Raw genomic sequence first — 60,948 nt, 5'->3', positions numbered from 1 at the left:
CTCTTTTGGCTTCTTTTTCTACCAAGAGTACAGTACTTGGTTTCATCTTCTCTGAAGCAGCAATATGGGGGCCACTGAGAAAAGAAACAAAGGAGTTTGTAAGGGCCATGCCAGTGCTGTTAGCGGCAAAAGAACAACATTTCTGCCCCTCCACTGTAGAAGTCTTAGTATAAATTGTATAACTTCTTTGAAGCTGAACTATTAAATCCTCTACACCAATTGCAGCACCATCAATTTCTTTAAAAGTTATCACAGTGTCCCCTTCTGAAGTTATTCAATTCAGTCATTAAAAGCAACAGTAGAAAAAGGGGATGAACGGACTTAAATTCTTTCTTCTTACAGGCTTTTAATTGTCAGAAATAGATGAATCATAAAATTAAGTCTTTATTTTGAGAGGCAGCAGTGATAGAACAGAAATTCAACATGATTTAGCTGTAATTACATGCACATTTGCATCCAAATACAGAGAAATAAAAAGGATGACTCCCTTAGATGCCGACTATTGTCCATAATAAGTTATCAAATTCCCAAATCATTACACTCCCCTGTTATAAAAGAATTCTGTTTCTTCAGTGGTAGAGATTATTTCAGGCTCAAGTTCATTTCTTTGTATCTGAAAAAAAAACACACAGAGCATTTTTACAACTTTCACATTATTACTGGCTTCTTTGTGTCACTTGAGTTCAATTTAGTACGAAAGGTTTGCAAATATATCATCTTTAAAGGTACGATCACCACCACCATATCCAAAGAACCAACCAATATCTTTTAACAGCAGGAAAGGAGGGAGGACCACTAAAAACCACAGCCTTATCTTTCAAATACAGTATGACCCCTGTATTTGTGGGACCAGTATCCAGTTTCATTTACCTGCCTTTTACAAAATTATAATCTCAAATATGTTCTTGATCCTTCAGGCAATTCAATGGCATGTTTCTGCCAGAAGCTGACCATAGAGTCATTCTGCAGGACCCAGCAATTTTCCAGATCCTCTAGCCAGCGCTTCTTAAACATTTCCACTTGTGATCCCTTTCAGTCCAAGTATTTACATGACACCAGGTATATATAGGTATATGAAATAGGCATAAAAATCAAGCATTTACAAATCAGAAGTTGCAACAGTTGTTAAAGAGGCTGATTTTGTTTTTTATGAAATACAGCTGAAGCATATTCTGTAGCGTCGACTGTAAACACTACAACAAATGTATGTAAATGTCTAAAACGGCCACCAGGTGACATTCAGAAATTTTTTACCTTTACCAGATTTTTCAGGACTGCAATACTGAGCTCAGAGGACCCCATTTGGGGTCAGGACCCACAGTTTAAGAAGTAGTGCTCTAGCCCAACTCTATGGTATGTTTTTATTAGAAGTAATTTTTCCATAGGATTTGCTATTACTCATAGTTTTGTGTATCCATGTAGAGCCCTTGGACAAAGCTCATTCAATACTTCTGCTCTAACAGTACAGTGCACAAATGTCAATAGCCCTATATTGTGTGAGTTTATAGATGACTGCTCAAAGAACCACAACTATAAGTAAGCGACTTATTCTTTTGGATTTTTTCCCTTTATGTTTGAATTATGTCGTGCCTTTGCCAAATTTCAACCAGGTGGTGACGTTTGGAAATCATGATTCCTCTCACATGATCCCTACACACTTAAGTGTTCTTCTATTTTCATTTCATCCACAAGTCTCATTGTAATTGTCTATTTCCAGGAAACAACTATTTGAGACTGGGAGCTGCTACCACTGAAATCCCAAGTGTACACGTGTATTTTGTGCATTTAGACAATCAGTTCAGGTAGATTTGAATCTTTCTGGGTTGTTTTGAAATTTTTGGACTGTCATTTGTCCTTTAAAAAATCAGCGATGATTAAAAGACAAAAACAGAACGATGAGAATTACCTTGCCCACCTGTGGCACCAAACTAAATGAAACAGGTATCATTGCTCCCAAGACTGAAACCATCATAATAGACCTTACTGGTGTCCAAACAAATGGATTCCGAAGGGCAGTGCTTGTGCTGAAAAGAATACAAGGGAAGATTATTACACAGCAAGGAAAACATTGCACCAGCCTGCAAGGAAAACACTGACTTCAACACTGCACCTGTTTGCAATGTATTTTTGGGTACTGAATTGGAAAAAACACAATAAAAATGGATCACACACAGTTCTTTCATAAATGTGATATTCTTTTCAGTTCAATTATTAGTTTTTATTAAGCATGAGCACTAATGTTCCAGTGCAACTTCTTTTAGTGCTATTGAATTAATTTTTGTATTGGTGAATTCATTCATATCAGTGAATCAAAATGTTCTGAAAGTCTATTAGATGATTTTAACCACTTCCGTACTGTTTACTCTTTACTCCTCAAAAAAATCTCATTGTTGTATGCCTTCAAGATGTTAACAAAGTTAACCAAGTACTCAGTCACATATTACAAAACAGACATGTCAAAGCAAGTTGTAAGAAAAACGGTATATGATAGAAGAAGACTCAGGTCATTTTTGGATTCGTTAAAATCAGACAATTCCTTTAAACTAGAAAACATTTCAACATGAGCCTCAGTTTTGCAAGACAGTGTATCTAGCTGTAGCATCACTATCACCAACACAAATAACAACAATACATTTTATTTGTTACCTGCTTCTAATGGCTCAAGACAGGGCACAACACAATCAAAACATATCGCCATAAAATAATTAACACATACAGTAAAACGCATTACTATAAAATACATATATTAAAACATTTTTTTCATGTCAGGAGCAACTTGAGAAAGTGCAAGTCGCTTCTGGTGTGAGAGAATTGGCCATCTGCAAGGACGTTGCCCAGGGAATGCCTGGATGTTTTTACCATCCTTATGGGAGGCTTTTCTCATGTCCCTGCATGCAGCTGGAGCTGATAGAGGGAGCATATCCGTGCTCTCCCCGGGTTGGATTCGAACTGGCAATCTTCAGGTCAGCAAGCCAACCTTCAAGTCATCAGTCCTGCCAGCACAAGGATTTAACCGACTGTGCCACCGAGGACCCATTAAATAATGAAACAGTATTTTTTTGACAAATATACTTTTGCTAAGAATCTTAAAATTATTACCACCTTCTTGACTCTGGGTCTCTTGTCATTCCTGGCAACAATTGCCAGATCTTCTCTCTCTGAAAATATCAAGCCTTGGCACAAACGAGAAAGTGTGCAATGACAGTCTGAGCTGCTATCACCAGCTCAGCATTGTAGGAAGACTGCCTGATATCTCCAGACATTTGGACAAGGAAGCAGATGTTCTAAAAGATCAAAGGTTTAATCTAGGACATCTCCTATTTCTGAATCTATACTGCCAGTTGTATTTGAAATTCTGCTGAAGGCACACTCAATTTTCCTAAGAAGCCTAATATTTTGCAGAAATAAATATGCAGATAATGAAAATGTAATGACTCTGCTTCTCAATCTAAAATGAAGCCCTCTTCTCTGATCTCTTAGCAAAAGTTCTCCTGAGAGGCAGAAGTAGGACAATCACTGCAGATCAGCTAGAATGAAGAGACTGTTTGTGGCTATTATGGCTGTTACACAAAGAACAAATGCTAGCATATGAATGGGATCTTCCATATGGGATTCATTTTATTCTGACACCTATTCTGACAATGCCTTACCGTTTCAGAAAGTGCAGCATGAAGTCTGGAATACATATTGCTGTGCCAAACAGGAGTGCTCTGGATAATGCTGTTTCTTTCACAGCCTAGGGAGTGACAAGAAACAAAAACACACATGGACAGATAAAAATTAAAATTAACACCAACATTCTCACCAGTGCTCTTGTATTTTCATAGAAAAGCCAAACAAAAGATCACATTTTTCTTTATACAGTAGAGTCTCACTTATCCAGCATGAACGGGCTGGCAGAACATTGGATAAGCAAAAATGTTGGATAATAAGGAGGGATAAAGGAAAAGCCTATTAAACATCAAATTATGTTATGATTTAACAAATTGAGCACCAAAAACATCATGTTTTACAACAAATCAACAGAAAAAGTAGTCCAAAACACTGTAACATTATGTAGTAAATACTGTATTTATGAATTTAGCACCAAAACATCGCAATATATTGAAAACATTGACTTAAAAAAACATTGGCTACTAACAAATTGACTACAAATAAAGATAGAACTGTATAAAATGAACTTTCAGTAGCAACATTGTCGGAAATAAATCCATAAAAAGTTCAATGCTTGCTGCCTAGAGAAACAGCTGTGGATCGGGGCGGGAGGCAAACTGCATTGGATAATCCAGAACATTGGATAAGCGAATGTTGGATAAGTGAGACTCTACTTTATTAGTTTTACAAGAGTCTCACATAGGTTTACTGACAACCATGTGGAATATTATGGCAAGACTTACTTGTATATACTATATTTAGATCTATAACTTGTCCTATATTCTTTTTTAACAGACAGTCTTGGGTGTTCTTCACTATGAGAGATACACTAGATCTTGAAAAGTTGTTTTTTGGACTACAACTGTCACAATCAGAGAATCTAAAAAAGGAACGTTTGATTTCTAAGCAGAATATCAAGGACTTTTATCATCTGTGTTTCCATTATATGAATGACATTTCTTAAATACATACACAGGTAGCTCCTTACTGGAACAGGGAAGTGTCCCCATTAATTTTGAGAGTTAGCTCCCACCATCCCATGCTATGGTCCAGCGAGATACATGTGGTGTAAAGGACCATCAACCTGGGACAAATGGGAAGTAATCTCCAGAGCCTGTTTCATTAGCAAATATCCACATGATCAGATACAGAGAAAGCAACCAAAACCATGATATTGCTGTTGAATTTGAGATATTTTAACACAAAATGGGGGGATATTATTCTCATTGAGCATGCTTTCCTTTTCAAAGGAAGCTGTCCTGCCAGGGCAAATGAATGGACATTCAGAGAAAATGGGAAGTCACCTGCAAAAGGAATGGTGGGGAGAGGTTGAGAAGGTGTCCCAAGGAGGTGTGGACAGAAAGAAGAAAAGGAAGAACAAGGTAAGTGCACTTCTTGGCACCAAAGCCATAGAGGGCAGTTCATTGAGGCAGCAAAGAAGGAGAATGCTGGACATGCGAGTGGCAGACTAAGGGTGCATCTACACTGCAGAAATAATGCAATTCCACACCTCTTTAACTGTCATGGCTTAATGCTATGAAATTATGTGAGTTGTAGTTTTACAAGGTATTTAGCCTTTCCTTTCAGAAAAGAAGGTGCCTTACCAACCTACAAATCCAGAATTCCATAGAATAAAGCCATGGTAGTTAAAGTGGTGTCATAACTCCACACTGTAAATATACCCTAAGATTATCCTTCCATCCCAAAAAGTGACTGAAACAGAACCAAAAATATGATAGTTGGCTGATGATGTCACTCAGAATAGACAATATGAGTTAAAATGGATTGTTGCATTGGAGTAGATTAGAAAAATGATTTCCTCCACTGACCTTTTCTCCTGCCCTCTGGGACACGCCAACGACTTTGCCTTTGCTATCCATTATCTTAATCCCATTCTCAAACTCCACGGACCTGATTACAGTTACATTAAATGCACACAGGATGGCTGTAACGAAAGGGAAAGAAAGATTTGTTACTCAGGGAAGCATTTTAGGCTGAGTATTCTTTATCGAAAATGTATAGTAGTCGTATGGGCTTTAAATCTGGGACAGGGGAGAAGAAGCAGAGTAGTGGATATGGAGCATTACATTATGTCCCTGAATACAGGACATTAGCCATTGCATTTGTTATTTAACAATTTTGGTTACTAAAGCTGAGCTCAAATACTGCAGAGAAAGCAAAGAAATAAATTTCTTGATTCACAGACAAAGAGGAAGGTGGAAAAATTGCCAAAATATTGGTGCTAGCAAAGCACTACACTAAAAGGAAAGGAGGCATTTCTAGGTGAAAGAAGCCCATAAAGCAGTCCTGAATTCGAAATCATAGGTAGCACAACTGATACAGTTATGTTTGCAACAGGTCACAGGAAGCATGGAAAAGGTCTATCAATCACCAAGCCCCAGGCCGAATCTTAACATAGTAAAAAGGATGGGAATCTTTTGCTATTGGAAACGTTCTTGTTGTTGCATTCCTTCAAGTTGTTTCCAACCTAAGGCAACTCTAAGCTGAAACTATTGCAGGGTTTTCTTGGCAAAATTTGTGCTGCTGTGTTTTATGGGATTTTAAATCTTATTATGTGATGTTTTTAGGTGAAAGTGTGTAAATTTATGTTTATATTGTCATCGTTTTATATGCTTGTGTATTGTGTATTCTATATGCACCTTAGAGTGCTTTTCTGAGCTACCCTGAGTTCCTTCGGGGAGATGGTGGTGGGATATAAATAAATTTTATTATTATTGTATGACACAGCAAACAAGATAGATGTGCTGGATTTTGTATCACAAAATCACAAGTCGAACACTTCCCAAGTGTCTAGGACTGTGTGATGTATTTTCGGATGATGCATGCAGATCCCAATAGGGTGGCTTTTTGCAGTTGGCAGATCGTAATTTTGTCAATGTCTATTGTTTCCAAATGATATTATTATTATTATTATTATTATTATTATTATTATTATTATTATTATTATTATTATTATTATTATTGTATTTGTTTGGAAGTGGTTTGCCATTGCCATCCTCTCAGGCTGAGAAAGTTTGATTTATCCAAGGCCATCCAGTGGGTTTCACAGACAAGGGATTCAAAACCTCATTCCAGAGTCAATGTCCAATTTTCAAACCACTACAGACTTCATAGTAAACTGGCCACGTTTTTTTTGTGATTTATTTTTCTCCAATGACACAGCTCCCAAGAAAAATTTCTGGAACACTCTGTTAAATTATTGTTTTAAATGTTTTTAATTGTTTTAATGTATTTTATAATTCTATAATATGTTTATTTCAATTGTACATTGTTTTAAGGCATCTAATAGTTGCCTATGTGTAAAGCCGCCTTGAGTCCCCTCTGGGGTGGAGAAAGGTGGGGTAGAAATGCCGTAAATAAATAAATAAATATTTCTAAGAGGTTTAGTTGCTATTTTGACAGAAACATACAATGCACGGAAGGAAGAAAAGTTAAAACTTTACATGCTAAGGAGCAATTATCCCGGCTGGAAGTAAAGAAGCTTAACTGAGGAAAACCACTGCAATTCCTACTCCTTATCATAAAAGAGTAAAAAAAATGATCTTCAACCTGCTGTGTGCTTCTTGACTACTCACCTGTAAGTGGACCTGGTATCACATTCCTGAAGAGAAATTGTATAGAAGGGCTCTGTGGTTTATACCGCAGCATTAAATAGTGAGGAAGAGTCTAGAAAGAATAGGTTGTGTTAAACAACCATTTAATTTTCCATGCCACTCAAAAAATGGAACACCACAAAGGAAAATAAGATAAAGAAAGCAAGAATATGACAAAGAAACTTAAAGACCAGGATTCTGCAATTTGGGTTCATACTGCAAGTTAACAGAACTATAAGACCACAGAAAACCAAAGGGTCAATTAAGCCAGGACATAAGACTCACTGATTTCATGGAAGATAACTACAATTAACCTTTTTTCTAGTTTTAGGACATCTGTACTTGTGGAAAGTAGCCTCGACATGACACCTCACCACCAATATCCTATATATGTCAGTTACACCACTAAACAGCACACACTGAGCTACAAGATCTGAAGAAGGATCCAAAGTGTGTTTGGCTAAAACACATTTAAAATACCCTCTTCTGACATTCCCACTGGAAAAAGGAAGATTGGGGATGGTACCAGTACACAACAGTGATAGGCAGAATTGGTGAATATAACCTCAGGCATCAGGTACCATTAAATAATATCTAAATAGAACTCAATATACTTCTAGATCCAAGCCAAGGTTACTTATTTTTGTTTACAAATCCATAGCTATTAAATTGAAGTTGAAAACCAACGACAAGAGATGATTTTCCACTAATTTTTACAATTAATAAAGTGGTCTTCTAACTGTACTTCATACATTTATAAAGTTAGCCTTCCACATTTGCAGGTTGGACTTTTACAGATTTGATTATTTACAGACACAATTAAAATGTTCCCTCTAGAATATGTAGCTCCTATTGTGTAACTCTATGGTCAACTTCTGCTGGAAGTTGACTGCAGTTATGGTAAAGGACCTAGATCGGTGGTGTACAAACTTTTGGTCCAGCTCCCAGAAGGCTTGGCCAGATTGTCCGCTGCTCAGGAATTCTGGGAGCTAAAGGGACCAAAGGTTGGATACCACTGATCCAGAGAATCCTAGAAATAATGCTTCTCCAGGAATCTCTAGAGAAGTGGTTCTCAACCTGTGAGTCCCCAGGTGTTTTGGCCTACAACTCCCAGAAATCCCAGCCAGTTTACAAGCTGTTAGGATTTCTGGGAGTTGAAGGCCAAAACATCTGGAGACCCACAGATTGAGAACCACTGCTCTACATCCTCCAGTGTGATTATATGGTAAACTTTCCACAGATATTTAGCTCAGAGTTGTGTTGGAGAACCTAGATTTCTAGAGAAGTGTACTTTCAGGTTAAAAAAAGATAGTATTTTTTTCAATTTGTGGTTTTTTGAGAAATTGAGAAATACCTACTCCCATGCAGGCAGAATATGTGATGGCTCCAATGCTGACAAGCAGCTGCTTGTAGGGAAACGTCTAAAAGCAAAAATGCACAACCAATAAGAGCATATTCATTCATCCCAAGGTACAGACAACTCATGCCATCCTGTGATTTAAAAATAACAGTCTTCAACCTTTTTAGTAGCATCGTCGCTGGCTTCTGTTCCAGAGTAATTCCCATTTGCCAAGGTGAATCCACCAATGTACGAATGGAAAAGGTACTGAAAAAGAAGAAAATACACAAACATACTTAGTAAATTAATTAACAACAGAGTGATATGTCAAAACAAAATAAAAGGCTTTTTGTTACCTGCCAAATAAATGTTTGGGTATTTCCTCTGTGTAGTAATGAAGTAGCAACGACCTGGGAAGAAGAATTTCATGATGAGAGAGTGTCCAGGCATTTTCAGAAAACTACATGTCAATATCAACCATTCAAGACAGTGAAGATGATAATCTTGTTTTGTTATGTCACATAAAGCAGGAGCACACAATCTTTTTTGTCCCCAAAGACTACATGAAATCTTGCCTTGGGGGTCTCCCATCTGCCTTCAGTGAGCCTTTTTCTCACTGGAAGAGAGCAGATAGATTATGGTATGTGTTGTTTGCCTTCATGTCATTTCCAACTTATGGCAATCCTCTAAGGCAGGGGTTCTCAAACTGTGCTCCACGGAGCCCTTGGGGCTCCTTGGATGACAATGAGGGGCTCAGCAGCACTTCTTCCCCCTCCACCTTTTTCCTCCTGAGAAATGCAAAAAAATTAAAGGTTTAAGCTTCCAGAAACAACAGCAGCAGCAGAGCATCCTCTCAGGGCACAGATCCTTTTCCCCCTGCCTCCCCAGTTGCAGAATCTTTTTCTCGCCACCCAGACCCTTTTCCGTGTCTCCCTCGCTGACCAGACTCTTTTTCTTGGTGCACAGACACCCCCCCCCCCCCACACACACACACACTTTCTTAGCTTTCAAAACCCCATTTCCCTCCCACTCCTCAGGGGGTGTTTTGATTGTGTTTTTCCTGCATGGCAGTAGTGGGTTGGACTGGATGGTCTCTGGGGTTTCTGCTATTATTATTATTATTATGATTATCATCATCGTTATCATCATTATTACAAAGGCTGGATGGCCATCTGTTGGAGGTGTTTTGATTGTGGTTTTCCTGCATGGCAGAAGGGGGTTTGACTGGGTGGCGCCGGGGCTCTTCCACTGAAATACTATTAAGGTTAATTTGGTTAAAATTGTTGTTCATTTTAAATATTGTATTGTCCTTTCTTTTCTTTTGCATTGTGTGAATGCAAAACACTCTCCATTCATCTGCCACTGGGTTGGCCATGCCTAATACACGATATATATACTTGAGTATAAGCTGAGTTTTCAGCCCTTTTTAGCTTATACTTGAGTGAGGGTCCTGGTGCCAGGACCTTCATCTATGCACAGCAGCCCAGCTGGGAGAGCGGAGGAGAGGTGCCTTCCTCTTCTCTCTCGGAGCTCTCTCCTCTCCTTTCGGCGCGCACCTTCCTCTCCTCAGTTTTTCCCACTTTCTCCTTTCCCACCTCAGTTTTTCCCCACTTTTCCAGCATCTTTCTCACCCCAGTCTTCCCTTTTTTATTTATTTACAGTATTTATATTCCGCCCTTCTCACCCCGAAGGGGACTCAGGGCGGATCACATTACACATATAAGGCAAACATTCAATGCCTTAACATAGAACAAAGACAAGACAAACACGGGGCTCCGAGCTGGCCTCGAACTCATGACCTCCTTGCCAGAGTGATTCATTGCAGCTGGCTGCAGCTGGTTGCTCAACAGCCTGCACCACAGCCCGGCCCATATATTATCTAAGTGTTGCATGACAAGTACATTTTATGAGGCATAGAAAAGAAATAGAAATTAAGGTTGTAGAATTAACTGCATCATTTCAAATTGCAAGGAGAAAATAACATTTTTAATAAAAAAGAGTTATATGGCACCTCAAAATTTTTTGGCATTGTTTCTGCATGTCATCAAATCATTTTTGACTCGTGGTGATCCTATCACAAGGTTTCTTGTTAAGAGGGAGATTATCCTCACGCTCTGAGGTCGAGTACATATATCTTGCCCATGGTCACCCAGTGGGTTTCCTTGGCCAAACGAGAATTCAAACTGGCTTTTTCTAGGTTCCCCCTTCCTACCCCACTCTATACTATCCCCAGCCCCTCTCTCCTACTTTTCCAGCTCCCTTTCCATCCCAGCCTTTCCCAGGTTCCAGTCTCTTTCCCATTTTAGTATTACCCCGTTTCCTACCAGTTTCCCACTTCCTAACCCCTCTTTCTCACCCCAGTCTTTCCCTCTTTCCCATCTCAATCTTTCCCACTTCTCCACTTGCCCCCTTCCCACTCCAATCTTTCCACCTTTCCAGCCCCCCTTTTGCAGCCCAGTCTTGCTCATTTGGCAATCTTCCTTTCCCCATCCCAGTCTTTCCCAGCTACCCCTCTTTCCCACCCCAATTTCCCCAGCTTTTCCCAATCCCTCCTCACACGCTAGACTGGGGTCTTTCTCACTTTTCCAGCACCCTTTTCCATCCCAACCATTCCCAGTTTCCAGCCCCCCTTTCACACCTCAGTCATTCCCTGTTCCCCAGTTGCCCCCTTCCCATACCAATCTGTCCTACTTTTCCAGCTACCTTTTTCCACCTCATATTTTCCCATTTTTTTCAACCACCCCCTTCCCATTCCAATCTTTTTCCATTTCCAGTCCTTTCCCTTCCCAAGCCAGGCTTTCCCATTTTTCTTTATTCATATACACACAGTATTTTCCCCAAAACGTATACCGTAGTTAAAATAAACTATAGTGATTATTTGATTATTGTTGTTGTTGTTACATTTATTATTTCTCTCTATTTATTATTATTTTATTACATTTATTATTTTACTGGGTTGTTGTATGTCTTTCAGGCTGTGTGGCCATGTTCCAGAAGTATGACGTTTCGCCCACATCTATGGCAGGCATCCTCAGAGGTTGTGAGGTATGGACTGTTATTATTGTTATTATATTTATTTTACTCCATCATGATTGTTATTGCATTTATTATTTTATTATATTTATTATTATTATTACATTTATTATTTTACTCTGTTATCATTATTATTACATTTATTACATTACTCTATTTATTATTGTTGTTATTACATTTATTATATACTCTATCATTATTTTTATTATTACATTTATTATTTTACTCTATTTAATATTATTGGAAGGATGCGTAATCACATTTACACTGAAGAAGGTTAGAATAACGATTTAATCAAAGCTGGACAGTCTTATCTTAAATTACAGTTTTATGTAAATATTCAAAAACATTTAATCTACTGATGCCTCAGTTAATGTAATTTTATTGGTATCTATTTTTATTTTTATGTTTGAAATTTACCAGTAGCTGCTGCATTTCCTACCCTCAGTTTATACTTGAGTCAGGCCTGTAGCCCGGGGGGGGGGGGGGGGGGAATTAGGGTTCAAACCACCCCCAAATTTTTTCAGATTAAAAAAAAAACCTGGTTTACTCATGTATTTTAACTGGTTAACCAAATCCCCATGCTAAAGCTATGAGATGCAAAAAAACTAAGAGTCCCTCCAGGCACTATCTCAAGCAGATATTGACAGGCCTGTAGCTGGGGGTGGAGTTAGGGGTTCAACCCCCCCAAAATTTTCAAACACCCCCCCCCCCGAATTTTTTTTCTGGCTACGGCCCTGACTTGAGTCAATAAGTTTTCCCAGTTTTCTGTGGTAAAATTAGGTGTCTTGCCTTATATTCAGGTCAGTTTATACTCAAGTATATACAGTATACATAATATACTATATACCATTTCTTGGGGCACCACGTCTGAAAAAGTTTGGGAACCCCTGCTCTAAGGTGAACCCATCACTGGGATTTCTAAACAAAATTTGTTCAGGGGGAGTTTGCCTTTAATATGCCATTTACTGAATCTGCAGGTTTTACAACATAGCAAGAAATTACTAAGAACTTAATTGCCGACAAACCCTCTGGAAACTTCCATGATTACTCACCAGTGGAGCAGTAAGGGGCAGGAAAGCTTTAAAGAGAGGGAGAGAAAGAAGGAGAAAGCCCTGTTTATGAATTCAATAAAATAAATTGTTCTTGGGAGATTAACAGTAACAAGCACAAAATTAACACCAGGAACTCCAACAAAGCATAAAACCTGATTTTGTTTCTCAAGCCGAGGTTGATGAATTTGAAGTGTATAATTCGGCTCAAAAGGGCAGTGTGACCCTAGCAGTCATCCAAAGCAAGAAAACTAACTGGAAGCTACAGTTCTAGGGACAACTGTTCTCAGGGAAGAGCTGTGGTAAAGTGGTTTGCATTAAAAGGAAGCAAAGGTTGTGCCAGGTAACTGAAGAAGGGGCCGGCATGAAAGGTATGCCTGTGTGGATTCGGTTTTAAGTTATGTTGGCTCTGTATTTCACAAGCACAAATAGTTTAGCCACCAGGAGCAAATCCAAACAGAACACAGTCCAGCATCAAAGCCAGACAGAACCAAATACATGAAGATGGGTGTATTTTATGAGCTGAGTAAATGTCGGACTTGACCGTGTGGCGCAAAAAATGTTGATTAATCCGAGTGTTTCTCTCCAAAACAACAAATCTATGAAATTCAAGTATTGCCATTTCAAGAAAGTGCAAAATACTAGGCATCACATGGTGAAAGTGAATCATGAATCACCAAGATTTACATTACCTATTTATATCCTTTATAGGATTGCTCCCTACTTTCAAAGAATTCAATTTCTGGAATTATCTTACACAAAATAAGAGAAATTTCTTCAGATCATCAGAAATTTGAGCCAGTTTAGAAATTAGGTCCTTGTGTGAATAAACACTGCAAAAAAGCCCCTCAATTCAATCTTTTAAACAGCTCCTTTTACAAATGCTGCAAAGCAATTACAGGGTGAGTATCCCTGATCCAAAATGCTTGGGACCAGAAGTGTTTTGGATTTCAAATTTTTCAGATTTTGGAACATCTGTATTTGCATATACATGTGTAATGAGATATGTTGGAGATGGAAGCCAGCTCTAAACAAAAAATTCATTTATGCTTCATATTCACCTTATATACACAGCCTAAAAGCAATGTTATAGACAATATTTTTAATAATGTTGTACATTAAATAAAGTCTGTGAACAATGAACTATCAGAAAGCAATGATGTCACCATCTTGGCCACCCATGCAAACAAATTTGGAGGATTGTGAATTTCACACTAAGGGATACTTGACTGTATTGTTAACTTCAACACTTCAAAAATTATCAGTCAGGGTTTTAGAAAAGTATGTTTTCTCAAAAAAGTAAGCAATAACAGTATTTTAAAGAAAATAAAGCAAGAAGGATACATGGCATTCACATTCAGGAGTTACCAACCACTGTACCTGGGAGTACTAGAAACATATAAACTAAAATTGAGGTTTTCACATCTTAACCCTCATTCAAGGATCATGCAACAATTCTTAAAGGTTACATGTTGCAGGTAATAAAAGTGTTCAAATAACCACCAGCATGAGTGCCAATGCTATGATTCATTCGCTGAACAGTATTGTTATTATCCATATAACAGACCATAAATGTAGTTATACTGAGTTTTCAGCAAAAATGGATACTGACCTGGTGGCCTAAGTGCAATAGGAATTGTATCACCACTGCCAGGGTGTACGGAGGACTTTGGAAAGAAAAGCAAACACAAAACCACAAAAGATTAGAAAAGCATTTTTAAAAGATAGGTGGAAATATATATTAAACAATTTTAAAACATTTTATAAAAACTTACCAGATTTAGTTGCCAAGCTTCTTTTAGCTAAACAATTAGAAATCAGGATTTTAGAAATATTTCAGATTCTCCTTAATTTAAGTTTCCCAGAACTATTTCTAAACATTTTTGCAACCACAGCCAACAAACAACTATCAACATCTAGATCAGAGCTCATTATTTTTAGTGTGCTGTTTTTAACAAGGGATGACACAATTCAAATGTAACATAACAAGTAGGAATAACATTTCTTTTTTATGTGTAACAAGCAAGTTTTCAATGTTACTTTTTAATTCTTTTAAGTGCATTTTGCCAGATTTCAGAACTATCTTTTTTCTGTTTAGTCCAGGAAACTCTATAATAGGCTCATCATGAATCAGAAATGACTTAAAGGCTCACAACAACAATAATACATAGAGGTAATGGAGGCTGAAGAAGGCTCATCTAGGCAAACTGTTCTGTGTCATTTCCACTGTAGTATTTTGAAAATGTTGTCATCTACAGAGGCTAGACAATTTTTAAAGAAATAGTCAAAGCAGCCTGCGGTGTCCCATAAGGATAGATCATGTCCTAGTTAATGCAAAAAGAATAAAAGCAGAAATAAAGTTGTATTGTGATACTATATTCAAAATATTTTTTAAAAAAGGAGCAGACATTCCACTAGAATTAAGGAAGTTCACAGTCAGGGAGAATTTCCTCCTGAAACCAAGATGATGGTTACTCCTCCTGATCATGAATCTACCACCATTATTTTCCTACCACTTGAAGTAAAACTGGTCTTAATATTTCTTCTTGATATTATGGACTAAGGCAATGGCTCTAAGAGCAATTTTCATATCAAACAAAACAAAAAAAATTCATCTGTCTACTAGTGTAATCTTCTTCAGTCTGATGGTGTTCTGGGCTATAATGTTCAATGTTGCTAACTGCTAACCACCTTCAAAGAAGCTGTCAGGTGCAAAGTAGAAAAGTCAATTTTCAGAAGGATGCCCTGCTGCAACATCTACAGAAGATCAAAACCAGTAATCTATACATGCCATATGACTTGGAACCCAAATAAAGTATGTTTGTTAATAAGATTGACAAGCCAAATTTTATATGTAGGACACATAAATGTTACTCCTATGGCCACTTGCAATCCTGCTTGGCTAGCTATTTCTAAGGCTCAAAAAGGTTTGTCAGGTACTGACCACATTCACATAAGAGAGTAAGCTATGATTACTCCTAAATCCCAACCAAGAACTTCATACTGGATGGTGGATAGCATATGTATGCAGGGAAGATTTTATTCCTTTGTTGTTGTTGTTGTTGTCTGCCTTCAATTCATTTTTAATTAATAGAAACACTATCACGTGTTTTCTGGTACTGAGAGTATTTCTTTATTTACTTATATGCCATATTTATATCCCGCCCTTCTCACCCTGAAGGGGGCTCAGAGCGGCACACATAAAGGCACAATTTGATGCCATACAACACATATCCTGGCAAATAAAACATATACCTTAAAAACATATACCTTAAAAACATTAAAAACATTTCAGCATCAAAATTACTAAAATCACATAGTCCAGGCCGTTTCAGTTATCATTGCACCATTCCAAAATTCACATACTGAACTGATAGCTTAACCAAAAGCTTGGTCCCACATCCACATTTTCCGTTTTTTTTCTTAAAGGTCAGAAGAGAGAAAGCTGGTCTGATCTCACTGGGGAGGGTGTTCCACAGCCAAGGGGCCACCACTGAGAAGGCCCTGTCTCTCATCCCCACCAATCGCACCTGCGAGGGAGGTGGGACCGAGAGCAGGGCCTCCCCAGACAATCTTGATCTCTGAGATGGTTCATAGAGGGAGATACGTTCGGACAGGTATGTGATGTGTCAAGATCACCCAATAGGTTTTCATGGCCAAGCAGGGATTCAAAGCTGGTCTCTAGACTCATAGTCTACCATGTTTGTGCTCCTGTGTTATTGAACTTCAGCCAAAACAGCCATATGGTTTAAACTCTAAAAGATTTATTTGGTACTAGCTTTTGAAAACTCCAACCCACACAGTAAGGGCACATTATTGTAATCTGATGAAGTAGGACAGCCATTTGCAAAAGTTTATACCTTTAAAAATGGCTAGTCTTCATGGTGAATGGATCTATATGCATTTTTCAAGAGAAGCAGAAGGAACATTTCAGTTTCATGCAATCTTCACTTCATGATTCAAATTAAGACTGCCAGATTTTGACCCCCCACCCAAAATTCATGCCAATGCTGTACTCCCATGGATCACTTGATGTTTTCCACAAACTAATGGAACTAACACATCTGCACAAGACAGGGTCAATGCATAGGGCCACATCCATACAGTTCAAGCACTAGTTGTGTAGAAGGTAGTCAAGGGTTGAAACAGGAAAGGGGCCATATTGCTGGCTCAACTCCTGAGAATTCATCTCAGGTGCCCAACATCTAGATATTATGCATGGACTTCTGGAAAAGAATTAGAATTGGGCTTCACTTACGGAGACCTAGGTTCAAGTTTGATGTGGACTGCCTAGTTCAGTGTCAACCTAGCTAAACAGGTTTTGGAAATAAATGAGGAATGTGCATTTATTTATTTATTTATTTATTTACAACATTTCTACCATTTATTTACAACATTTCTACCATTTATTTACAACATTTATATTGCGTAAACAATAAGTAACACTTTGACATAGGAACATGTGAATATTGTTATTTCTGTAAGAAGAATGTCAAATACCTTTTTGTCCTCTAAGGACTCTGTAATCTTTTCTCCTTTGTTCAGTAAAAGTATTTTGGCATTGTCAATTTTTTCCTGTATTCAAAATAAGTACCAAAAGAAACACAACTAAGTTACCTTTTTATATACACTTTCCTGCTGTAGTAGCTAGTCTTCAACCTTATGTTTTGAGGATATAAATCCTAAATCTCTGATCTAATCTACCTGCACCAGGGCTACATTATTATTGTTTTAAACAGGAAAATCACAACATTAGGGAAGCATTTAAAACAGAAAATCAGCATACAGAAATAAGTGAACTCTCATACCCCGAACCAATGCTTTGATCAGAACTGCTCCAGAACTTCGGGAGTTTGTTACAGAATACTAACTGAATAATATTATTCTTTCTTCAAATACAGTAATTATGATTCTGCATCTGAAAATGGCAGCCCTTGCTCTTCCTGTTCCTCTCAGAACACCGAAGGCACGAGTACAGAAACTTCGGCTGTCCCAATGTTTTGGACTTCGGTTTCCATAATACCTTATCATTGGGTGAGGCTGCTGAAAGATGAAGTCCAAAACATCTGGACAACAAAAGGCTCCTAGCCCTTACTCTAATTTATACTCATTATACAGTACATTTTCATGTATTCCATGTATATCTTATATTTCTTCCACAAGAAAACTCAAGCAGGGATCATTCCGCTGTTTGCATGTTTAGCAAAATACTATCTGATTACAATTTTGGCAATTTTGCCTGTGATTACGGTGCCAATGACACATTTGGAGGGTCAAATTGCCGCTGAGTGAATGAAACTAATCTGGTGAATGGACAGGATAATGAAATTGAAAAGACAGAATGGTCATTGTTCAGGATTGTGTATCTGGGACTCCAAATAAGTAATAAGGGTCAACAGTGAGTTAGGAAAAAGTGCAATATCACATTTTATGCTATGTGCCACAGTTGAATACAGAAAAAAACCATATTCACAGAGAATAAATTCCTTGACTTATCTGTTGGAACATAAAACCTGAGATAATAGTGAACCCTATTGAAATGAATGACTTTAGGTGGTAGTTGGTCACAGAATCACACAGGAGGGCCCAAGGGAGTCAATACCAGTTGGCAGTCCTATTAAGGTCTTTGTAATGCATGTGGGAAAAATCCAAGCTGGAGTAAGGCAACCTTAAAAGGACAAAAAAGGGACCCTTTGAAGAAGGTAGTAACAAAACGTGCTTCTCTAAGATCAATAGTGACCACTTTCAGCTTATTCTGTCACCACACTGTCAACTGACAGGTTAATTAATAACTTAACTAGTTATCCAACCCAAGCCAAATGTTTATGCTAGTGAAATAATTTCCAATTGCTAATACTTAACATTATCAAATTAATGTTTGAACTTAACTTCCAAGCTTTGTCTTTAACTATACTTAATAAGAACGCAAATACTTTTTAAAACATATTAAGGCTGGCCTTTAGCTATTAACTGCTTTTCACAAGAGGGTTTTCTTAAATTGGGAAGAGTACACTTTACTTTTATTCTATATTATGTTTTCAAAGTGCCTTAAACTAGTTATTTCTAACTGACTAAATTATATAATTTTAATGCAGAGGACTTACATTGGATGCAAGTAAGAGTAATGGGTCCAAGATGTCTGCCCAATGACGAAATCTTTGGAAAAAAGTCTAAAGAAAAAAATTCAACCATTAGAAAATATAGCAATTTCATACGGTCATAATTCCGGAAGGTAGTCGAAGTTAGATGGTAGATCCATCACCCCAACCAATATAGCCAATAGTGAGGGAATATATTTGCATATTTTCGAACTATGAGGTTGGCAGAAGCTGGGGCTAACAGCAGGCGCTCACTCCGCTCTCCAGATTCGAACCTGTGACCTTTCGGTCCGCAAGTTCAGCAGCTCAGTGCTTTAACATGCTGTGCCACTGGGGGCTCCATAATATATAATTTTAATTAATATTATTATATTGTATTATTAGAAGTATTATATTGTATTACAATATTATTATCAATATTATATGCATATAAGGTGGCAAAGTGTGTTAAAGCGCTGAGCTGCTGAACTTGCGGACCAAAAGGTCCCAGGTTCAAATCCCGGGAGCAGAATGAGCGCCCGCTATTAGCCCCAGCTCCTGCCAACCTAGCAGTTCGAAAACATGCAAATGTGAGTCGATCAATAGGTGCCACTCTGGCGGGAAGGTAACGGCGCTCTATAGTAATGACCTTGGAGGTATCTACGGACAACACCGGCTCTTTGGCTTAAAAATGGAGATGAGCACCAACCCCCAGGGTCTGTCACGACTGGACTTAACGTCAGGGGAAACCTTTACCTTTACCCTTACAATATATTATATTATTATATATTATTATATATTATATTGCATATATATATATATATATATATATATTAGCATAGCATGTTACTGCGGGGAGGAGCCTCCAACTGATGACACAGGAGACAAGGTGGAACAATGCACCCAACCTTCCCCTTTGCAAGCCCATGCTCCTCCCCACCTGACCTTTGCAGGTGAAACCTTGCATGCAAGCAAAGCAGAGATGAAGCCAACCCCTAGGAGGAAAAAACAGGGGTTCTTCCTCCTTCCCTTCCTCCCTCTCTCTGAGACCCAGCCCTCCAACAGGGCACCGCTTTGCTCCTGGCATACTTTGCCTTCGCTCCTCCAGAACTCCAGATTCAAATCCATGGGGCTGGCTCTGCCGGAAAGCGCCTGGCCCGGAAGCCGCGTAGGCTCCGCCCCTGCCCATGACGTCATGGACCGCTTGGCTTAATACAACCCCGGCCTGCTCCTTGCACGCCTCGAAGGAACTGCTTCCATTGCTGTGGCTCCATGCTAATGGAACCCTGGGAGTTGCAGTTTTGCAAGGTCTTTAGCCTCCTCTGCCTGAAGTTCCTGGTGCATCACCAAATACAACTCGTAGGATTCCATAGCCATGGCAATCTGCATTCATTCTACTATGTAGATGCACTTCAAGGCTCCTCAGCTAGGAGATGGTTGGCACTGATGCAGGTTGAGTCCCAACTTATCTGAAATTCTTGGGATCAAAAACCCCTGAGATTTCAGGATTTCCCCTCCTTGATTTTGCCACATATTCATGGATATTCACATTTGTCAAAAGTATATGTGCCCAGAAACTGGATATAGCTATTTTCCAATATTGACAGCTCTAGTGCAGATATCTATACAAGCTGGATATGTACTTTTTTTAAAAAAAGCAAGCTGAAACTCACAACCATCAGGTGAGTGTATCATTATAGAAAAATGATCAGTGATCCAACCATCCTTGATATCCATCTTCCAGAATCTAGATAACTTCATTTTGTTTTCCTCAAGTATATTTAATTCATTGTTGCAGTTTCACAGAAATACTATGGATGTTTTCAGAAATAAGCTCTTTTAATTCATAGAATCATTAATGATTTTTCAACCGGTAATTACAAATAACCCACTGGTAATTTGAAAATTCCCATCCTAAGCAAAACTATACGAAGTTGCTACATATCATGAATTATTTGAACATTACCAGCAAAGCCTTTGGTTCACAGCTTCATTTTTTGTTTATTTCTAAATTAACAGAACCAATTTCACCCCATTAATTATTCAAATATATTTGACAGCCCATATTCATATAATAGTTGCATGAGGTTAAATACTTCCTTGCTGTAATTACAGGGACAATTCACACGAGAACAGAAGATGTTATTTCTAAATTTTAGAATAGCTCGGACTGATGAACCATACAGCGCATCTCTGAATGCAAAGAATTGCATTTCTGAATGCAATTTTCAGAATAGGTCTCATTTTGCACCAATTGAATATATATCTGTATGCCCTGTCATACTATGTCCGGAGGAAAAGAGAGGGGCAGAAAAAAATTTGAGATGGAAATAGTCTCATAAAAGTAGACCTCAGGCCACAATGCACTGTGATGTAACATAAGAAAAACAGTAGTTGGGTGAAGCAAGGCTTGATAAGCAAAAGCTATGAATTAACAAATGGAAAAACAAGTTTATTGACATTAATTTACTTGTTTCCCTATGCAGCCCTTGTTTGTCTGTTTCGTACTTTGCTTTGTGTTTTTAAAATGCTAACCAGTTTCCTGAAGACAATTTTTAGTATACTATTTTGTGATTAAACAAAGAGCAGAAAGGCAAATCAGAGTGATTATAGTAGGCAATAATTATTTTTCTTCAGATAGTTCTCTTTAATTACAAACATTTTCTGGTAGTGCTATTACATTTAGGAGATGTCCAAACTTCCGTGGGCAAGAAAATTACTCGTCTTCACAATCCTACAAAATAGACCATGTTTTCATCAGAACAACTATTAAAACAACTGTGCGTTTTTATTACAATCAAGTCTGCCTTCACAAGTTGTCAGCTTCTGGCTTGAGGAAACATGATAGTGGCTCTATATTGTTCATGATCTTATTTATTGACTTTGCCAAAGTATTCCTTTGATCCTTCTGGACTTGGCTTAATCTGCAAAGCAAAAAGAAGAAGTCAGAACTAAATGCTATATTCAAATAAAGGCAGCAATTAATTACTGCAAATTGCCCATAATCCTTTAAACTAATGAATAGTTTTCTTGGAACCTCAAATGAATTATTGTTCAAATCACCAGGTGAAATTTCTATTGAAAATAGCAACCTCTCAAGCCTTTCACTATTTATTTGTTAATGTATATACTTGCTAGCCTGTATTCTATGTGTATGTTGATTTGCCAGTTTGACTGTACCTCTTTGGTGTGGGAGGGACTATAGACATGTGATTGTACTGAGCATCTTCAGACTCAGGACTCCATTTTGTATTCAGTATGTTTCCATCAGACCTCAGTTGAGGTGGATGCATGCTGCTGCTTGGACTTCAATATAGAAGTATGCTTATGGACTTCAATGAATACAAGTATATTTAAATACTATCAACTATTGATTAAGAATGATACCCTGTGTACTCAACACAGAGAACTACATCCTATCTACAACTGAACTTTAATAAGAAATGTGCCTGTATGAATTAATACGAGATGTTTATGAATAAACAAGATATGTTATTTTTCAAAGAAGATTTTGTTTTTATCTCTGAATGCATATTTTAAACTAAGAGGTTTCAAGGGACTGCAACTGCAATTTCAACTTTAAAAAACAACCATCCGCTGCTAACCAGATATATTTTTGTTGTGGCATGTTTTTGTCCTTGACAGTTCAAAGACATGGTTCTTCAGTTGAATAGCTGAGTTACCTGTGCACCATTACATGAATGCTTGTGAATATCACTTGTTCAAAGGTCATGCTTTTTTTGAATTGCGGTTTTCAAAAGGTGGTCTCCACATGTTTATGAAGATTCACATTTGCCAAGCGGATATGGCATTTTTTTTTCTTTTTAACAAGGTTATGATTACCATTTATTTCCAAAAGGTTATGGCCTCAGATAATGGGTGCACATTAAAAGGTAAAGGTTTTCCCCTGACATTAAGCCTAGTCGTGCCCTACTCTGGGGGTTGGTGCTCATCTCCATTTCTAAGCTGAAGAGCCGGCGTTGTCCATAGATGCCTCCAATGTCATGTGGCCAGAATGACTGCATGAAGTGCCGTTACCTTCCCGCCGGAGTGGTACCTATTGATCTACTCAAATTTGCATGTTTTCAAACTGCTAGGTAGGCAGAAGCTGGGGCTAACAGCGGCAGCTCACCCAACTACCCAAATTCGAACTGCTGACATTTGGTCAGCAAGTTCAGCACCTCAGCAGTTTAGTGCACTGTGCCACCGGGGACTTATTATAATAATATAAAAATAATAATAAAACTTATTATTATAAGTTTTATTATAATAAAATAATAAGTCCAAGGGGACTCAGAACTCAGATCCATTATACATTACAAATTAGGAGCAGCAAATTATTATTATATTTATTGAGACACAACTTTATCTCTCCTGAAGGAGACTCAAAGCAGCTAAGAGGGGCTTGGCCACATTTGCACGCCAGAGTATTATGTTTGCCAACACACCGTGGGGGAGTTTGGTGTCCAATTTGCTGGGCAGACTTCTCCATGCGTCTCTACAAACTGGAAGGCCTTTACCAAACGGATCGTTTCTTCCACACTGCGACCAACTGGGAGGTCATTGATGCTCAAATGCTTGATGATTCCATTAGGATCAATGATAAAGAGACCCCTTCAAAGAAATAAAACAAAATGCATACATGTAAAGGGCCTGGCATGCAAAAATACACCTCCCAGAGATTCTTTTCCTGTTTAAAATATGTTCCAGCTACACCCATGGATGATTTTTTTAAATAGCCGCTTTATGAAAATAACCTGCTTTCAATTCTTGAGACTGACACAATATAAAGACAACAAAACGCAAGAAAAATCAGTGCAACACCAATACCAGTCTTTATTCTTTATCAAGAAAAGTGTAGAATAGAATGTTGGAAATAGCAACCTTCTCAAGCCTCCACTAGTTATTTGTTATGTATATAATTCAGATTGCTTACTGTATTGTATATGTGTGTATTGGTTTGCAGATTTTTAATCTTTGTTGTGGGAGGGGCTGCAGACCATGTGATCAGAACTGGGCTTGTTCAGGACTCAGACTTTTATTAACAGTATGCCTTTAGACTTCAGCAGGAAATGTATGCTTTAGACTTCAGAAGGAACAGTATGCTTAGAGACTTCATTAGACTTTCAGACTAGACAAAGACTCTATTAGACTCTCAGAACAGAGAGATGCTTTGAACTATGGACTATTGAGTCTAAGAAAGATGCCCTGTGCTACTTACACAGAGAAACTACTTCAAATCTACTTATAATTGGATTGATAAGCAAAGTACCTGTATGCTGAATACATGAAGTTTTTGAGTAAACCACTATGTTACTTTTAAAGAAGTCTGCTTATTTTTTTCTCTTGAGAGCATGATTTAAAGGCAAATATATTTTAAGGGAGAGTAGATCTTTTTGGGTAACTAAAAGAACACTCTGAAATTCTGGTGTGTGTGTGTGTGTATACACACATATGTTTTTGTTTTATGTCCTAACACAGGGATCCTCAAACTTTTTAAGCCAAGGGCCAGTCCACAATCCTTCAGACTGTTGAGGGGCCGGATTATCATTTGAAAAAAATACAAACAAATTCCGATGCACACTGCATATGTCTTATTTGTAATGCAAAAACAACAACAACAACAACAACAACAATGAAAGAACAATACAATATTTAAAAATAAAAACAATTTTAACCAACATACATTTATCAGGATTTCAATGGGAAGTGTGGTCCTGCCTCTGGCCAATGAGATAGTCAAGTTAATTAGGGTTGTTGTTGTTGTTGTTGTTGTTGTTGTGTGCCTTCAAGTCATTTCAGACTTTGGGTGAGCCTAAGTCTAAAATTTATTTATTATTTATTTACTGCATTTATTTACTACATTTGTATCACACCCTTCTCACCCCAAAGGGGACTCAGAGTGGCTTACAAATTATATGTACATACAATATATTATATTATTAGCATAGCACAATATTAGCATTATATATTACTATATTGAACTATACCACTATACTGTAATATTATTAGTAATATTATATGTAATATAGAATATATAATTATTATTATATGGTATTATTATTAGTGTTATATTGTATTACATTATAATATTATTATCAATATTATATGTATATACAATATATTATATTATAAAACTGAGGGCGGGGGCCAGGTAAATGACCTCGGAGGGCCGCATCCGGCCCCCGGGCCTTAGTTTGGGGCCCCCTGTCCTAACAGAACAAAGAGATATCTAAGTTTACTAGTCTAACAGCTGTGAAACCTGATTGCCTTGCATAAATGCCATTTTCCCAAAATGTTATGATTCTAACAGGTCATGCTATTATTTTACAAAAGTTATGACTTCTAACAAGGTCATCCTTTCCAAAGATCATAAAATCTTCAAAAGGTTATGGAGGTTTCCTTGTCCCAAAATAGGAAACAAGTCCTTCAGAAAAAACTTACCCAACTATTTTTTGACTTCACCTCTTATCATGCTTTGGACTGAACTGGAATCTTTTCTCTGATAATGGCCAATCCCCAATTTAGCCCCAGTTTTGAATTACAGCAAGGATTACAATAAAACGTTTGAATATTTTAGGTTGTATTGGAGATAACGTCCATGTTGTACTTTTGAAAAAAGTGGTCACAAACTGCTATAAGGTGGCATGTAGTACTGAAAATAACATCCTTGAGACTAAAGCAAATGACTGTTGCCTGGTTTCTATTGTCTAAGACAAGGGAACAGTTGGATATACTTTACATGCTTTTTTTTTTTCTTGCACACACAACTGCCATGTCAGAATGAGATTAGTCTAGTTGCCTTATGAGGTCCTGCTGATAATATTATCTGACACAACATTTCCTTAAACGGAAGGAGGGAATACATGGCCTTTCAGCTGTTGGAGGAATGTATCTCACATTAGCCATAGTCAGAACAGTGCCAGGTCAGGAACATGGGAAATACTGTCCAACATCTGAATGGCCATACATTTCCCAATTCGGCTTTCAATGCCTTGAACAGCAAAGCCTGCAAACAGAAAACCATCCTAGTACCTCTTCCAAGGTTAATAAACTGAAGCATTTTGTGTTATTTTATAACAATCTTAGGATATATTTCCATTAATGCAGTCAAACATGTACATCAATGGTTCTCAGCCTGGGGTTCCCAGATATATTTGGCCTACAACTCTCAGAAATCCCAGCCAGTTTATCAGAGGTTAGGATTTCTGGGAGTTGAAGACCGAAAACATCTGGGCACCCCAGGTTGAGAGCCACTGATGTACATAATAATGGTAATTCATTAGGACATCTCTCACCTTAATGCAAGACCAGGTCCTTCCAAAAGCACACCGTAATCTCGGGAAATCTGTTTTGTTATGTCTGACAGAAGAGGGATATTCATATGGCCCAAGCCACCATTCTAATGAAAGAGAGAAAAGTGGCGTTTCAGTTTTCAGTTGTGGACAGACTCAAAAACTGGAAGATTCTGTGATGAAAAGTTTACTGACAATAAGGTTTGAATAAAAGATACAGAGATATGAAAAGACAGATTTTCATGACATAGGGTGCATCTCTACAGAGTAGAATGAATGCAGCTTGACACCAGTTGAACTGTCATTGCTCAATGCTATGGAATCATGGGAATTGCAGTTTTACAATGTCTATAGATTTCTCTGCCAAAGAGTCCTGGTACCTCATCAAACAACAGATTCCATAGCATTGAGCCATAAAAGCATTGTGCAATTAAAGTGGTGTCAAACTGCTTTACTTCTGCAGTGGTCTTCCCTAAGCAGCTGGCTGGGCTTTGAAAAGCAAGGCAATGGATATTTAAATAATTACAGAAAGGATCTTCTTGCGTTTTTAATTTTTGGCTTGGCCCAAATTTTGGCAAAGCCCAAAGAGATGCAGATTATTATTATTTTATTATTGTTATTATTATTAACTTGTTTTACTTTTTTATCCCATGAAAAGAAATTGTTTTTGGAAATATTTGTTACACCACACTTTGAAAAATAAATAAGACTAGGTGCTTTTTACTTCTGTTAAGTGGTTTTCACCTTTTTTGAATCTTGTTATTAGTTATGCTCCGTGTACATGTGTAAGCTTGTTTGCGCACTGCAGTACCAGTTGCTACTAAATTTCACAGCATCACCACAACTGGGAAGATAAACAACTTCTCCTTGAGACAAGGCTGATCAGATTCATTAGTGTTCAGGGACTTCCCGTGGTCTGTCTCTGAGTGACCTTGGTTGATCACTGGTATTTCAATTTTACAAAGTTTGCACATGCATAAATTTACCCACATGGAATCACAGGCTTCAAGGCTAACAGACATGAAGCAAAGACTATAAATAAATGTAACATTGTAATTTAATTCACTTCCCATTCATAACAAAATAAATTTTAAAAGCTCTCTGTATGGTAGCCAGAACATGAAATTGGGCTACTATTTTGGACACTTAAAGGTACAACTGCTATATAAGCCTTATTCTGCAGAGCTGGTCTTGGTTGTTGGTAGGGGAGAATTCACGGATTGCTATTGAAGAATGACAAGGAGACAGGGAAAACACAAAGTACTTGTTTAAGCCTTCCAAATCATTTGATAAAAGATATATAGAGACAGCATGTTGCAAGTTAATGTTTTACATCAGCTGGAGAAAAAGTTCATTTAAATAAAATTTTGGATACTGATACCTCTTCATATATTACTTAAACAATAATTCAGAATTGATCACTAAGCTATATTAATTTTATCAATTAACTTCGTCTTTGGCTTGTGCCAATCCAGAGAAATAAAATAAAATAAATAATAATAATTAATGAAACTGTCCATGGTTGAGAGGCTAAACTAATGCCCAATCGTTAGCAGCCAAACTAGAGCAGGTTATTGTCATCAGTTGAAAAAGAAATGCCTAAAATTTGGTTGGTGAAATGTATGTTGCCTTTGGTCCTAATTTTGAAAAAAGGCAGGATATAAATATTAATAAATAATAATTAAATACTTTATTTATAGACCGCCCTTTCTCCCTGAGGGGACTCAGAGTGGTTTACATATAAAAAAAGGCAAACAGTCAATGCCGTAATCAACAAAGACAAACAACTCAAAGCAATATAATCAACATAATAAATTTATAACTACTAAAACAAATATATATATAAAATACTGATGACAATACTAACATTTAAATAAGCATAGTTACACTAAAAACACAGTATCACAAAGAGTTAAAACGACCAAAATGCAAAAGAGTAAGCCAAAAACATATAAATATCCATAATATATCAATAAAAGCTAAAGTGTATCATTTCAACCTATAAGATTCAGATATGTTTGCCAGTATCCCCGTAAAGTTGACATAAGATGTGCTCGTCCTTCTCCTCTCTATATGCTAAAGTGTCTAAGTGTATTTTCAAAAGTTTTTTTTGAAGGAGAGGAGGGTAGGAGCCATTTTTTAATCTTTGGGCAGGGAGTTCCAGAGGCGGGGAGCTATCACGAAGAAGCCCCCCCCCCTCTCGTTCCCACCAACCGCGCTTGAGATGGAGGTGGGACTGAGAGTAGGGTTTCCTCCACTGACCGCAGTGCGCGAGGTGGTCTATATAGGGAGATACGGTTTGACAGATAGCATGGACCGGAACAGTTTAATATTGGCATTTGAAAGATTGCTCTAGATTTACATTCACATAGAAAAGTATATTTCATCTTAATGTATCTGGCAGAGAAACTGATTCAGTGCAGAAATGTTTCTGTTAGGATACTGTGATTTGTTTCAGATTTAATATTAGCACAATCATAATTAGTATTCGCAATTTTTAAAAAGTGATTTAAAATCGTAAAATTTGGTCTTTTAAAACTCATCAAGATTCTTCCACCTTGATTAACTGACTTTTGTTTCAAGTGAGCCGCTATTCATTTTCCATCAAGCAAACTCATTAAGTGGCTTTGAAAGAATTAAACCTGCTGATCTCACATACACAACCAAGTATGATCCCTGGTAAAGGTGCTCTCATTGAAAAACAAAATAACCACTCAGTTCAGTTAGAGGCGGTGTTCATACCTTTCGTGGTGTGTTTATCCAGGCAAGGTGGCAAAAATGAGAATCCACTGACACACCAACAACCTCACAATTCACATCATGGAATTCATTTGCTTTGTCACTGAAGGCAATAATTTCCGTCGGACATACAAAAGTGCTAGCAGGAAGAAACACAAGCAGAGTGTAAAGAGCAAGCCACAGTTTTTTTAAAAAGCAAAATTTGACTTTTTTCCACTGTAAAGTTCAGAGAACACAAAAATAAATATTTGCACGCTTTGCATAAATAGTCTAAGTCACAGATTTTTAGTTCAAAGGTCAAAACCAAAGACCATTTTGCCAAGAAAAAATGTAGGGAAGTAGATCATCAAAATGGAAAAACACTTACCACCCGTGTCCTAATTATTTAATCATCCAAGCACAAAATATTGCATTTCCCAGAGATCTATTCTGTAAGCAATAGCCACATGGCATTTACTAATTTTTGTTTTGTATAGACAAAAATGACTGGGACAAAAGTGATCCCAGCAAATAAGGAATTGTGGTGATGCAATGCTTCAAACCCTTGTGAACTGCTGACCTGAAGGTTGCCGGTTTGAATCCGCAAGACAGGCTGAGCTTCCATCTGTCAGCTCTAGCTTGCAGGGACATGAGAGAAGCCTCCCAGCAACACATTTGGGCATCCCCTGGGCAACGTCTCTGTAGAGGGCCAATTCTCTCACAGCAGAAACGACTTGCAGTATATTTTCAAGTCGCTTCTGGCACGATTTTAAAAAAGCAAATCTCTAACATTGCTGATGTTTACTTAAAAACAAACAAACCAAGGCCTGACAAGTTTGGGATCACACTAAAATATACAAACAACAGAACTTCAATGCAAATAACTTAAAACACTGAAAAACAACTTAACTTTTTTTTCAGTTGAAAGCTATATTATTTTTTTGTACAAAAAAGTCTCAGCCAAACTGTATGCGATAGCAGATCTCAATTCTACCCCCCAAAAAATCTAGTTTCTAAAATTTCATTTTAACTACAGTTTTACTAAACTAATTTCATTTTTCCAATGCAGAAAAACTGTGGCAGGATTGGACTTCACAGCTGCCTAGATAGATTGCTGGTTGGGTAATAAATCCAGAAAGTCCCTATTTATTTAATTTTGTCAAACATACTTTCAAATCAACTATAGCTAATTCCAGTTGCAAGGAACTAGTCAGCATCTCTATAATAACATAATGCTGTCACATACAGGGTTACTTTTATTTTATTTTACTTTTTTTAACAACCATAGTAAGATAATTTTTTAAACACGTGCATCATTATATTACATTTGTCCAGCTTCAACAGTGATAAGAACAGACTGTCCTCTTACAGCAGTGTCTAAAAAGTTCATTACTCAAGTATATCTCAACCATAATTCCCTTGACATTTTCATTGAAGTCCTTGACTTTCCCTGAAAAAAAATATATTCCTGGTTTGAAAGTGTTATTTCCTGTTTAATTGTGTAGTACATACTTTGAAAGTACAATACAGTCTCACTTATCCAAGCTAAACAGGCCAGCAGAACCTTGGATCAGCAAATATCTTGAATAAGGAGGGATTAAGGAAAAGCCTATTAAACATCAAATCAGGTTATGATTTTACAAATTAAGCACCAAAACATCATGTTATACAACAAATTTGACAGAAAAAGTAGTTCAATACGTAGTAATGTTATGTTGTAAATACTGTATTTACGAATTTAGCACCAAAATATCACAATATATTGAAAACATTGACTACAAAAATGCATTGGATAATCCAGAACCTTGGATAAGCAAATCTTGGATAAATTAGACTCTACTGTAGTTGTTAAACTCCAGAAACTTTATTATTGAGGCAGCCATAAACGATGTTGAATTGGCTGAGACACTATGAGATATTCATTGAAAAACTATAGCAAAATGTGCTGCAGGATATCCCACAAAAACAAAGTTTTTCTATGTTTTTCTGATAGAACCAAGTAGGAGATAACATTTATAACACAGGGACAAAAATTGTGCTACACAGCACAAGTCAACAAAATTAAACTTTTTGGAATCATCAGAAATTAGAGTAGCACAGTTTAAATAAATTTTTATGCTGATTTTAAATATGTCTTTATTTTTTCCCATCATGTCAACTTTTTAAAAACTTTTAATACTTTTTAAAGTATTTTTCATCAGATATAATTGAAGGATAGAATTAGAATCTGATATCAATGCGTAAGTGCACTGATTATTTGATTTAGCCTGATCACAAAAACTACACATGATGTTGTGACTGCGCCTTCGGGGATTATGGTTGATGGTGATGGGATCCGAAGAGGAAGAAAAAACCCTCGTGATGAGGGTTCACTGGAGGAATTGCGCAGGAAGCGACTTAGAGAGCTATATGGGGGATCTTCTGAGGAAGATTCAGATGGGGAGTTTGGGGAAATGGATGCTGAGGAACAGGTGGTGGCTGGGGAAGCGGGCACTGAATGGGCACAGCCACCAGAGATGTCTGGGGATTTGGGGCCTATGGATACTACTGAACCTGGGGTTTCTGCAGGAGCTGATCCCACTTGGGATGCTTGGAGAAGGGAGGATGGTTCTTTAAGTGTTCATGGGGCTAAGTGTGGGCAGGATGATTGGAACTCCGATGAATTGCTAGGTACTCCAGATCCACGAGCTCTAGCTGTGTGGAGTTCAGACTCTGAGTAGATTTGGGACACCTGGTGTTTGGGTGTGAGTGTTTGGTCACCCAGGAGGAAGGGGAATAAAATGGGAATGTTTGGCCAATGCACTTTGCATGTGGCAAGGTGTTGCTGAGGCGCCGTTGGGATCTCTGTGTTTCCATGAAGACTGGACTTGGACTGTGATTCGGATGTAAGTTATCTGGGACTGCTTTACAGCAGAGGGATGGAACTGTGTGGGTTTCCCTGGACTGCATTCTGATTACTATTTCTAGCTGCTGATACCATCTGGCTTGGCTCTCGCTGTGTCTTATCGTGGACCTGGTTTGGATGACTGCACCCTCTTCGGATTTTGGATTGAATTTGACCTGGCTTCTGTCTACGCTCCCTGACTGACGACTACTCCCGGCTTCTGACTTCTGGAATTTGCTGCTGCCTCTCGACCTGACCTTGGATTCTCCTGACGACGGTTATTCATCATCCCTTTGAAGCTTCGGCTTTATCTGCACCGTGGAAGCAGTTTACTGCTCTTCTAGTTTTTTTGTTTTTAAGCCAGTTTGCTGTTTTTCTTTTGGGAACTGTCCCTTTAACTTCGCAGAGCCGGCTGTCTGTTTGCAGAAATGGTTTGGAGCTAAAAGAAGCTTTTGCACTTTCTGTTATACGCTGCAGCTTTTGGAAGGTTGCAAGCCTTCATTTATTTTGCATGTTATCTTGCAGTCAACTCTATTTGTTTCTTCTAAGCTGAATTGAAGCGTCCTTAGTTTTTATTGAATGCCAGCATGGGAAAATAGCATGGCTTGTTTTTGTGTTATTTTTGGCTTATCTTCAGAATAAACTCTGTTTTGTTTGTTAACTGGTGTCTGACTCTTGACACATGATAGAGAAAAAATAAATGCAGATCTGAATTTAGCACACACACAAAAACTGTAAGAATGACCCAAAATTATATCTGATGAAAAATACTTGTTGGCTTGTGTAGTATAATAAGACTTTTGCCAATTTGAGCAATGATAGGAACTGTAGTACAACTAAATCTGAAGGTCACATATTTCCCATCCCTGATCTACATAACATTTCTTTTTATGATACTTTGTGTGGCTATTTGTGTGTGCCTTCAAGTTGCAATAAGTGATGGCAAACCCGTGAATTATTCACATGGCTTTTCAAAGCAAGCAATGCTCAAGAGGTGGTTTTGCCCATTCCTTCCTCTAAAATATAGTCTACAGAATCAGGTATTCACACCAAGGCTGACCCTGCTTAGCATTCAAGATCAAACAGGTCTAGTGCCTTTAGGATATTTAGCCAGAGGAGTTTTATGAACATATCAGCCACCTTTTTTTTCTCCCTCACATACATTCACAACACACTAAAATCCATGCCCCAAAAAGACTGCCTCCAGTTCATTTTTATCATTTGCACAAAAGCTATATTGTACTTTCCCCCAAAAGGCCTAATGTGAAGTGAAAGCAAACCCACCAACAGATTCCTTTATCACCACTAAACATTTGCAGGCCAAAGGTTTAAGAGATAAGACATCTGAATGTTACTTACAAATCCAAAGGGTAAAAGAAGAGAACCAGATATTTCCCTTTAAAGTCATCTAAACTCAGCTCTTTGAAATCCCCATCAACAACAGCAGTGCCCTTAAAATAGGGAGCATGTTGAGTGACAGCAGGAACAGAAGCTGGAGGACCTAGGAAAAGGGAGAGATAGCACAAAGTGTTGGTATTTTAAGAAAAAAAGCTGGGCATTCACTACGTTCCTTTAAGGAAAAAGATCGAGAACTTCTGAAGATATTTGTGGCCTTGTGTGTGTATTTGTGTTGCTAAGTATCTAGTCAAATATGCTTCTGTACTGCAGAATGAATGCAGTCTGACAACCATGGCTCAATGCTATGAAACTTGGGAGTTGTAGCTGGGTGAGTCACCGAGGCTAAAGACTGTAAAAACTACAACTCCCATGATCTGCATTGAGCCATGGCAGTTAAAGTGGTGCCAAAAGACACTGCAGAGACTAACTCAACCAGAGAAGTCAGATATAGCAGAACATTTGATGAACCAACCTGGACACAGCATATCATTTGAGAACACAGAAATGCTGGATCACTTTAACCGCCACGTCAAGACTATACAGAGAAGCCACTGTACAATGAACAAAATCTGGCTACCAGTATTTAAAAAATAGTAAATAAATAATAACACTTAGAAAACAGGAGAATACCAGACAAGAAACAATCAGGGCCAGCTCAAACTTCCCACAAAGGATTTCCTCATAGAATCATAGAATAGTAGAGTTGGAAGAGACCTCATGGGCCATCCAGTCCAACCCCCTGCCAAGAAGCAGGAAATCGCATTCAAAGCACCCCCGACAGATGGCCATCCAGCCTCTGTTTAAAAGCTTCCAAAGGAGCCTCAGGCAGGAAGCAACCAGGCTTTGAAGCTGCAAGGACATTCAATGCTAATCAAGGTGGCCAACTGCAACATTCACACCTGCCTCAAACAGGCAAGAGTTCTTTCTCCCATCCCGGACTTTCCACAGATATATAAACCTCACTTCCCTAGTTTCCAACAGACCTCCCAACCTCTGAGGATGCCTGCCAAAGAAGTGGGTGAAACGTCAGGAGAGAATGCTTCTGGAACATGGCCATACAACCTGAACAACTCACAGCAACCCTGTACTAATTCTACTATGTAGATACATCCTCAGTTGATACAGTGTGTTTGCTCAAGCAAAGCTCACTGGGATGAAAAGTAAGACCACACAACGGAACCCTTCCTGCAGAACAGACTTACTAGTACAGAAATGATGCCGAGGAAAAGGTGGCACTGCACTGGTACTAGTGCTCTTCCTTGCGCTTCTAGCCGCAAATGCAGGGAGACACCGCCTGGCAGGGGAAAGGCATGCCTTCCAGGGGGAAGTGGTGGTCCAGGCAGCCTGGGAAGAAAAAGAAGGCATCTTGGATCCAAAAATACAATAAATCACACAAGCAGGAGATCTCCTTCTGGGTTTGGAGAAGGCTCAATTCCTCTATTCAAAACACACACAGTACTAGATGGGTGAAGGGAGAGGGTGGCAGTTCTAACAGTACAGGCAGCCCCCAAGTAACAAACATCTGTCTTACAAACAACTTCTAGTTAAGAACAGGGGTGAGACAACCGGAAGTGAGAGAAATCTAACCCTCGGAATGGAACTTCATTCCTGAAAGAGTATATTATGGGGAAAAGGTGTCTCCACTGAAGCTCTATGGTAAAGGTAAAGGTTTTCCCCAGGCATTAAGTCTAGTTGTGTCCGACTATGGGGGTTGATGCTCATTTTCATTTCTAAGCCAAAGAGCCGGCGTTGTCCGTAGACACCTCCAAGGTCATGTGGCTGGCATGACAGCATGGAGTGCTGTTACCTTCCTGCCAGAGTGCTTCCATGGAGTGCTGTTACCTTCCTGCCATCTATTGATCTATTCAAATTTGCATGTTTTTGAACAGACGTTGGGGCTAACTGCGGGAGCTCAGCCCGCTCCCTGGATTTGAACTGCTGACCTTTTGGTCAGCAAGTTCAGCAGCTCAGCGGTTTAATCCGCTGCGCCACCGGAGGCTCCCACTGAAGCTTATAATAATATAATAATATCTTTATTTATATCCCACCCCATTTTCCCTAGAGCAGTGTTTCTCAACCTGGGGTTTGGAACCCCTGAGGGGGGGGGGGGAATCATGAGAGGGTTTTTAAAGGGGTCGCCATCAGAAAATACATATTTCTGATGGTCTTAGGAACCCAAATTCTCTGTTGGTCATGGTAGTTTAGCCCAATTCTATTGTTGGTGGGGTTCAAGGGGCTCTTTGATTGTAAGTGAACTTTAAATCCAAGCCACTACAACTCCCAAATGCCCCAGTCTATTTCTCCCAAACCCCACCAGTGTTCACATTTGGGCATATTGAGTATCTGTACCAAGTTTGGTCCAGATCCATCATTGTTTGGAGTTCACAGTGCTTTCTGGATGTAGGTGAATTACAACTCCAAAACTCAAGGTCAATGTCCACCAAACCCTTCCAGTACAGTAGAGTCTCACTTATCCAACATAAACAGGCCAGCAGAACGTTGGATAAGCAAATATGTTGGATAATAAGGAAGGATTAAGGAAAAGCCTATTAAACATCAAATTAGGTTATGAATTTACAAATTTAGAACCAAAACATCATGTTATACAACAAATTTGACAGAAAAAGTAGTTCAATATGCAGTAATGCTATGTAGTAATTACTGTATTTATGAATTTAGCACCAAAATATCACGATGTATTGAAAGCATTGACTACAAAAATGCATTGGATAATCCAGAATGTTGGATAAGTATACTGTATTTCCTTCCAGTAGGTCATGGGAGTTTTGTGTGTCAAGTGGTTCAATTCCATCGTTCTTTGGAGTTCAGAATGCTCTTTGATTGTAGGTGAACTATAAATCCTAGCAACTACAACTCCCAAATATCAAGGTCTATTTTCCCCGACCCCACCAGTATTCAAATTTGGGCGTGCCGGGTATTTGTGCCAAATTTGTTCCAGTGAATGAAAATACATCATGTATATCAGATGTTTACATTATGATTCAAACAGTTATGAATTAGCAACAAAAATAATTGTATGTTTGGGGGTCACCATAACATCAGGAAATGTATTAAGGGTTCATGGCATTTGGAAGGTTGAGAATCACTGCCCTAGAGGGACTCGGGGTAGCTTACAAAATAGCAGCAATATAAACAGGTCAACATAAAATATAAAAAACAACAATAACCCATAACCCAGTCAATATAAGGTACACCAAAAAAAATAAAAGATACAACATAACAGGGAAACTTAACATAAACCACATCAAATCAAAATAAAATAACAATAAACATAACAAAGGTTAAAAGTAAAAAAGTTAAAACATTGTATACAAACCCATTTGGAGTACCCAGTTGATATTAAACACCAGGGTAAACTTCAACCAAGTTAAGTCCTTCAATTGTTGGATGTTCCATTAGCCATTATCGAAGGCCTGTTTGAAAAGCCAAGCCTTCAGTTCTCTCTGAAAAGTTTGAAGTGTGGGGGCCTGCCTGATCTCCCTGGGGAGGGCATTCCAGAGTCGGGGGACACAATCGAGAAGGCCCTCTCCTTGGTCCCCACCAACCGCACTTGTGATGGAGGTGGGACCGAGAGAAGGGCCTCTCCAGCAGATCTTAGAGCCTGTGCAGGTTCATAGGGGGAGATGCGGTCTCGTAAATAGGCTGGACCTGAATCGTATAAGGCTTTGTAGGTGATAACCAGCATCCCTGCATGTTTTGGCCTTCAACTGCCAGAAATCCTAACAGCTGGTAAATTGGCTGGGATTTGTAGGCCAAAACACCTGGGGACCCACAGGTTGAAAATCATTGGGTTAAGGACCTTTCAAAACTACAATCCCCATGATTCAATAGCACTAAACCATGGCACTTATAAGTGTGCCTCTACTGCACTGTAGAATTAATGCTGCTCGGCACGGCACTAGAATCAATGCAGTATGCTATGGCTCAATGCTATCAAATCTTGGGAGTTGTAGTTTGACGAGGCACAAGCACTCTTTGGCAGAGAAGGCCAAAGACCTCACAAAATATACATATAACTCCCATGATTCCATGGCATTGAGTCAAGGCAGTTAAAGCGGCATCAAATTGCATTAATACTGCAGTGTAGGTGGCGTCAAACTGCATTGATTCTGCAGTGTGGATGCACCCTATGTTGCCATGGCAGTTAAGGTGGAATACTGTAATAGTGCTGTAAAAACGTTGATAGGACCCTAAGCAGAGAAGCGTTGTCCTCGAAGGACTTGAGTGCAATACATGACTATCTGAATGCAGTTGGAATGCCATGCTCCATGCTATGAGATCATGGGAGTTGTAGTTTGTTAAGGCACAAGCACTCTTTGCCAGAGAAGGCCAAAGACCTCAGAAAATATACACTGAACTCCCATGATTGCTTGGGACGTGAGTGCAATGCATGACTATCTGAATGCAGTTGGAATGCCATGGCTCCTTCATGGGGAGTTGCAGTTTTATAAGTTCTATAGCCTTTTCTGCCATAGAGCTTGATCCCCTACTAAACTACATCTCCCATGATTCCATAGCATTGAGTCACTGGCAATTAAAAGTCTCTACCCAGAAAATTACATGAGCGTTGGGAGACTCATCAAACTACTGCTCCCATTATTCTCAGTGCTATGAAACCTATGAGCCCCTGGTGGTGCAGCGGATTAAACCGCTGAGCTGCTGAACTTGCTGACCGAAAGGTCGGGAGTTTGAATCTGAGAACGCAGTGAGCTCCTGCTGTTAGCTCCTGCTTTTGCCAACCTAGCAGTTCGAAAACGTACAAAATGTGAGTAGATCAATAGGTACCGCTGTGGCGGGAAGGTAACACGAGTGTTGGGAGACTCATCAAACTACTGCTCCCATTATTTTCAGTGCTATGAAACCTGAGCCCCTGGTGGTGTAGCGGGTTAAACCACTGAGCTGCTGAAAGGTCGGCAGTTCGAATCTGAGGAGCGGGGTGAGCTCCCGCTGTTAGCCCCAGCTTTTGCCAACCTAGCAGTTCGAAAACATGCAAAAGGTGAGTAGATCAATAAGTACCGGTCTGGCAGGAAGGTAACGGCGCTCCATAGTCATGACTTAGTAGGTGTCTACGGACAACGCCGGCTCCTCCGCTTAGAAATGGAGATGAACACTAACCCCCAGAGTCGGACATGATTGGGCTTAATGTCAGGGGGAGATCTTTACTTTTATTATGAAACCTGGGAGTTGTAGTTTGGCGAGGCCACCAAGGCTAAAGACTGCGTCAAACTATAACTTCCTTGATCTACATCAGTTCCAAGTGGTGCCCAAACTTTGCATTAATTCTGCAGTGTAGTGCAAGGCTGGGTGGCACCTTTGCAAGGGGGGAAAAAAAAGCCTTAGCTTGCAAAAGCGTGCTCAAGGCCCGGGGTGCTCAAAAGGCAGGAAGGACAAGCCATTGCAAGGCTGTCCTAGGCAAAAATGCAAAGGGAGAATGCAAAACCCTCTTTGCTTAGGACCCAAGGGCATGAAATCTAGACAGTCTTCCCGGGACGATCCCGCGCTTACCGAGGGCTTCAGCAACCTTCGCAGGGCTCCAGCCGCAGCAGCCATGTTCAGCTCCGGAGGCAGAAGGGAGGGGCACGTGGAAGCGGAGGGGCGGGGCCACCTCATTTAGTAGCCCAGAGGCTACTGTCTCTTTAAGAGCAGCCTGGGAGGAGCTCCCTTAAAGGCACACATTTAAGTCTCACTCATAGAATCATAGAGTTGGAAGAGACCTCACGGGCCAACCAGTCCAACCCCCCTGCCGAGAAGCAGGAAATGGTTTCTAAGCACTGCGACAGATGGCCATCCAGCTTCTGCTTAAAAGCCTCCAAAGAAGGAGCCTCCCCCACTTTTATTCGTGGATCTTCTTTTGCAGCTGAACTGTTTAAAATCTTGAAAGAGGATACTGTCAAGGGACCTCATCACATTAAGGCAATGAAATTAAGGATTGACATAATTGTCACACCATAGCAGCTATGGTCTAAGTCAGGGGTCCCCAAACTATGGCCCGTGGGCCACATGTGGCCCTCCGAGGTCATTTACCTGGCCCCTGTCCTAAACCTTAGACTTAGGGTTGACCTAACTACCTAGTCTTTGGAGGTCACTTTCGTTACCTACAGTCCTATGAGACCATCTAGATGGCCTTTGGGGGACCCTTTCCTTACCTATGGTCTTCTGATGGCCTGATGAGATCATCTAGATAGTCTTTGAGGGTCTCTTTCCTTACTGATGGTCTTATGAGACCATCTAGATGGTCTTTGGAGGTCTCTTTGCTTACCTATGGTCTTTTGAGATCGTCTAGATCAGGGGTCCCCAAACTAAGACCCTCCAATGTCATTTACCTGGCCTCTGTCCTAAACTTTAGACTTAGGGTTGACCTAAGTCTGAAAAGACTTGAAGGCACACAACAACAACAATCCTAATTTTGGACTATTTTATCATAGTCCGGCCTCCCAGCAGTCTGAGGGACTGTGAATCGGCCCTCCACTTAAAAAGTTTGAGGACCCCTGGTCTAAGTGAAACTACAACAAATACTGAACATTTTCTGCAACTTGATCATTTAATTCGGTCCAGGTATTTATTTATTATCAGAACACTGCGAAGCCCATCAGCCATGGATGTGGACCAAGCCTGGTTACCCAATGTCTTCCCCAAAAGCTTCCTTCATTCCAGAGAAAGGTTTTTATTGGCTTTCTGAAGGATAGCAGGGAGGGAGCCATTCTGGTGTCCTTCGGGAGGGAGTTCCAGAACTGAGGGGCCACTGTGGAGAAGGTCCCCTCTCTCGTTCCCACCAGCTGCACCTGAAACGGGGGTGGGACTGAGATTAGGTCTTCTCTAGCAGATTGCAGGGCTCGGAAAGGCTCATATCAGGAGATATACAGAAGGTATACACTTGCTCTGTGCAGTAATGTTTTTACTGAGTGTCATGTTTTTTTCTCATTTTGAATTTTTTTTATAATGAGTTTGTTATCGTCATTTATACTTTTGATATTAAGTGAGGTAGTTGTGGCATTGAATATTTGCTGTTTATATGTATGTTAACCACCCTGAATCCCTCTAGAAATAAAGTGTTGTTGTTATTATTATTATTATTATTATTATTATATGGATGAAAATGTTTGGCTCAGTAAAGCTCAATAGAGCTCCACTTTCCTATTGAAACGGATGAATTCCTTACCTTCACCACACTTCCATGCAACTTAGTATGTTCTCTGCATACTCTGAATAAATTTCTCACATCATTACAGATCTGAAGCCTTGCCCACCATCCCTCCCCCAGCATTATTTGTTGAAAGAAATCCTCCTCTCCTTGAAATCTCATCCTCGCTCTGTATTAACGTGAGAGCTGAGCATACTCAGTTCGTCACTTTGGAATGCTGCCTTAAAGAGAGGAGGAAGAAAGAAAGAAAGAAAGAAAGAAAGAAAGAAAGAAAGAAAGAAAGAAAGAAAGAAAGGAACAAGAGGAATTAGGTATTTCAATGTTATTTCTGGCATGGGAGAAGGGGGAAAACTTTGCAACTTAGATGTATGTGCTCTGGGAACAAAGCAATATACACTGTATAATACTTTCAAAATCATATATAGTAGAGTCTCACTTATCCAACTTTCACTTATCCAACGTTCTGGATTATCCAATGCAGTCTGCCTTTTAGTAGTCAATGTTTTCAATACATTGCGATGTTTTGGTGCTAAATTTGTAAATACAGTAATTACTACATAGCGTTACTGCGTATTGAACTGGTTTTTCTCTCAAATTTGCTGTAAAATATGTTTTGGTGCTTAATTTGTAAAATCATAATGTAATTTGATGTTTAATAGGCTTTTCCTTAATCCCTCTTTATTATCCAACATATTCACTTATCCAACGTTCTCCTGGCCCATTTATGTTGGATAAGTGAGACTCTACTGTACAAACAAATGACTAGGGGATACTTGCATCATAGCATAATTGCAGCCAGGCTTTGAAGCTGCAAGGCTATTCAGTGCCAGTCAAGGTGGCCAGTTGTGACATTCCCTCTTGCCTCTGATAATAATGAGATAATGCTTCTGGAACACTGCCTAGACAGCTCTGAAAGTTGCTAGAGTTGAATTCAACTCAGTGGGCCTTATTTCCAAGGAATTTTATCTTGAAGTCACATTATCTAGGACCCCATCAGCACTGCCATATAATCCAGCTTCTGAATCCCAAAGATCTGGATACTTGGATCATTGCAGAATTGCAGACAGACTTTGAAGCTGCAAAGCTATTCAATGCTAACCGAGGTGGCCAGTTGCTACATTCCCACTTGTCTCTGATAATAATGAGATAATGCTTCTGGAACATGGCCAGACAGCCCTGAAAGGCATTCTTTTAATTGAACTCAGGGAGCCTCATTTTCAAGGAATTTGATCTTGATGTGACAGTTGCAACAATCCCACTTGCCTCTAAGGATGCCCGCCACAGATGTGGGCGAAATGAAATCCAGCTTCTGAATCCCAGAGATTTGGATACTTGCTTGCTAGCATTATTGCAGCCAGGCTTTGAAGCAGCAGGGCTATTCCCCCCCCCCCCGCCCCCCACCCCCGGCCCCAACAGTGATATATCAGCTGCCTTCCTCCCCCCTCCGCCTCCATGAGGAAGAGGTAATGGCGGTGACAGAACTCTTCCTTACCGGGTGGGTGATTTAGCTCCTCCCACATCCTCCCCTCCCACATTTTCAACCTGGGAACCACAAATGCCACTACATTACAGAAAGGCCAAACTTCCAGATGATTTCAAAAAATCCAGTTCCCCACCACCTTCTGAAACATTGTAAAAGACCACTGGCCACCATGCTTAAAAATACGCAAAGAATGTTCTCTCCTATACTTAAAGCCAAATTAATGTGGTGGGAGCAGTGGCTTTCAGGATGTTAAGTGTAGCACTCAGTGGAATTTAGTAAATGTGATGAAGTGGAAGGTGATGCATGCCATATGCCAGCAAATATGGAAAACAAGAATGGCCATCAGATTGGGAAAAAATCAATTTATACCCCCATACCAAAAAAGGGAAACGCTAAAGAATGCTCAAACTTTCACACAGTGGCACTTATTTCACATGCTAGTAAGGTAATGTTCAAGATCCTGCAAGGTAGACTCCAGCAATACATGAAGCAAGAGTTACCAGATGTACAAGCTGGGTTTAGAAAAGTCAGAGGAACAAGAGACCAGATTGCCAATATCTGCTTGATAATGGAGGAAGGTAGGAAGTTTCAGAAAAACATCTATTTCTGCTTTATTGACTATTCTAAAGCCTTTGACTGTGTGGATCATAATAAATTGTTGCAAGTTCTTGGTAGTATGCAGATACCAAGCCACCTTGTCTGTCTCCTGAGAAATCTGTATAATGACCAAGTAGCAACAGTCAGAACAGACCACGGAACAACAGACTGGTTCAAGATAGGAGTACAGCAGGGTCATATACTCTCACTCTACCTATTCAACTTGTACGCAGAACACATCATGCGACATGCAGGGCTTGATGAATCCAAGGCTGGAGTCAAAATTGCTAGAAGAAACATTAACAATTTCAGATTTGCAGATGATACCACTTTGATGGCTGAAAGAGAGGAGTTGAGGAGCCTTATAACCAAGGTGATAGAAGAAAGTGCAAAAGCTGAGTTGCGGGCAAAAGCTGGGTTGCAGTTAAACATCAAGAAAACCAAGATGATGGCAACCAGATTGATTGATAACTGGAAAATAAAGGGTGAAAACATGGAGGCAGTGACAGACTTTGTATTTCTAGCAGAAAACAGCAAAGACTTGGAGCAGTGACTGAAGAAAGTAAAGGAAAAAAGTACAAAGTCAGGTTTACAGTTAAACATTAAAAAAAAAACAATGCCCACAAATGATTTACATAACTTTAAAGTAGAGACAGTGAAAACATTGAAATAATTCAAGATTTTCCATACCATCATCATTCAAGACTGCAGTTAGGAAATGAGAAGACCAGGGTCTTATCATTATCTCAAAGCGAGGAGGAGCTGAGGAGGCTTATAATCATGGTGAAAGAAGAAAGTGCAAAAGCTGGGTTGCAGTTAAACATCAAGAAAACCAAGACTGATTGATAACTGGCAAATAGAGGGAGAAAACGTGGAGGCAGTGACAGACTTTATATTTCTAGGTGCTAAGATTACTGCAGATGCAGACTGCAGCCAGGAAATCAGAAGATGTTTATTTCTTGGGAGGAGAGCAATGCCCAATCTCGATAAAATAGTGGCAAGTAGAGACATCCCACTGGCCATGAAGGTCCGCATAGTTAAAGCAATGGTATTCCCCGTAGCAACCTATGCATGCAAGAACTGGACCATAAGGAAGGCTGAGCAAAGGAAGATAGACGCATTTGAACTGTGGTGCTGGAGAAAAATTCTGAGACTGCCTTGGACCGCAAGAAGATGCAACCAGTCCATACTCCAGGAAATAACTCCCGGCTGCTCACTGGAGGGAAGGATATTAGAGGCAAAGAGGAAGTACTTTGGCCACATAATGAGAAGACAGAAAAATTGAAGAAGATAATGATGGTAGGGAAAATGGAAGGAAAAAGGAAGAGGGGCTGACCAAGGGCAAGAAGGATGGATGGTATCCTCGAAGTGACTTGCTTGACCTTGAAGGAGCTGGGGGTGGTGACGGCCAACAGGGAGCTCTGGCGTGGGCTGGTCATGAAGAGTCAGAAGCAACTGAATGAATAAACAGCAAAAAAGCGTCTTATCTACACCGCCAAAATAACCAGCTCTAATTCGGATTGATTATCCTGTTTGTGGAATTGCTCTGAAGTTGCTAACACTTTATGGGACTCAACGGTTGCCATCAGCTCTTGGTCCTGCGGTGACTAATGTTTCAACTGGTAGCCAGAGGAGAGTGGCTTCAGGTGCATATATATGGCAGAATTAATGCAGTTTTACACTACTTTAACTGCCATGGATTTTGGAATTTGTCAATGCTGGTGTAGCACTCACAGGCCAACAACTGAAGGACTATAAAGCACTAAGCTTGAGTGCCCATTGAATTTTTTAAAAGATCAAAATGCATTGTCCTGTTGTTGCTGATAGATGGCAGCAGATTCTTTCCAAATTCAAGAAACTTGTAGAATCAGTCTGCTGCCAGGCCAGATGTTTTGCATAAGGCCCGCATAATCCTACACGCTGTTATGACATACCATAGAATGCTGAGACAATACATTGATTTCTAGAATCAAAACCTCATTGTGGACACCATAATTAACTGAAGGCAGACAAATAGTCAAATCATTTCAGGGAGTCAGTGAAAAAGCAGGATAAACCAAAGGATAGCAGTTAAGTTTGCAGATGTTCTGCTACATGGAGGTGGGTAATCAGTTAAAAATTTGCATGAACACAATGCGGATCAATTTGCATCAGCCGTGACTGCTGCGCATAATTACACTTTCATGGAGTCATTTGTTGCAATTTCTGACACATCACTACCCTCAATAAAGCTAGAGATGGAGTGGATGCAATCATATGGCTTCAAGAAGCATTCATTACTGTTTTGCTTGGGGGAAAAAAATATTTGTACACAAATGTAAATGTTGACAATTTAGTAAATTAAAAGGCCCCTCTTTTTTTGCATAGTCTTCCACATTTTTCAAACACAATTTCTACACTACCATTGAGACACTTAACTCGATGTAATGGATAGAAGGCATACTTATCAAATCTGCAGATGACACAAAATTGGGAGAGATAGCTAATACCCCAGAGGACAGGATCAGAATCCAAAACAAATTAGAGAGAGGAGCTAAAACTAACAAAATGAATTTCAACAAGGAGAAATACCGTATATACTCGAGTATAAGCCGGGTTTTTCAGACCTTAAGTCCACCTCGGCTTATACTCTAGTGAAGGTCCTGGTTGGCTTATATTCAGGTCGGCTTATACTCAAGTATATATGTTACATTTATTATTTTTCTCTATTATTTTTGGTATTATTACATTTATGTTGGAGATAGCAACCTTCTCAAGCCTCCTCTATTTAATGGTTTGTCTGTTTATAATGCTTCAGTTTATTTCCTGAAATGTATGTCTTCTTTAGTTTGCAGTTTTCTAAGCTCTATGTACTTAAAGCAGTGGGAGGGGCTGCAGACCATGTGACTGGTTCAGTGCCGGTTTAGAATGTTCAGTTTTAAAAGGATGACAGAAGTCAGTTGAGGCTTGAGTCTGTTTAAGTGCAGGAGCCAATGTTAGAAGCTAGAAGTCAGTTGAGGCTTGAGTTCCTTGGAAGGGAGCTATACAGAGCAATATAATTTTTCAAGAAACTGTTAAAGATTATAAGTTAAAGATACAAACTGAAACTGAAACAAATGTAGCTGTATATTTAAATACATGAAGTTATGTGTAAAACAAACTTGTTTTTTCTAAGAAGTCTACTTGAGCAACATAGAGTTATTTATTTATTACAATATTTATATCCCGCCCTTCTCACCCAACAGGAGACTCAGGGTGGCTTACAATAAAACACATATATAAAATTTGTACAATACACTATAAATCAGTTAAAAATTATTAACTTACATCGGACATTCATAAAACACAGTTTTTCATGAGACTGTTAAAGATTATAAGTTAAAGATACAAACTGAAACATTTTAAAGCTTAACCTGATAAGAAATATACCTGTATATTTAAATACATGAGTAAAACAAACTTGTTTTTTCTAAGAAGTCAACTTGAATCTTTGTCTGCTGAGAGCATCAAATAGAAACAAGATATTTACATGCCCATTGATCTTCCGTTACCCAATAAACTTAAGGAACACCCCTGAAAATCTGCTACCCATTAGATTATGATCCTAATAGGTCATAATCCAAGTCTATAATTTTAGGATACAGATTTTATCAAGCATTCTGTTACATCGCACATATGCTTGAAAGATCTTTTAACAGTCTATAATAAATAGATAAAATGATAAAGTACAGGAGGAGGAATGTAGGCCCAGTTAGAAAACCCTCTTCTTTAAAAAGTGACTGTTGTTTTTGGGAAATTTCATCAAGAAAAAAAATCATTATTTTTCATCTTCTCCTGGGGAGACAGGAGACACTCTGTTGCTGCAGTATTCACAGCTGCAGACCTGCAAGCCCACTCAGTTGGTGACTCATCCGCTGCAAGAGCTCATAACACAGCCTCACCATTTACCCGTCTTCTTTTCTTATTACAGCAAGGCCAAATTTCAGCTTTTGTACCAAAAAATACTTACTGAAAAATTGTTGTGAGGCTATTTTCCCCTCTTCTGACAGCCTGTGTTGATCAAAAGGTGTTTTATGATGTGTCCCCGCATAGCTGCGAAGAGAAAAAAAATACCTTCCTTCTTCAAAAGAGAGGGTGAAACATATTTTTAAAGGTTTGCTCGGGACATCCTCCCCCCCCCCCACCCCCCGCTCTTTATCCCTTTATAATTCCAGGCTTAGAGATTTTCCTTAGCTAGATCCAAATGAAATGGACACTGGATTATGTGTCTTTTAAAAAAATCTTGTCCAGAAAAGAAAATACGTGGGAGACTAGAGCTCTCATCTCTCAATCCTTTGGTGAAATTAAAGGCAACAAGTAAATGTTTCAGTCCTATACAGACTGACTAGAAGCAAGAACCAGAGCTAGGCCACATATTCATAGGATTAGGTACATGATTGCAAACCCTCTATAGCAGCGTTTCTTATCCTGGGGGTCGGGACTCCTGGGTGGGTCGCAAGGGGGGTGTCAGAGGGATCGCCAAAGACCAGTATTTTCTGTTGGTCATGGGGGTTCTGTGTGGGAAGTTTGGCCCACACATCAGGATGATCTTTGATTGTAGGTGAACTATAAATCCCAGCAACTACAACTCCCAAATGCCAAGGTATATTTTCCCCAAACTCCACCAGTGTTCACATTTGGGCATATTGAGTATTTGTGCCAGGTTTGGTCCAGATCCATCATTGTTTGAGTGCTCTCTGGATATAGGTGAACTACAACTCCAAAACTCAAGGTCAATGCCCACCAAAGCCTTCTAGTATTTTCTGTTGGTCATGGGAGTTCTGTGTGCCAAGTCTGGTTCGGTTCCATCATTCTTGGAGTTCAGAATGCTCTTTGATTTTAGGTGAACTATAAATCCCAGCAACTACAATTCCCAAATGACAATATCAGTCGTCATCCCCAACTCCACCAGTATTCAAATTTGGGCTTATCGGGTATTTGTGCCAGATTTGGTCCAGTGAATAAAAATACGTCCTGCATATCAGATATTTACAGTATTATTCATAACAGTAGCAAAATTACAGTTATAAAGTAGCAACAAAAATAATGTTATGGTTTGGGGTCACCACAACATGAGGAACTGTATTAAGGGGTCACGGCATTAGGAAAGTTGAGAACCACTGCTCTATATGCTAACTTGGAAGTAGGCTACATGGACATATTTTAGGATTTGATTCTGAGTGAACATACAGTTATGGAGAACAAAAATGCATCATAACTTTCTACCCGATCCCCTTGAAAACATTCAAAGCTGATAAGAAACCATACAATTGGAAGAAATCACATGGGCTATCTAGTCCACACCTATGCAAGAATACACGGACAAAGCATTCCTGATAGATGGCCAAACCTCCAGAGAAGGAGATTCCAAGGCACAATATTCCATGCTTTTCCCAACAAGCATGGAAAAGCGGTCAGCTACCAACTACTAACAACACTTTATTTGGAGAGAAAATGCATCAATTCAAATCAATTAAAGCCTTTGACATTTAGTAGATTATTATTGTGCCAGTTCACTGCCTGACTACCAAGCAAAAAGTGGGTGCTAGAAATAATATCATACGAAAGCTGTCTGGTACAACCTGGGGATCACAACCAAATACAGTGAAGACATTTGCCCTTGCATTTTGCTACTCTGCTGCTGAATACGCATGCCCAGTGTGGAATACATCTCACCACATTAAAATAGTGGATGTGGCTCTTAATGAGACATGCCACATTATCACAGGATGTCAACACCACTGGAGAAATTATACTGTTTAGCCGGTATTGCATCACCAGACATCCGTTGGGAAGCAGCAGCCTGTAATGAAAGGACCAAGGCATTGACATTTCTGGACCATCCTCTCTTTGGATATCAGCCAGCAAGCCAACGCCTTAAATCAAGAAACAGCTTCCTAAGATCTACATAAATACTCGCAGGAACATCTCAGCAAGAAAGAGTTCAAAAGTGGCAGGCTAAAACCCAGAACCTCAATCAGTGTCTGATACCAGATGAGAAATTCCCCCCGGGCACAAAGAAGACTGGGTGACTTGGAAGGCACTGAACACACTGTGCTCTGGCACCACAAGATGCAGAGCTAACCTTAAGAAATGGGGCTACAAAGTGGAGTCCACGACATGCGAGTGTTGACAAGAGCAAACCACAGACCACCTAAAACCATGCAGTCTGAGCCCTGCCACATGCACAATGGAGGGCCTTCTTACAGCAACACCAGAAGCACTCCAAGTGGTCAAAGGAAATCTAGCATAATGCCAATTTTTAAAAAAATATATATGTTATAATTGTACCCTCAATTCACTTCTGACACAATAAATAAAAAGTAGCTACTAACTATTAAAAAGATTTTCTTTGGAGAAAAAAAGGCATATTCCTTCAATTCAAGCCTGTAACATTTAGTAGATTACTATCATGCCAGTTCAACCCTGGAAATACTCAAAAGTGTTGAAAAACCATAGAAATATTTTTGGTGGCTAACCTCCTGTCCATAGTCTAGGCAGAAGATAAACTCATACCTGAAAATCACAAAAGAAGCGTAGCCACCTAGAACACTGTCTTAAAATGTGAGTATTGAACCAAAATGGGGTCTCCTTAGCTCAATATTTGGGTCACAAAAATGTTGGTAAAAGTTTTCTGAATGTAACATTAATCTCTTAGCAACAATGTGCAGTGTTTACAGTGGACTCTGCAGAAGATACTTCACCTGTACTTCATAAAAAGGGGAAATTAACTTTTTTAGCAATCCTCCCAAATGCTGATTTATTAGCAGTAAATGTTTTATTTTATACCTATTTTATATACCTAGGGTCATGTAAGAATTTCTCAGCCTGAAAGAGGTCGTGGGTGAAAAATGTTTAAGAGCCTTGACCTAGAATACAGTTCTTTGTGCTTTCGTTCTCTTGTTTGTGGTTCTATCAGCCTCACTTCTTAAGGGTGCATTCTGAGAATGGAATGCAGGAAGCTCCTACAAACTTACATTGCTAAAATTCCCTCTGTCAAAGGTACAGGCATTCTGTCCTCTTTTGCATCTAACCACTCTGTTGGTACAACAAAACCAGTAATGTTCTTTAGGGTTTCTTCTAGACAGTCTTCTGTTTCCAAAGTATATGCTATACCCCATTGAGTTGTATCTGCTCCTGAAAGACAACATGAAACTGTTATCAAGTCCAGGTAAACATTTCATTTCAGATCATTTAAGCAAATATTGATGGAGTTTAATTAAATATTTGTCTATGGAGGTGCCAATCTGCATATTTTGTCAACGTCTGTATTTATATGTAGCTCTTACTTATAATAACAGGATCAATGACAAACTTCCCAGCATTAGGTAAAGGTAAAGGTTTTCCCCTGACATTGAGTCTAGTCGTGTCTGACTCTGGGGGTTGGTGCTCATCTCCATTTCTAAACCAAAGAGCCGGCATTGTTTGTAGACTAGACACCTCCAAGGTCATGTGGCCGGCGTGACTGCATGGAGTGCTGTTACCTTCCCGCCAGAGCGATACCCATTGACCTACTCACATTTGCATGTTTTCGAATTGTTAAGTTGGCAGAAGCTAGGGCTGACAGCAGGAGCTCACCCTGCTCCCCAGATTCGAACCACCGACCTTTAGGTCAGCAAGTTCAGCAGATCAGTGGTTTAACCCATTGCACCACTGGGGGCTCCTCCTTGCCAAAAAGTCTATGCCTCCCCTTCAAACTAAGTCTTCTGTGCTTCCCTTGTATCAAGTTTTTTAGCATGAACTCCTCAGGGCTGGAAACTCTAACCTTATATTCTATGCATCATATTCCATGGCACTATATCCACTTAAAAAGGGCTCATCCGGGGCTGGGTAAGTAAGACAGAAATTCAACCCACGGAGCAAGTAAGATTGCACCTTGTCACATGGATCAGGACATTTAAAATATATATTTACCGGTACTTAAATATGTGTTTTGAGGGCGATAGTGCATTACTTAACTCTTGTTATTTCAGGTCCCATCTACATTGTCATGTAATGCAATTTCAGAATGCAATGTAACTGCATTGAACTACATTATATGGCATTGTAGATTGTGCCTCAGAGATCTAAATTCTCTCACTTTTTTGTTGCTGCAGAAAGATCAGCAGTTACTTGATAATATGAATGAACTGTTTTTATATTCCTCTATAGCTGTTTTGTCAAACTATTGGAAGGGAGGAACAGGCATGATTTGGCAAAAATAAGTATTTCCCCCCAGAGTAATGTAGAATAAAAAAAAAACCAGTTATTTCTTTGTTATTGATTTGCCTTCAGGTTTTTTGCAACTTATGGCAACCCTAAGGCAAATCTATCACAAGGCTGTCTGTGTGACTTGGTCAAGATCAGCCAGTGGGTTTTCATGGCCAAGCGAGGGTTTAAACCCTGTTTTTCAGAAGTGTTGTCCAGCACTGAAACCACAATACTCCACTTGCTTTCCTATTATAAAAATATATATTCAAATTGGATTCCTTTTCTATTTCTTAGTTTTCCAGGAGATCAAATGACAGCTAAATCGCATTCTTGACATAGATTATGAACTGAACTGAAATATAAGCAGGTAAAATGAGTATTTCCTGGATTATGTTTCATTAAGACCAAAACAAAACTCCATAATAATAAGACAGGCTAGTATCCCTGTCATTCACCAGTTTTTCTTTAAAAAACACACCCATTTGATTAACTATAATATAATAATAGTAATTATTATTATTATATTTCTTACTGTCTCTCCTCTTGGCTCAAGGCAGGTTCCAGAATAATTCAAACACAGCGGGCTAAACTGCTAAGCTGCTGAACTTGCTAACCGAAAGGTCGGCAGTTTGAATCCTGAGAGCAGGGTGAGCTCCCACTGGTAGCCCCAGCTTCTCCCAACCTAGCAGTTCAAAAACATGCAAATGTGAGTAGATTAATAGGTACTTCTCCAGCGGGAAGGTAACAGCAGCCACATGACCTTGAAGGTGTCTACAGATACTTTAGAAATTGCTTAGAAATGGAGATGAGTACCAATCCCCAGACTCGGACACGACTAGACTTAATGTCAAGGGAAAACATTTACCTTTACATTATAAAAAATTCACAAATGCACATATTAAAATGTATTTCTGTAAAATACATATTAAAATATACAGAACAGAGATTAAACACAGGACATGAGTTTAAAATTCATGCTTAAAACTGGCTGGGTAGGTCTGCCGGAAGAGATAGGTCTTTAGATGGTTTATAAATTCCGACAGCTTAGTTAACTGTGGATCTCTACCTGCAAGTCGTTCCACAATCTTGGGTGGCCGATGAAAAGGTCCTCTGGGTGGTGGTCACAGTCGGGTTCTGGCAGGCTGGAGTAGCTGCCCCCAGAGCAGATTGTATGGGAGAAGGTGATCTTGAAGGTAACCTGGACCCAAACCTGACACCTTGTGCTTTACCGGGGAACTAATTGGCAGCCAGTGGAGTGACTTTAGGATAGGTGTAATATGCTCACTCCTGGATGTTCCTGTAACCAATCTGGATGCCATATTTTGAACCAAGTAGAGTTTCTAAACTTGGCACAAAGGTAGCTCAATGTAAAGTGCATTGCAGAAGTCCAACATTGAGGCTACCAGCATGTGCACTACCATCTTAAGGTCGTCCAAATCTAGGAAGGAGGCACCTGCATATCAGCCAAAGCTGGTAGTAAATACTCCTGAGTCCTGACTGTCGTAGCTACATGGGCTGACATTTGGAGAGTCGGATCCAGGAGCACTCCCACACAGTCTTTTCAGAAGTGTAACCCCATCCAGGACTGGCTGACAAACCTCTAGCCCCATATTAGGACATTTGATGGCAAGTACCTCTATCTTGTCTGGACTCACTCTCAATTTGTTTTTCCTCACCCAGGCCATTAGCTCCTCCAGGCATTTGTTCAGAGGAGATATGCTATTGTTAGCTGAGACTGTTTTTGAAGGCATGGAGAAATATATTTGGGTATCATCAGCATATTGAAAACACCCTGCTTCATGCCTCCAGATGATCTCCTAGTGTTTTCGTGCAAATATTAAAAAGCACTGGGGATAGAATGGCACCTTTTGGGATGCCACAAAACAGCTCCTTTTTTGATGAGCAGCTATCCCCATGCACCAGCCTCTGGAATATGCCTGAGAGGTATGACTGGAACCACTGCAGCATAGTGCCTTCAATTCCCAGCCCCTCCAGGCATTCCAGAAGGATAATGGTATCAAAAGCCGCTGAGAGGTCTAGAACAGACATGGGCAAACTTTGGCCCTCAAGGTGTTTTGGACTTCAACTCCCATAATTCCTAACAGCCCTGGAAGGCTGAGGTTTGCCCATGTCTGGTCTAGAAGCACCAACAGGGACACACATCTCTTGTCAGAGTTAAGATGGATGTGAAACTGTGTGAAATCATTTAACTCTAAAATACTGTTTGTAGCCATTCAATTTAATGTGTTTAATCTTTCTTCCATATAGTGTACTTTGTTTTGTTTCAATTTGCACTGAATAAATACAATACGAGCTTGGTTTTGGCTGCTTGATTACATACTCTTTTCTTATTGACAGACATCTGCAATGGGGTGAGTCAGAGACTGGAATAGAAAACTTGAAAAAAAATCTATGAAAGTATTTGGGGATAAAACATCAGTGGGCCATAAGTGAAAAAGGGTGCCTGTAGAGTTAGTGCAGTTGGGCATCACTTTCAATGGGAGTTGTAGTTTGGTGAGTCGAAAAGGCTGAATACCTTGTAAAACTACCACAACCATGTTTCCATATCATTGAGCCATGGCAATTAGTTGGTTTCAAATAGCATTAATTCTACAGTGGTTCTCAACCTGTGGGTCCCCAGATGTGTTTTGGCCTACAACTCCCAGAAATTTCAGTCAGTTTATCAGCTGTTAGGGTTTCTGGGAGTTGAAGGCCAAAACATCTGGGGACCCACAGATTGAAAACCACAGATGTAGATGCACCCAAAGAAGCTATGAAGTGGTACAGGGATGGACATCTGTAGGTTTTTGGTCTATAGCTCCCATCAGCCTAATAATAATAATAATAATAATAATAATAATAATAATAATAATAATAATAATAACAACAACAACAACAACAATAATACACTTATATTCCACCCTTCTCTCCTAGGGGACTCAGAGTGTATTACAGTATTTACATACATAGGCAAACATTCAATGCCCTTACAATCACAGATACAGTGAGGCACGCAAACACAAACAAAGGCAAGGTTTCTCTTTGCATTTCTGGTTTTCTGGAGGCGGTTCTCATCTCTGGCTTCTGGGAGGTACTTTCTCCATTTTCAAGCCAAGGAGTCTACGTTGTTACTTCCTGATCGTATGGTAGGCAAAATTGGTTGGAGCATCTCTTGCCTTTTTCCGCAAGAAGTGGTACCTATTTATCTACTCACATTTGCATGTTTTCACCTGCTAAGCTGGCAGAGAAGCTAGGGCTGACAGACAGGAGCTCACTCCATCTCATGAATTTGAACTGCCAAATTAGGACAGCAGTTCAACCAGCACAAGGGCTTAACCCACTGCTCCACCATGGCTCAGTATTGCCAGTAGTGAATGGATGATGGCAAATGGGGTCCAGCACTACAATAAGGCTATTCCCTCTGATACTGCAAAGCTATCTGTTTTCTGACTCCTTAGACTAGAGGCAAAACTGCATCTAGGGGTGCGTCTACACTGTGGAATTTATTCAATTGGACACCACTTTAATGACCTAGCTCTATGCTATGGAGTCTTGGGCATTGTCATTTGGTGAGACACAAACACACATTGGCAAATAAGGCTGGTAAAAAGGTAAAGGTTTTCTCTGACGTTAAGTCCAGTCATGTTCGACTCTGGTGATTGGTGCTCATCTCCATTTCTAAGCCAAAGAGCCGACATTGTCCGTAGACACCTCTAAGGTCATGTGGCCAGCATGACTGCATGGAGCACCGTTACCTTCCCGCCAGAGTGGTACCTATTGATCTACTCACATTTGCATGTTTTCGAACTGCTAGGTTGGCAGAAGCTGGAGCTAACAGCGGGCGCTCACTCCACTCCCCAGATTTGAACCTGGGACCTTTCAGTCTGCAAGTTCAGCACCTCAATGCTTTAACACACGGCACCACCGGGGCTCCTAAAACTCCAGCTCCCATGATTCTATAGCATTGAGCCATGAAACTTATTGGTGTCAAACTGCATTCAGTGTAGATTCACCAGAGGAAAAGGCTGCTGCTTGCGTTCCTCAAATGGGAAAGCCGCTAGGTGGCACCGTGGTACAATTCAAGGTCTGCCCGAGGCATTGCAGTGGTCAGTGAAGTGGACTCCAGCCCAGCTGTTGCTGAAGTGATGTTATTAATCATCCCTGAGAAGAGACAGAAGTGCTGGATACATTTGTCTCCAATTTGTAAGCATCTGAATAGCGTTTCTCATGGGATCTTGTAATCATTCTTTGGAAACTTGCAGTAAACAAATTTAATTTTATACAAGAACGAGCCAATCAGCTAAGGGGAAGGGTTTGAATAAAGGAGTACAGGCTCTCACTATACAGAGGCCACTGATGTCTGGGTCCATGTGATCTGGGCAATTGCTCTAACAGAGCTGTTTTCCGTGTGACTCAGACTCATTTGTGCAGAATCTCCCTATTCATTGTATAACATTTGTGTTGAGTCAGTACAAAAGTAAAGTCATTGATCAAACCATCATCGACACAGGGTGCAGCTAGGGTAAAGGCAAAGGTTTTTCCTTGACATTAAGTCCTGTCGTATCTGACTCTGGGGGTTGATGCTCATCTCCATTTCTATGCTGAAGAGCCAGCGTTGTCTGTAGATACCTCCAAGGTCATGTGGCTGGCATGACTTCATGGAGCACCGTTACATTCCTGCCGCAGTGGTACCTATTGATCTACTCACATTTGCATGTTTTCAAACTGCTAGATTTTCAGAAGCTGGGGTTATCAGCAGGAGCTCACCCTGCTCCCCAGATTCAAACCAACAGACTTTTGGTCAGCAAATTCAACAGCTCAACAGTTAATCCTGCTGCGCCACTGGGGCCTCCTACACTGTAGAATTAATGCAGTTTGATACCATCTTTGTTATAGGCTGTAGATATAAATAAATAGAAGCTTTACCACAGTTTCTGAACCAAGATATTCCTTGCAGTATAATAAAGTGTCACTCAGACTTGTGTAATAAGTAACAGTATCTTTACTTCAGTTCAAAAGATCAAACAGGGCAACAATATATACAGCAGTCTCTCTGAATTCACACAGAAAACAGAGGGAATAAATAGTCATTTTAAGCAGTCTTTAAATATGCCTTATTTGCCTTATAAATAATAAGGCTTTGGAGAGTTGGCAGCCATTTCCTTTCCTGACTATTTCCAGTCAGCGCTCTCTTCACTCTCCGAGATGAAAGGTTTGTCTCAGCAGCAGCAAGCTAGAGACAGTAGCCAATCAGAATTCTGGCTCCTGGCTGGCTCAGCCAATCAGCTGTCGATACATGCCTTTCCTGTCAACAAGTCCTCACAACCTTTACTGCCATGGCTTGATACTATGAAATCATGGGAATTGTAGTTTGGTGAATCACCAGCACTATTTGGCAGAGAAGGTTAAAGATGTTGTCAACTAACAGCTTCCAAGACTCCATAGCATAGAGCCATGGCAGTTGATGTGGTGTCAAACTACATTGATGTTACAGCGTAGATGCATCCTCTATGGATGCCGCAGGAATTTGAGAGCATACATTGGGTCTGCGAGGTCTAGATTCCCCCATTAGTACCTGGGCCAAAGTAAGTGGATATCTTTGCAAAATCCTTCTACCCAGGTTGCAACGTCATTGTTTCATTTTGAGAAGATCCTAGCATTGCCATCAATCTGCTCAAATAAGATTCCAGCAAAAGTGGAATACCCACCTACAGCTTCAGATGTGTGCATTTCAGGCATACAAAGGCTTATCATACATTACTGATAAGACATTGTGAATATCCATGATAAAATTCAGAGAATCCCTTTTGCGCATCAGCTCTTGACTTTAGGCTGTGATTTTCAAATAGCCTATTTCCAAATATTTCACATGAAGCCCGAGTCAATCTAATGGATGCAACGCCTTTTGAATTCTAATACGAAGTATGCCGTTGTCAGTCTTTTTCCTCCCAAAATATTACAGTGTTCCTTCACTTATTGCGGGGGTTAGGTTCCAGGGCCACCCGCAATAAGTGAAAATCCGTGAAGTAGGGACGCTATATATTTATACATTATTTTAGTTGTTATACACTATTTTAAGTCTTTATCAGTCGTGTGTTGATAAATCGCCTCCTTCTCCTCCTGTTGCCACTTGGGCTCCTTTTCTCTCCCTTTGGCTTCTCCTTCCTCCCTTCCTTAGGTTGTAAATAGTAATTTTTATGATTTATAATATTATTTTAGAGTTTATTGAAAAACCGCAAAATAGTGAATCCGCAAAAAGCAAACCGTGAAGTAGCGAGGGAACACTGTATTTCAAATGGCAGATGTTTACAGCAATTTTGGTGACAGTCATTTCTTATAACATGCAGAGTAACTTTACGCATGTTAAAGTGGAATCAAACTGCATTAATTCTACAGTGTAAAGGCACCCTCGTTGAATATAATGGGACCTACTTCAGAGTAAGCATAGGTAAGAGGATCCCATTTTGTTCATGCATGTACACTGTAGAATTAATGCGGTTTGACACCACTTTTTAAATGCCATGACTCAATGCTATGGAATCATGGGAGTTGTAGTTTTACAAGGTCTTTAACCTTCTCGTATAAATAATAATACACTTTATTTATATTCCGCTTTATCTCCCTGGAGGGGTTCTGAGCAGATTACATTACAATATAAGGCAAACATTCAATGCCTTTTATATAGTGAACAACAACGACATACACAGACAAAGGTAAGGCCTCCCTTTCATCTCTGGCATCTGGAGGCGATGCTCATCTCCAGCCATGGGGAGGTGCTCTTGTTCCATTTTTCTATGCTGTGAAGCCTTTCGTCTATAGACATCTCCAATCGTATTGCCAGTATGTCTGCATGGGGTGCCTTTTTACCTTTCCCGCCGAGGCAGCACCTGTTGATCTACTCGCAATTCATGCTTTCAAACTGCTAGGTTAGCAGAAGCTCAGGCTGACAGCGGGAACTCGCACAGACTCATGGCTTTGAACTGCTAACCCTCCAGTCAGCAGATTTCATGCAGCTTGCAGTTTAGCCCACTGTGCTACCGTGGCCCCTGTTGCAAAGAGTGCTGTTGCCTCACCAAGCTGCAAATCTTATGATTCTATAACATTGAGCCATGGCAATGAAAGTGGTGTGAAGCTGCATTAATTCTACAGTGTAGATGCACTTTGAGGCTTATTTCCTTGACTATCACTTCAATCTTTCTTTTCTTAAAAACAACAACAACAAATTTTATTTGTTACCTGTCTTTTCCCATGGCTCGAGGCGGGACACAACATAGCTAAAATATACAGATAACGATACCCGCAAAAAAGGCAAAGTGTTTTTATATAGGAATAATGTTACATAAAGGTACCCACGGTGGTGCAGTGGGCCGGGCTATGGCGCAGGCTGATAAACAGCTGCTGCGATAAATCACTCTGACCATGAGGTCATGAGTTCGAGGTCAGCCCATGGCGGGGTGAGCACCCATCAATTAAAAATAAAATATAGCCCCTGCTCGTTGCTGACCTAGCAACCCGAAAGATAGTTGCATCTACCAAGTAGGAAATAAGGTACAACTTATAAAAGTGGGGAGGCAGGTTTAATTAATTTACAACGTTGGAATGAGGAAGTGAGGAAGTGCCATCAGAGTGGATGATGAAGCAGCTGCTCCCCCCTGTGGCCAGAATCGAACATCCCCTCAGGAGAAGGTTAAATTGCCTCTGCGTCTGTCTGTCTGTTGTCTCTGTCTCTGTCTCGGTTCGATGTGTTTATGGGCATTGAATGTTTGCCCTATATGTACATGAGTCCCCTTCGGGGTGAGAAGGGCAGAATATAAATACTGTAAATAAATAAATAAATAAATAAATAAATAAATAAATAAATTAAACTGCTGAGCTGCTGAAATTGCTGACCAAAAGGTTGGCGGTTCGACTCAGGGGAGCAGGGTGAGCTTCCACTGTTAGCCCCAGCTTCTGCCAACCTAGCAGTTCAAAAACATACAAATGTGAGTAGATTAATAAGTAACTCTCCAGCAGGAAGGTAACGACGCTCCATGCAGTCATGCCAGCCACATGACCTTAGAGGCGACAACGGACAATGCCAACTCTTTGGCTTAGAAATGGAGATGAGCACCAACCCCCCCAGAGTTGGACATGACTAGACTTAATGTCAGGGGAAAACCTTTACCTTAACCTTAGCGTTACATATCAACTGTAAAACTGGCAAGTCTTTTTTTAACAGAAACTGTCCCGTATTAAAGGTTATTGCAATGGTTTAATGGTCACAACTTTTTAATGGATTCATGCTGAGAGCTTAAGATCATATTGTGTCCCATGGCTAAGAAACGCAATGTACAGTACTTTTATTTCATGCTACATGACCAAAGGGTTTCTCATAACAGGGTGCAGACATTGTGGTGAAACATGAAACTCCACGAGGTCGGGATGCTTGCATGCTTCATTATCTTGTGACCACAAATTTGAAGGGTAGTTCCCAAATACCACTAATAAATACCAATGTTTCCAAATACCAAGATGTCAGAGTTCTGCAAAGGCCAAGCCTAGGCATGTTTACTTGGAAAGAAGCCCTACTGAGTGGACCACAAAGCATGGGTCAACTTCCCACAAGTGGAAATTCAATGCGTTATGGTATGGAGATACAGAGAAAGGTAAAAACAGGCCTATCTGTGTTGTCGAAGGTTTTCATGGGTTGCTGTGAGTTTTCCAGGCTGTATGGCCATGTTCCAGAAGCATTCTCTCCTTAGGTTTCATCTACATCTATGGCAGGCATCCTCAGAAGTATGAGGTCTGTTAGAAACTAGGAAAGTGAGGTTTATATTTCTGTGGAAAGTCCAGGCTGGGAGAAAGAACATTCAAGTGTCAATGCTGAAATTGATCACCTTGATTAGCATTGAATAGCCTTGCAGATTCAAAGCCTGGCTGCTTCCTGCCTGAGGGAATCCTTTGTTGGGAGGTGTTCACTGGCACTGATTGTTTCATGTATGAAATTTCCCCGTTTTCAGTGTGTTGTTCTTTATTTACTGTCCTGAGGTTTTTTTTAAATACTGGTAGCCAGATTAAGTTCATTTTCTATTGAAATTGCCTACAGGCAGGAAGTAGCCAGGCTTTGAATCTGCAAGCCCATTCAATGCTAATCAAGGTGATCAATTGCAACTTACCTCAAACAGACAAGAGCTCTTTCTCCCAACGTGGACTTCCCACAGATATACAAACCCCACTTTTCTAGTTTCCACTTTGTATTGAGACCTCATACCTCTGAGGATGCCTGCCATAGACGTGGGTGAAATGTCAGGAGAGAATGCTTCTGGAACATGGCCATACAGCCCGGAAAACTCACAGCAGCCCAGGCCTATCTGTGTTTGTTGGAGGCGGAGGGTGCATCTACATTGTAGAATCAATGCAATTCAACACTGCTTTAACTACCGGGCTCAGAACTGTAATTGTATGTGGTCTTCAGCTTTCTCTGCCTAAGAGTGTGGGTACCTCACCAAACTACAACTCCCAGGATTCCATAGCATTGAGCCATGGCAGTTAAAATTGGTGTCAAGTTTCACTGTTGACGCCAATGTGATGAAACACTTTATAAGCAACACCCCTATTAAACAAACAGAGTGTGGCTTACACATAGCATTTTTTCTATTAATACTGGAGAAACCATTCACACTATACCTTGACAAAGTACTGGGTGGCATTTTCATCAAGACAGCACCATTGCTCTTCACAGACCTCTCTCCCTGCCATGACTCAATGCTATGGAATTCCTGGGAGATGTAGTTTGAAGAGGTGCCAGCAGTCTTTGTCAGACACAGCTCAAGATCTGGAGAAAGTACAACTCCCTGGATCCTATGGCACTGAACCAAAGTAGTTAAAAGTCCTTGCTAAACTACAGCTCTCTGGATCCCATGACACTGAGCCAGGACAGTTAAAAGAACTCATGAAACTACAACTCCCTGGATCCCATGACGCTGAGGCAGGACATTTAAAAAACCTTGCAAAACTCCCTGGGTCCAGTAACACTGAGCTGGGGAAGTTAAAAAACCTTGAAAAACTACAACTCCCAGGATCCCAAGCACTGAGCCAGGACAGTTAGAAGACCTTGCGAGACCACAACACCCAGGATCCCATAACACTGAGCCAGGGCAGTTAAAAGACCTTGCAAAACTATAATTCCCAGGATCCCATAACACTGAGCCAGGACATTTCAAATCAAAAGTGTATTCATTCCACCAACAGGGGCTTTAGTCTCCTTTTGCCTGAGAGTGCTGGTGCCTCACCAGACTACAAACCCCGGGATTGCATAGCATTGAGGCTGGATCTACACTGCCCTATATCCCAAGATCTGATCCCAGATTATCTGCTTTAATATGTTGTCGAAGGCTTTCATGGCCAGAATCACTGGATTGCTGTGAGTTTTCCGGGCTGTATGGCTATATTCCA

At 39.8% G+C, this 60,948-nt stretch overlaps 2 protein-coding genes across 3 annotated transcripts; both read right to left on the bottom strand.

The window, feature by feature from the left end:
- Positions 1–371: 371 nt before the first annotated feature.
- On the bottom strand, positions 372–20,004 carry sfxn4 (sideroflexin 4). Of its 2 annotated transcripts, XM_003226645.4 has the most exons (14): positions 19,859–20,004; positions 18,797–18,862; positions 17,193–17,267; positions 14,468–14,494; positions 14,305–14,359; positions 12,696–12,721; positions 8,964–9,017; positions 8,788–8,874; positions 8,627–8,689; positions 7,251–7,341; positions 5,484–5,599; positions 3,651–3,736; positions 1,907–2,024; positions 372–613 (listed from the first exon to the last, which is right to left on the bottom strand). In XM_003226645.4, exons 1-14 carry the CDS (start codon positions 19,964–19,966, stop codon positions 536–538), a joined length of 1,050 nt encoding a protein of 349 aa, XP_003226693.2. In that variant the 5' UTR covers positions 19,967–20,004; the 3' UTR covers positions 372–535. The 2 variants fall into 2 exon arrangements, with proteins under 2 accessions (XP_003226693.2, XP_062831720.1); XM_062975650.1 differs by lacking the exon at positions 8,627–8,689.
- A 1,388-nt stretch (positions 20,005–21,392) lies between these two features.
- Positions 21,393–38,741, bottom strand: prdx3 (peroxiredoxin 3). The gene is made up of 7 exons (XM_008119540.3): positions 38,591–38,741; positions 34,267–34,408; positions 33,026–33,167; positions 28,807–28,942; positions 26,068–26,171; positions 23,218–23,383; positions 21,393–21,693 (listed from the first exon to the last, which is right to left on the bottom strand). Exons 1-7 carry the CDS (start codon positions 38,693–38,695, stop codon positions 21,640–21,642), a joined length of 849 nt encoding a protein of 282 aa, XP_008117747.2. The 5' UTR covers positions 38,696–38,741; the 3' UTR covers positions 21,393–21,639.
- Between the last annotated feature and the right edge of the window lie 22,207 nt (positions 38,742–60,948).

The sequence above is a fragment of the Anolis carolinensis genome, chromosome 3, assembly GCF_035594765.1.
Source record: "Anolis carolinensis isolate JA03-04 chromosome 3, rAnoCar3.1.pri, whole genome shotgun sequence".
NCBI lineage: Eukaryota > Metazoa > Chordata > Lepidosauria > Squamata > Dactyloidae > Anolis > Anolis carolinensis.
Note: the sequence above shows the minus strand (reverse complement) of the source record. Positions and strands in the feature narration are given on the sequence as shown.

Coding starts and splice junctions, on each gene's coding strand:
- sfxn4 (XM_003226645.4), bottom strand. CDS start 19,966: ATGACGTCATGGGCAGGGGCGGAGCCTACGCGGCTTCCGGGCCAGGCG. Junction 14,360..14,467: donor AAGCTTGGCAACTAAATCTG/GTAAGTTTTTAT, acceptor TTCTTTCCAAAG/TCCTCCGTACACCCTGGCAG. Junction 614..1,906: donor TGGTGCCACAGGTGGGCAAG/GTAATTCTCATC, acceptor TTTTTTTTTCAG/ATACAAAGAAATGAACTTGA.
- prdx3 (XM_008119540.3), bottom strand. CDS start 38,695: ATGAGGTGGCCCCGCCCCTCCGCTTCCACGTGCCCCTCCCTTCTGCCT. Junction 34,409..38,590: donor GAAGGTTGCTGAAGCCCTCG/GTAAGCGCGGGA, acceptor TTTTCTTCCCAG/GCTGCCTGGACCACCACTTC. Junction 26,172..28,806: donor GGATAAACACACCACGAAAG/GTATGAACACCG, acceptor CTCTTTCATTAG/AATGGTGGCTTGGGCCATAT.